Source organism: Argiope bruennichi, chromosome 2 (assembly GCF_947563725.1).
Source record: "Argiope bruennichi chromosome 2, qqArgBrue1.1, whole genome shotgun sequence".
NCBI lineage: Eukaryota > Metazoa > Arthropoda > Arachnida > Araneae > Araneidae > Argiope > Argiope bruennichi.
In genome coordinates, this window is record NC_079152.1 from 115,326,183 (window position 1) to 115,398,271 (window position 72,089).

The 72,089-nt window shown below is 29.4% G+C and overlaps 2 protein-coding genes across 2 annotated transcripts; one reads left to right on the forward strand and one right to left on the reverse strand.

Moving 5' to 3' along the window:
* The first annotated feature begins 17,686 nt into the window (after nt 1-17,686).
* Nucleotides 17,687-39,706, forward strand: LOC129962102 (uncharacterized). Its single transcript, XM_056075827.1, has 4 exons — nt 17,687-17,959; nt 32,332-32,591; nt 35,432-35,547; nt 37,143-39,706. Exons 1-4 carry the CDS (start codon nt 17,898-17,900, stop codon nt 37,770-37,772), a joined length of 1,068 nt encoding a protein of 355 aa, XP_055931802.1. The 5' UTR covers nt 17,687-17,897; the 3' UTR covers nt 37,773-39,706.
* Nucleotides 39,707-49,827: 10,121 nt separating this feature from the next.
* Nucleotides 49,828-50,826, reverse strand: LOC129962300 (uncharacterized). The gene has a single exon (XM_056076047.1). The coding sequence runs from the start codon at nt 50,824-50,826 to the stop codon at nt 49,828-49,830; it is 999 nt and encodes a 332-aa protein (XP_055932022.1).
* Between the last annotated feature and the right edge of the window lie 21,263 nt (nt 50,827-72,089).

Sequence of the window (72,089 nt, forward strand, 5' to 3'; positions counted from 1 at the left end):
AAAAAATTTTAAATGTGGAAAAACATAGAAATACTTGAAATTATAGTTGTTGAATTCTTGTGTTGTATAAAGTGAAAATGCTGTTTAATGCTTATGCCAACAAAGTACTTTAGGGTTTTGTATAGCTATGAGTACTTTAGTTTTGGAATGACGTAGATAAAACGTGAATGGCTATAAATAAAAACGAGGAGTCCCGTTTCCACAAATATACAGGATTGTATCGTATGTCTCATCAAAGAACAAAGAAAAATATTTAAGTTAGCTAATATAAAGTATTAACTAGATAAACTGGTGAAGTGTAAAAATTTATTTTTGTCAAAGATTGTATTCCTTTTATAATAGTATATTTTATAGGCTTATGAAACATACTTGTGATGAACTTATCAGTTGATATTCATTGACTTTAGATATATGGAGCTTTAGAGAGTCAATATTCGAATTTGAAACTATCATCATTATACAACAGATAACAATTATTTTCTATCATGTAAATAAATTTTATTACACAAATAAACGAATAAACTAATTCATAGTTAATTATTCAGTCTGTTGTAAAACATAAAAATTGAAATAAAAAATTTTCATGTTAAAACTATTATAATAATTTCTAAATTATAATTGGCGTAATAAATCTACAATTTGTATATTTAAATATTCATATAAATAATGTTTGATATGCAAAAACTATAATAGGAATATTAAAAAGTATAGTATATGCAGGCAAATGAAATAAAAATTGGTGCGTGCGTGCGTGCGTGCGTGCGTGTGTGTGTGTGTGCGTGTGCCTGTTAATAATTAAAGGAGATAGCAATAACGTAAAACTCTGTATTATTTCGTATGCTTTCTAGTTTGACTATCTAAAATTTATTAATACAGAAAAAAAAGTAATTTAATTAAAAGTAATTTTAATTAATCATCAGGGACAAAAGTGGCGTATCAGGTTTATTTCCAACAGCAATATAGTTATGAAAACTACACAAAAGAAGTGTTTTATACCATCGATTAAAATTTAATAAACATTTTGACGCATAAGTAATTTTTTATTAGTAACATTTCTTTTTTAGCATTTAACAGAAAATGTACACATTTATGTTTAACTAATTGCTTTTTATAATTTAGAACTTTTAAGATTATATCATAATTTAGCTTTCTATATGTGCTTATTATTATTACACAAATGGTGACCTATATGTGATTAAGATAAAATTATCTATCGCAGAATACAGCATGCTCTATGTATATACTTACTATGCAAATAGGTTAAATTATTCACATTTCCGGATCGCTCAAATGTCTAAAATGATACCATACCTAAAACTCCCATTAAGGTATCTGTCTACGTGCGAAGACAAATTTTTGAAAAAACTGTTTAATTTTCATTTTTAGTTTATTTTTTAGGTTATTGCAATTCAAAACAATGAATAATACCATTTAAAAAGTTTTATGTAATTTGCAACTCAGTCAAATGGGGAAATTTGGGTAAAAAACTGTGAAAATTGGTGTAAAACGCAAAACATCCTAACAAGAATTCTAATCAAAATTTTCAAATTCTTTTTCTACAAAATATAGTTAGAGCTTTAGTGAAGGCAATGAACTAGGATCTAAGAAATATTTGCATTTATAAGAAAGTTATAGCAGTTCGAGTATTTCCTAACTGAAAATTTATCAAAATTCTTATGCATAAACAACATTAATGAGCTCTAAATAAAAAACTATTCATCTCAAAACTATAATCCTAGTTCATTGCCTTTAGGATAGTATAAATAACATACATACAAAATTTCATTAAAAAATATTCATAATATTTTGAGATATCATGTTTTGCGTATCAAAATTTTTACAAAATTAAAGTTCCTCAAAAAATGCATTTAAAGTTTTTAATTGTGTTTTATGAAAAATATCTCTCTTTATTTTTATTAATATTCATCACATTTATATGATACACCTTCTTTGTTAACAATTTTATCTGTTTTCTTCTTTCTAACAGCTCTTAATTTTTTCCTGGCAACTTTTGTTGTACCCAATGACTGCCTTTTTGACGTGATGATTCTTTCTTTATCGAGAGAAAGGAAGTGTCTCAGGGTATAATCCCCAGGAGTTATTCCCAGTTCAAAAAAAATTGCCAAGAGACCATAAAATCCATCATTAAAAATTATTGCAGTTATTGATGCTCCCAAACGTAAAGTCTGTAGCTCCACAAATGTGTTTTTGGGAATTATTGTCCACAAAAGATTATTGAAGCTTTCATTGGCATTTTGAGTCTTACCGTGTAAGCATTTTTTCAATAAGTTTTGATCGCATAGCTGCATATATGTTGGCTTAATGATTTTAATAATGTTCTTTGGAAGACCTGCATTTGTTTCTTTGAATTTTTTTCCACAGGAAATTGCACGTTGATATTTACACCAACTGTCCTTTCCTGTTGGACACTGTCCATGCATGGGATGTTTATTATTAGAACATGTGTGAGCAAATGCAGCAATGGTTGCACTCTGCATTTGCAATAAATTCCCTGCATTAGCTCTAATTGCTATCCCATAGTAATTTTGCAACTTATTTATGAAGGAGTCTGTTAATTTCCCTTTGCCACCAAGAGATTTATTCGATGACTTTAATTTTCTCAAACGAGTGCCTACTCGCTTCTGAATATGGCCAATGCATTCCAGTTTTGAAACAGAATCTTTCCCATAAATGTCTTTAACTGTATCATAGCCCTTAGAGTCACCATCTCCATAGTATTGTGAATAAATGAGTTTACGACAACTCTTGGAACGCTCAAATATTCTGTAAGCACCAAGCACTTCCATACTTCCAGATGAACCCTTATGATTTGCACACTGATGTTTTGATGCACATGATAAATTCAGCTTTTTCGTGTGACACCATTGGCAAAACTGAGACATCACTTCAATATCCAGCACCTTACCACATGTCACAGAGATTGCACTCACTACTCCATTCAGTGATGAAAACCCTCTCCGTTGCCATGTTCCATCAACAGATACACCACATTCAGTAATAGCAGCAGGGTTTTTATTGTCTTTTAACTCAGTAGCAGCAATATTCATTGAATTTTCTGCAACAGAACGAGCAGCACGAAGAAGCTTCAGTTCCTGCATTCTGAATGCTTGTTTGGAAAGAAAAGATGGAAAATTGAGGGTAGCAAAAAATTTCTTTCCAGCTGTATAACCCTTTCCAATGATTCTAAGTGCACACACAAGTCGAGTGTTTATTTCATTGGATGTGTTTTTCTTTTTAGATGAAGAAAAACCTTTGTAAAAGGAGCAATTCTTGCATTTGAGGCAGAAATTCGAACACAATCCAAAGGTAGAATCCTCTATCAAATACAAGTTGCTTTTGAAGCATAAAGGACAACATAAAAGAGTAAAAACACTTATTAATATCTCGATATCCATAATTCGAAATCCAGAAAGGTTATTTGTTTTCAAATCAGGAACATTATCTTCACATAACTGCGAATTCAGCAGTTTCTTTTCGCTGCAAGTCTTTTGTTTTGAATCTGATACACCAACAGAGTCTGCAGCTTGCATGGAAGAAGAATGCCTATTTCCATGAAACTTTCGTTTCTTACTTCTGTTAATGCTTTTTCCACCCATTTAAAACACTTTTTAAACAAAAAGCAATAAATATTCAAATCAAACTAAGCTGTATTCACTCGAAAAAGCAAAGTAAATAAATATATAACACGAGACGAGCAGATGTTTTCAAACGTAAACAATGTTCGAGAAGCAGCTGTTGCCAATCTTTTCTGTATATAAAGAGCTGAAAATTAATTCAAATTTAGGTGGCTTGCACATAGTTTTGTATAAATTTAAAAAAATAATTAATTTATGATTTTAGGAGCGTATGTTTGATGAAACGACGAAAAACATTCAACTTCCGGTAAGCACTTCCGGTTTCGTTTTCGACTCTTTTGAATTACATAAATCTTCATATCTCCATTTCTATCAATCGTAGGAGAAAAATAAATACAGATTTAGAAAGCTAAATAAATGCACTTTAAAATAAAAAAAAATAAAAAAAAATTGTGAATTTTGACCAAAAGTGGCCTTTTAGACGTAGACAGATACCTTAATAAGCAGAGCATTGGTATGAAAATACATGACGGTTTTTGATGTCTTTAATAAAATTTTACCTTAATATTTACTGCACATTCAGTTTTATATGAAGCAATTGGATTTAGTTTAGTTATATTAACGTCCTGTTTATAAAAGCAATACTAAGACTATTTTTGGGATTGACCTCATAATTTGGAACCGCGGTGAGATGACGAGGAAGACACCTGAGCTGGCACCCCCTCTCCCTGAAGAAATCGGAATGAGAAAGATGAGTAAAAAAAATTTTAACCGTTTATAAATTTGCGGATAATTTGAACTTAGAAATAAGAAAATTCAGAAGCATTTTTCGATAATTTTCAGCATTTGCTAGCTTCGGATTTCCTGGGATCCATTTTTATCTGACTTTTTTTGATAAGATAACCTGAAGATAAATACAATAGAATGGTTAAAATTTGGTATAAATTTAGTACACTTTTTTTTTAAAATTTTGGACGAATGGTAATCGTGTTGTTGTTGATGAATTTTAACATTTGGTGGTCATGTTTGGAATTATAATTGGCTCTCTTTGATATATAATCCAAGTTGAATATATTAGATATAGGAAATTCGATATAACTTCATACTTTGTTCCAAATTTTGGGCGAAATTCGTCAAAGGAAAGCTCGACTGTTTCTTTATGTGCATGCCAGTGCAATACATTACTAACGGAAATAATTTATCTCTTATCTAGGTCGTATCTTTCTCATTGTGGACCTTTACAAGGCTGTGAATGTTACCCTTTTTCAGATTTATATTTCCAGTGCCCTCACATGATGGATGGATGTTTTATAAAATTATAAAGAAAACCAATACTTGTGTATTAATTGCATGGCATTAGCTAGCAGTAGTTATGCCTATTTGACGTGAATCTAGAGTTTATACTGATTTCGACATATAATCTTTATGTATTAACCACTTCCCAATGGTTAATACACAAATTACTGAAGATAAATTATGTATTTTTGAAATATTTCTTCCCATAGATTGAAATTTTATGTAAATCTGTAATTGTAATCACTAGATCACATAACGGATTTCGTTTATTTAACTCTTTACCTTTCTAGATTATAGCGTTTATATGCATTGAAAGTACAAACGGACAGACGATCAATTGCTTCATGGATTTGACTCCAAATCTGATAGAGATTTCTGTTTTAATTGCTAAACCTGCGCATCAAATTTTACTAATCTAGCTCTTTATGTTTTTATCTTGTGATATCACACTCATTTGTACTCGAATAACTAAACAGGTAGATTTTAACAAAATGAATTTCATTGAAAATCTACAAATTTGGAGTGAAGTCAGTATTCCAAATTTCATTCGTTTAACTAAAGGCAATTTTTAGTAACTGAGTTCACAAATAGATATAATTCCAAAAATGTAATTTTGGAAAGTAGGGCGATCTGAAGTGGTTTTTTTTAATGATAACAATACTTTCACTCTGCATATTTAGGATATAAGAAAGTTAAAATTATAAAGAACTAGATAAATGACATAAAGCCTAATATTTTCACCTGAGAATTCTGCAGCCCAATTCAGTATCAAATAGTTTATTTACTTCCTCGCTTGTAAACGTTATACTTCACAAATCACTAAGTTCGATAGCTGGAAAATACTAGATAAATATCAAATTTTGAACTCACTTGGATTTGAAGAGGAAATCCAGATGCAAGCTTCATTCTCTTCAGTATTCTAAAAGGTGTCCCAAAATTAACGCAAGATTTGAATTTGCCACCATTTATTTACTAAAGTATTGGCAACCTGTTAAAAAAAACCATTTGATAGTTTAGGGTTAGAAAAAATGGCGAGTTGCACGATAGAACAACAAGTTAACATAAAATTTCAATTAAATAAAAAAAAACTAAGTTTTATTCTTAAATTTATTCTTAATTTTTAAATTATTAATTAATTTAATAATTATTTTTAATTATTAAATTAATTTTAACTTTAAATTCATTCTTAATTTTTATTCTTAAATTGTTAAAAGAAAAAAAAAGTTTTTTTTTCTTTAAATTGTTGTATTTCTATTGAATTGTAAAGCACACAGGATAAAGTCATGCATGGAATAAGACATAGGGAAAATGGCCTCCACAGCTTTGCTGGCACATACGCACTCTTATTTCGATATATACCCTTTTGTATAAATGTGGCTGAATTTCCTCCTTCAATGCACACGTGCGTAAGTTTTGTTGGTTTAGACCTTTTACCACAAATAATCCATAAAAATAAATCAAGTGGTGTTAAATCATATGATCTATGGGGGTAATTCTCTAATTTTCGAAATGTGGCAGCCAGACTTCAATTATTTTTGAAATATTGTTCAACTATAAGTAACTCCTTTTTCTATCATGTAACGTTTCATTTTTACTAACCCTAAACTATCAACTGTCAGATGGTTTTTTAACAAGGTTGACGACACTTTATTGCACGAATGATGACTAATTCAAATATATATATATATATATAAAGGATTTCGAATCCTGTCGACTAAATAATATATAATATTATTTTAGTTGAAGCATATTGAAGCATAAAATGCAGCTTCGAAGACAAGACGTTGAATTTTTAATTTAATTTTAATATCCATATCGTGAAAGCATAATTATTAACAAGAAGACGCAGCTCGTCTCAAAAGCTGAAGTAAGAAAGAAGGCAAAAAAGGGACGAACAAATGATCACTCGCCTTATATAACATAGGATTTCCGGCCACGAGCCAATGTGGTGACCTTTGACACCTTTTCAAGGGCGCAGAAGATATCACTTTATTTGATACGTAGTATTGGTGGCGCATTATTTTTACAAAGGGATTCATTAAACCGAAAGTGGAATTATATCACGAAATAAGATAATATTTTTAGAATGAAGTTACTATGGGTTAAATTAAGATATATATATATATATATATATATATATATATATATATATATATATATATATATATATATATATCTTAATTTATATATATATATGTTATATTAAATTATATATATATATATATATATATATATATATATATATAAATGGAAAATACTTGAAAAATATGGAGATATCATGAGCGCATTTTCCCGTTCTATCTTCAATTGTGTATGCAAAAATACATATTTTTTATGACTTATAGGAATAAAAAGTTTTTTGAAGATAAATTGTTGACTCAAATTAAATACATTTTAAGAAGAGAAGTCAAAGCACAAGTTTTCTGGAAATGTCAGCTGTCAAATTATATAACAGCTATAAAAACAATAAATTCTATTACTAATGATAGAATAGAAAATAAAAAGTAAATAAATAAAATAACAGCTAAATACAAGTATATCTGTTTGAACACTGTTTGGGTTTTTGGATGCCTCAATATGAAAACTTTGAACAGCTTTTGCTTAATTCTCATATATCTATTATTTATTTCTTTGCATTTCATAGCATTTGTGAGATAAAATAAAGGGCTCATTTATTTATTTACTATCATATATTTTTATATTAAATGATCATCTCTTAAACTCTCTCTGAGATAAATTCTTAAAGAGATATATAATCTTTAAAGGATTTATTTTAATAGTTAATGCGAAAAGTCTGATTATATAAATCAAACACAAATGAAGATAAATCTCACAAGTTGTAATATGTATGGGCTAGAGATTTTTTTACAGCTTGCTCCATCACATCGTTACGAATATTATTGTTGATTTATAAAGAATATTATGGTTGGCAATAAAAAAAAAATTAAATTAGATTTTTTAACACTCAATACATAGATAGTAAGTAAAAAGATGAAACTCGAATTAACTTATCTTTAATCAAATTTTACAAAATAATTTTCCTCTATTTATCAACTAAAAGGATACTTTATATGCTGACGTTATAAATCCCATTATAAAAATCACGCAAACAGAAAATTCTAATTAAAAAATTTTAAAAATCACTGCATAAAGTGTTTATTACAGCTACATCTAATATGATTAACCTCTGAATTTTATTCTTTTATTATACACTTTTATTTAAAATTTTGATTTTAAGTTTTATTAATGTACTCGTGATTTCCTAATGGCAGTTTAAATTTGCTTCTTCTCATAGTGAAACTTCTGGACATGATCGGACAGTTCAAACTTGTTTCCATTGCCTTTAGAAACAGATATCGTTTGCAAGTAGCATCGAAGATATGTTAAGAAAAGATAAATAATAACACCTTAAGTTTGTGGCTCCTGGCAGAGAGTTACTTTCTGCTTAAAGAAGAATCAATTGTAAGATTCTAATATATATAATCAAATCTAATTTCCATATTCCCAAACGCTTAACCAAAACGTAATGTAGAAAATAAAAAAACCAAGAAGAATTTCAAACTAACAATGCTCTTCAGAGAAAATAAATTATGTGAAAACATATTTAACTCTCTTGATTCTAAAGACGTTTTCAAATTCAAGCATCTTAGAATACTGGCTCACTAAGATAAGAGAAATTACATGCTATCTCAAATTCCGTAATGACAGCCCATATTCTTAAAAGGTGTCTGGTATAAATGTTTAAATTGTATATTTTGAGATTTCCTGTTATTGTTCCCTGACGGGATCACATGTGTCTGCCTATTCTCCTGAAGTCTAGTGGATCGAGCCTTTGTCACTACACAATAACTATGTTCATTTCCCCACGTCATGATTTTATATAACTAATTACTGCCCGTGTCAGAGGCAATGATTGTCATCTCTTCTTTCGCTTTCAATACAGCTGCCCGGGGAATTGAGTGGATCCTGCAGGTTCTGAGTACTGCGGTGAACTCTTTCTCCGTCCTTTCACCGTCTGTTTTACACCGCAATCCAGTAAGCCAGGGGAGGATATCAATATTAATTCTTAAAGGGTTGATGTACTAAAGAGGACACCACATAATTGATAGCATTTTAAGCAACTGTATATTAAATAATTCTTTGAGAATTTTCGGAAAAATCTCCTCATCTTTTTTCAGCCATTTGGATGGGAATCCCAAACGTACAAAATACGCCTTCAATCAATCACACTTAAAGAAAGAAAAAGAAAATTTCACAGTCGTATCCAAATATCTTGGGAACCTACCGTAATTTTTTTAACAGGCATTTGGGGCTCATCAGTCTTGATAGAGTTAAAGGAACTAATAAACATATGTTTTCGAAATTAAAGCAAAAGAAATAGAATATAAAAATTTCTATTGTTAACATTGCTTGATTACTGTATAAAAAATATACAATGGGGAAGTATTGCAATCTCAAAGCATTTGGCTTTGAAGTTTTGAGAATTTCCATGCTTCATATCCCCCTGAGTGCGAAAAAATGAAGCAGGATAACTCAAAAATGCTTTGAACTAAACAGGTGAAATTTAATTTGTAGCTTTTTATCAAATTTGCAGACTTCTGTCACATTTTGAAATTGCTTTTAAACAGGTTATCTCCCTGTTTGTTTGTCAGATTACAAACAAACAGAGAGATAACTTGTTCAATTGTCCGATTACAAACATACAAAATACGAGGAATATAATATATAGAAATAAAAAAAAAATTGGCAGAAAGTTTTAAATTCTAATGTGTAGAACATTATCCCATTTTGAGCCAAATCCATTAAGGATTGGATTATTTGTTGCTCTTTACATTCCCATGAATATTAAGTGTCGACATATTTGAATGGACATAATGCTTCATAAATGGCTTAGAACTATGAAAATGACATGTAATTTTTTTTACTGTAATTGCAGATGTCACATTTTATTTTACTCGTTGACAAAAAGAGGTTAAAACCCCATTCTAATTTTCTTTATTATACTATGAAACACAAAATGCTCAATTGCAGGATTCTAAATAGAAGGATCTGTGGTATGCACTATAATTGTCAGGTCTCACCCAAGTTCCCTAATTTTTAAATGGGAGGGAATTGGGACAACTTCCTTATTTCGTAGTAGAGAGATTTTTTTTTGTCTATCACTTCCGTTGGTTCTCAATTAATATTAATCCAAAGGCGAGGAATAAAAGATCAGAACATTTAATAAGAATATCTGGCATAACATATTCATTTGCCTTAAATACATAAATTAATTTAAATTTAAATGATACATTAATTTAAATGATACATTAATACATTAATTTAAATTTAAATGATAAGAAAAAATAAATATCGTTGATAATGTGGTGAATCGGCAATCTGGCCATAAATAAGCCTAAGAGTAAAAGGTAAATTAATAAGATGTGTTTTCTCAATGCTATATAGTCTCACATTTTCTGATCAGCAAGTGCATTCGTCAGCTATATTTGAACGTAGCAGTTATATAATCCATGCTATGCTGTATTTTGATAAAGAACGTTAGTAGTAAAATTTACCGTTTTCCGTTGTCATTTTTATTTATACCACAAAAATGTTGGATACACATCTCTTTTGTAGTTTTTCTTTTTAATTTTGTGAAGCTGATCGATATAATTTATGTCATTTCTTTAAGGATAATTAACAAAAAATTAGTCTCAGTTAACTTAAATGACATTAAAAAGTTCAAAATGATGGAATTGACATTCTGATGATAAATATTGAATTCGATATAGGATTGATTGAATAAATATAGATGTTGTAAATTGAAAACACGTTTCTATCAATTAATTAAATTTCCTACACCCAAGCTCGTCAGGATTGTGTAATTTTATAACTGCAATAAAAATTCTTATATCAGCTAAAAACTGTAATGAAAATATATAATTTCTATTTGATTAATTTTTTTTGTATAAAAATTATAAAGGAGTGTCCGGTTGCAAATTTCTAAATCTGATTTGGAAAATCTGATCTGCAATCAGGGAAGGCCCATTAGATTATCAGAATACCAAATTTTCGTTGGTTAAAAAGTTAATATATTTTACATTTCTTAGTCTTTGTACCATTGTTACTGAACTAATAACATAAGAAGGATGGCAAAACCGACAAAACGTCTAGGATCCAGTCTTGGGAGGTCTCGAATCCTCTTGGATCGAGTGGCATCTCTGGAATGGAAATTGCCACTGATCTAAGGAATATTTAAGAAAGAAAGAGGGAAAAGAAAAAGAAGGCAATGACACTGGGAGGGGCTTAGGTTATAATGACACTTAAGGAAATAGGGCTCAGATTATATTTGAAGCTTGAATAGATTGTAATGGCTAAATTAGGATATCAACGGAAACCAAGGAAGACCAGCCAAAATATTTTTTTCTTTAATTTTCTCATAAACTTTTTAATAAAGGTGTGATCGTCTCCCATTTTAATATGATATTATGTACCTTAGGCAAAAAAACGACAGAAAAACTAACATGTGAAAGCTGTGTGCTTCGTATTATAGTAAAGAAAACCAGAACTTGTTTACAAAGTGCATGGGATTAACAATTACGGAGTAGCAATCATTTACCGAAAATCTAACGGGCGATCTTTGGCTAATATTCGCTAGCATGAAGTTAAAGCATAAGTACCAGAAAACTGAATATATATTTTGGACAATTTTTCCCAAATTGATATAGAACAGAATATGCAATTAACAAACCACGTATTAAATTATATTTATTTAAATTATAGCTTATTCACTCATGTAAAGATGTCAACGACCAACAGATATTCAATCATTTTACTTACTGGACTCAAAATTAAATAAGAAGCCAGAATTGACATTCTAAACCAGTGAATCAAATTTCATTTTCGTTTTTTAATTATTGTGTGTATGTGCAATCAAAATTACAGATCAACAAACTGTCAAACCCTTGATGGATTTAATTCTTAATTTGTTTGGATTTGCATTTTAGATACTAAGCTTGAGTACATTTATTTATCTGTCTAATTTCTTACACTTTGTAAGTATTGTGCTATCTTTTATTTGAACTGCCAAACAGGCAGATTTCGTCTAAAGAGATTTTGTTCAAAATTTTATGAAAATCTGTAAACTTGAGTAAAGTTAGTACAAGAAATTTCATCCGTATAATTTAAAATGTTTTTGAGATATGGTGTACACAATAAACAGACATAATTCCAAAAATGCGCTTTTAGGACTGAAGGAGGGTTGAAATGTAGAGATTACACAAAATCTTGACTTTGAATTTTCTGACTATGACGTTATTTTCGATGATGATGATGACGCATGTTAGAAAGTAAGAAAAAGGAGAAATCAACGGATTTGAGTGTTTCAAGCGCTGAAAACTTCGGTATTCACGATGAAAGCATGTTAAATATCTCGAAGATAGGAAAAACGTCTTTATAAAGCTTGCCAACATCCCTATAGTTGATCAAATCGAAACGTACCACGGTGTAATGATTCAGCTTCTTCCTGGGTGACCACTGTGACATTCCTTTTCCCACACACGATAATTTACATTCCGGGCCATTCTTCATCAACGAAACTCCCACAGTGTTAAGTGCCTCCAGATTGCCAAATGGAAGACCCTCCTTTTAAGTACGGTCATCTGGCCAATTAGTGCTAATCCAGATAAGGAACCACACGTGTGTTTCCCAGGGAAATAAATCGTGTCTTCGAAAGGCGAGAGTGTCAAACACTCCAGATGTCCTGCATTTTTCCCACGGTGGAGGGTGGATCATCAATGGACATTCCCCACGGGCGACCAGAGACGATTCAGGTTGTTCTGAACGGTGATTGGGTAACAGGGAGTCTGAGAGGAAAATAAAAGGTGAAATTTTTCGGAAGAAGGGACAGAGAGAAGCTTCGTGTGAATCGGACTTCTGAGTAAAATTCTACCCGAAGAAAATTCGGTGGATTCCGAGAGCTACCCCTGGAGTAGCCTAAGACGCCAACAGCCTGTTAGCTGTTCTTGTAAAGTTGTTTCCTTCGAAATTGTTCGAGGAACTATTCTTGTTTAATTTTCGTGTTGTAAATAGCATCATTCATTTAACCTAGATGAGAAAGAGTTGTTTTTATGTAATAAAGCTGTAAATAAAAAAATTGATCATATCGCTACCTATTATTGGATCGAGACTTTACAACGGGCACTAAGAACAATTGTGGCTGCTAACAGAATTTCTTTATTTGATACTTCCATATGGGTGCTTGTGATTCACTAGATAGCCTTTATGGGTACGGGAAAATAAATAATCATATAAATCTGGCCAACATTATTGTATGTTTTCAAAAGCCCCTAAATAATAAGAAATAAAAAAAAATTAGCCGTTTGAGTGAAAAATAAACGTTAATATATTATCACAAAAGGAATTTTTTTTTTTAATTCTGCCAGAAACTTTTGGTAAAACTTTTGATTCACTTGAAGACAATAAAACTTTATATAAATCTATAACTTTGTTAAAGCATATATTTATCAAGTTTTTTAAAGAAAAAAAACCAAACATAATGAGTTTTAAAGGCATGAGAAGATCATTATAAAATCAAATTTAAGCTTAAAATTTTCGATTTATTACCTTTTCTTTATTTCTGAGTCCATTTTTCTCTTACAGAAATGGAAATTTCTAAATAAATCACCGAGAAATTTTAATATTCTGAAAAAAAAAGATGAATGTTTAAATAATCACAATTTTTATGTTTAATTTTTGAAAAAATAAAAGAAATTGAGATTACACTTAAAAGTAGTTTTTTTTTTTTATTTAATACCAATCACAAATGGAATCAAAAATAGAATATAGAGGAGTGGGAGAGATTCAATACATTGAAGTAAATTATCTTGTAATATAATAAAAATGAATCTAATTTCTTAAAAACCGATCCTTGATATCATAAACAATAAAAGAAATGCTATAAAAATAATTTGTAGCGAGTAATTACTATGTGAAAAACAGTTCTAAGAAAAGTGACCATCTTTTAATATCCATATAACGTACAATCCAAAAAATACAATTCATAGAATCGAAAAAAGTTATTAAAAAGTTGAACAAATGAATTATTAAATAAAATAAAGTATTTAAAATTGAAAGGCTTCACCTAAAAGAAAGCGCGTTCAGTAATGTTATTCACATGTTTTTTATCGAAATTTTGAAAAATTATGCAGAATCAAAACTTACGATTGATAAAGGAATACGCATATCCACTAAGGTCACATCTGATGATTCAGCGAAACATGAAATTTTCAGCTGACAGTTAAACAAATCAGATGATTCAGCGAAACATGAAATTTTCAGCTGACAGTTAAACAAATCAGATGATTTATTTGTTTGGAATTCAAAAAAAGCAATCAATTCTTTAAAATGTGACTGCATAAAAACATCGACGCCGTCTTCGTTTTCGAAGTAATAAAAAGTGGCCAGCGAATCAGATATTTCTTCTGATCGTATGATCTTCGATGGTTGAGTATGTCAAATCATCTTCAGTCCATTCTTTTTTAATAATTCAGATTGTTCACGTGTCTCCCATACGCGTCATCTCCAAACAAATAATTTGAGCCATCTGTGTTTGCGCTGAAAGAGACAGCCAAGTCTTTTTTACTAGTTTATAAAAGTTTGACAGTAAATTTAGAAAATCACTCCGAGCTGCACTGTAGGTTCGTCTGAGATGACTCGAGTTGTGTGTTACGCAGCGGATTTCATCTGCAATGCCACTCACATTATGATGCGGTAAGTATGCATTTTGCAGTTGGAAATTTTAATATGTACTTATCTGTAGGACGGAGAAAACAAACTTCATGAGCATCATTATTTCAGGATTTTAATCTGCACCAAACATTTTGCGCCGATTTTCAGTTTGAAATAACGAAAACTTCCAATTTTGAATATATATATATATATATAATTTCACAGGACTGGCACAAAATCATTTTATTTTGGATAATCTTGAGCTTTGAAATTCTGGGAACACGCATACACATTCATGTATTTTTGCACTTTGTCAAGGCAACATTTACTTTCATGTACACAAAAATTTAATAATCGACAAAACAGATATTCAATCATTTTACTTACTGGACTCAAAATTAAATAAGAAGCCAGAATTTACATTCTAAACCAGTGAATCAAATTTCATTTTCGTTTTTTAATTATTGTGTGTATGTGCAATCAAAATTACAGATCAACAAACTGTAAACCCTTGAAGGATTTAATTCTTAATTTGTTTGGATTTGCATTTTAGATACTAAGCTTGCGTACATTTATTTATCTGTCTAATTTCTTACACTTTGTAAGTATTGTGCTATCTTTTATTTGAACTGCCAAACAGGCAGATTTCGTCTAAAGAGATTTTGTTCAAAATTTTATGAAAATCTGTAAACTTGAGTAAAGTTAGTACAAGAAATTTCATCCGTATAATTTAAAATGTTTTTGAGATATGGTGTACACAATAAACAGACATAATTCCAAAAATGCGCTTTTAGGACTGAAGGAGGGTTGAAATGTAGAGATTACACAAAATCTTGACTTTGAATTTTCTGACTATGACGTTATTTTCGATGATGATGATGACGCATGTTAGAAAGTAAGAAAAAGGAGAAATCAACGGATTTGAGTGTTTCAAGCGCTGAAAACTTCGGTATTCACGATGAAAGCATGTTAAATATCTCGAAGATAGGAAAAACGTCTTTATAAAGCTTGCCAACATCCCTATAGTTGATCAAATCGAAACGTACCACGGTGTAATGATTCAGCTTCTTCCTGGGTGACCACTGTGACATTCCTTTTCCCACACTCGATAATTTACATTCCGGGCCATTCTTCATCAACGAAACTCCCACAGTGTTAAGTGTCTCCAGATTGCCAAATGGAAGACCCTCCTTTTAAGTACGGTCATCTGGCCAATTAGTGCTAATCCAGATAAGGAACCACACGTGTGTTTCCCAGGGAAATAAATCGTGTCTTCGAAAGGCGAGAGTGTCAAACACTCCAGATGTCCTGCATTTTTCCCATGGTGGAGGGTGGATCATCAATGGACATTCCCCACGGGCGACCAGAGACGATTCAGGTTGTTCTGAACGGTGATTGGGTAACAGGGAGTCTGAGAGGAAAATAAAAGGTGAAATTTTTCGGAAGAAGGGACAGAGAGAAGCTTCGTGTGAATCGGACTTCTGAGTAAAATTCCACCCGAAGAAAATTCGGTGGATTCCGAGAGCTACCCCTGGAGTAGCCTAAGACGCCAACAGCCTGTTAGATGTTCTTGTAAAGTTGTTTCCTTCGAAATTGTTCGAGGAACTATTCTTGTTTAATTTTCGTGTTGTAAATAGCATCATTCATTTAACCTAGATTAGAAAGAGTTGTTTTTATGTAATAAAGCTGTAAAAAAAAAATTTGATCATATCGCTACCTATTATTGGATCGAGACTTTACAACGGGCACTAAGAACAATTGTGGCTGCTAACAGAATTTCCTTATTTGATACTTCCATATGGGTGCTTGTGATTCACTAGATAGCCCTTATGGGTACGGGAAAATAAATAATCATTTAAATCTGGCCAACATTATTGTCTGTTTTCAAAAGCCCCTAAATAATAAGAAATAAAAAAATTAGCCGTTTGAGTGAAAAATAAACGTTAATATATTATCACAAAAGGCATTTTTTTTTTTTAATTCTGCCAGAAACTTTTTGTAAAACTTTTGACTCACTTGAAGACAATAAAACTTTATATAAATCTATAACTTTGTTAAAGCATATATTTATCAAGTTTTTTAAAGAAAAAAAAACAACATAATGAGTTTTAAAGGCATGAGAAGATCATTATAAAATCAAATTTAAGCTTAAAATTTTCGATTTATTACCTTTTCATTATTTCTGAGTCCATTTTTCTCTTACAGAAATGGAAATTTCTAAATAAATCACCGAGAAATTTTAATATTCTGAAAAAAAAGATGAATGTTTAAATAATCACAATTTTTATGTTTAATTTTTGAAATAATAAAAGAAATTGAGATTACACTTAAAAGTAGTTTTTTTTATTTAATACCAATCACAAATGGAATCAAAAATAGAATATAGAGGAGTGGGAGAGATTCAATACATTGAAGTAAATTATCTTGTAATATAATGAAAATGAATCTAATTTCTTAAAAACAGATCCTTGATATCATAAACAATAAAAGAAATGCTATAAAAATAATTTGTAGCTAGAAATTACATTGTGGAAAGCAATCCTAAGAAAAGTGACCATCTTTTAATATCCATATAACGTACAATCCAAAAAATGCAATTCATAGAATCGAAAAAAAGTTATTAAAAAGTTGAACAAGTGAATTATTAAATAAAATAAAGTATTTAAAATTGAAAGGCTTCACCTAAAAGAAAGCGCGTTCAGTAATGTTATTCACATGTTTTTTATCGAAATTTTGAAAAATTATGCAGAATCAAAACTTACGATTGTTAAAGGAATACGCATATCCACTAAGGTCACATCTGATGATTCAGCGACACATGAAATTTTCAGCTGACAGTTAAACAAATCAGATGATTCAGCGAAACATGAAATTTTCAGTTGACAGTTAAACAAATCAGATGATTCAGCGAAACATGAAATTTTCAGCTGACAGTTAAACAAATCAGATGATTTATTTGTTTGGAATTAAAAAATAGCAATCAATTCTTTAAAATGTGACTGCATAAAAATATCGACGCCGTCTTCGTTTTCGAAGTAATAAAAAGTGGCCAGCGAATCAGATATTTCTTCTGATCGTATGATCTTCGATGGTTGAGTATGTCAAATCATCTTCAGTCCATTCTTTTTTAATAATTCAGATTGTTCACGTGTCTCCCATACGCGTCATCTCCAAACAAATAATTTGAGCCATTTGTGTTTGCGCTGAAAGAGACAGCCAAGTCTTTTTTACTAGTTTATAAAAGTTTGACAGGTAATTTAGAAAATCACTCCGAGCTGCACTGTAGGTTCGTCTGAGATGACTCGAGTTGTGTGTTACGCAGCGGATTTCATCTGCAATGCCACTCACATTATGATGCGGTAAGTATGCATTTTGCAGTTGGAAATTTTAATATGTACTTATCTGTAGGACGGAGAAAACAAACTTCATGAGCATCATTATTTCAGGATTTTAATCTGCACCAAACATTTTGCGCCAATTTTCAGTTTGAAATAACGAGAACTTCCAATTTTGAATATATATATATATATATATATATATATATATATATATATATATATATATATATATATATATATATATATATATATATATATATATATATATATATATATATATAAATAATTTCACAGGACTGGCACAAAATCATTTTATTTTGGATAATCTTGAGCTTTGAAATTCTGGGAACACGCATACACATTCATGTATTTGTGCACTTTGTCAAGGCAACATTTACTTTCATGTACACGAAAATTTAGTAATTGACAAAAAATTCGATCTGGATATTCTGACAAAATTTCCCGTTTCAGACCTCACTGAATGCAAAAATGTCTATTTGTCTATAAACAAAGACTTTGACCTAGACAGATGAAATCTAATATTTGACCTCTACATCAAATTCAAATGAAATCTATTGAAAGACAAGCTGTCTAAGTTAACACGATAAGTACAAAACGCAAAGAGCTAGGACAATAACATTTTGTAGATATTTTAGCATCTATAGTGTACATTCGTATACCAAAATAGTACGAACATTCAAATAATTAATCGGTTGCCAGTCTATACATTCACAGTTATGTAAACTCGATAGCTGAAATCGCAAAAACTTAGATAAATGAAATATAAAAATAAAAATTATAGGACTCGTGACATTCACGGTTTAGCTCAAGGTTAATTGTTTTTATAAGCATGATAAAATATCTGTGCTAAGAAAACACGAGAAAGCTTCCAGTAGACAACTCCCTTGCTTTACTTTCAAAATAATATCATCACAAAAGCTTTAATCACTATAAATATACTTTCATTAACGCTGATAACTTTCTAAATTTACTATATTTTATTCGATATTTATAAATAAAGAAATCATATCTTTTTATTTAAAATTCCTTATTTTCGGTAATTTAAGTTTATATATACATAAATCGTGTATATAAATATTACTTATAAATGTTATTGAATAAAATGTTTCAAAATTATTTTCTTCAAACCTTATTATGACACGTATCAAAATTAATTTCGGTGTAGTTATTGAATAAGTAACTGTTATTTTCTACGTAATATTCAATTTATCCTAAAGTATAAAAACAATTAATGCTTTATCAAATAATTAAATATCATAAAGTAAAAATGATAAAAAATTGGATATTTCATATTGAATATTGAAAGCAATATCTATTGCAAGAAAAACAGTCAATGAATCTACTTGCTTTTGGGGATATAGTTGAATTTATTCTTTAATTTTATTCCCTGAAAATCATCTCTAATTAAACAATTTTCTAAAATAATTTTCTGACCACGTAAAATTATTTTGATAATCAATTTTCCTGATACTATTCATCTTTGTCTTCTTTTCAAAAATATCTGCTAAAGCACTGAATTGAACTACTGAACACAGAATATCATTAGTTGTGGAAGACGTACTGTATATAGTTTAACTTGTTTCCGGGCTGGCAAAAATACTTCAAATGTATTTGTATGATTTTTGATTTCTTTTTTATCTTACATTTCTTGGATTTCATTATATTCTTCTTTATTAGTTAACACGTAATAATTTTCCTGAATTTAAAGTTAAAAAAAAACTTTAAATGATATTAAAATCCCTACCCGCAGCATACCATCCCTAATATCGTTCTTTCTTTCAGTTTGGCTTTATTTTTTTATTTTTTTCATTTATAATTTATTAATTTCATTTATAATTTTCATTCCATTTGCATACAAAATACAACTAAAGATAATAAAATTACAAAACAGTTTTAGTTTTAAAAAATTTTAATGATATTTAAACTGTGCAAAATTATGCAACAGCATATGGGGCATTCATAATGTGAATATTTTTTAGAGAATTTAGATGCATACACACACACGTGTGTGTGTGTGTGTGTGTGTGTGTGTATGCATCTAAATTCTCTAAAAAATGTGTGTGTGTGTATGTATTATAAATTTTAACGTTTTAATTTAATATTAATACAATTAATTTAAAATTCCTTTCCAAAGCCTTCCTTGAATTATAGTATTTTGCTCATTCCTTTCAGATGTGATTTATGCTTCCACTACCTTTTTCATGCTTTTTAAGCACTTTCTTTCTTTACTCTGGTTTACCTTCAATTTTTAATTTACCGATTATTTTTGTTGTTATATATATATATATATATATATATATATGTTATTATATTAATTATATTAAAACTTGTTTTTTTCTTCTGCCTGTATGCCATATTATCTAATGGTAACTGAAAATTTAAGCTTTCCTGCTTTCGTTCACACAGCTTTCAAGACTTCTCATTACTTTCGGGTTTCTTTAAATTTATGAAATGATGAATTTTAAACATCTATAGTTGGCAAGATGGACTGACTCGTTACTGAGGATCTCAGTGCTCGGCACTCTGTTTTTTTGGAGGAACACCCTGGATCGATATTCTAAAATTCCAATATTCCAAATGTCTCCATTTTCCAATGTGCTTTAAAGTAATTCCTTTGGGCATGAAGTAACTTTTTGCAATCACTCCAAATGTGAAACGTGTCCTATATTTAATAAAGAATTTGTTTCTTTTGATAATTATATTAAAATGAGATGTAAAAACTTTAATGTTTAATGTTTTTAAAATGCGGTTTTTGCGTTGAGATAAATGGTATGAATTAACAATACGATTAGCTTAAGGATTAATTAATGCGATCAAATATGAAACATTATGATATCTCAGAGAAGTTTATTATAGATCTTAATTATTTCCAAAAAACATGAATTTAATAAAGTCTTTTTTTATACAATACCCACCCCCATCCCACCCCACAAAAGGAGCTAGAAAAAGAAAAAATCTGTATGCTAAAACTGAAAGCCATTGCCCAACATGGGCTTCATGACTTATTCCAAAATAAAATTATCTGTCTTAAGAATTGCAATACACATAATTATTTAGTACATGCAACTATATTAAAAAATATGTACAGGCAGTGTTAAAAATATATAGCTTTTCAATAAACTATCTAATGAAGAAATTAATATAAAGTTAAGCCGAGAACTTAAAAAAATAGAGAGAAATTTCAATAATAAAATTCCGTCTATAAGCATATTTTAAAAAAATTTTCTGCGCCAAAATTCAATTCCTTTCATAGTTTCGAAAGTATTCTATTCAATTACAAAATTAAAAATGAGCACTTTCTCATTTTCTTATTAAAGATTTCTGTAAAGGAGGAATTTCGTAGATCAACCACAAAAAGTGTGTAATATAATTAGATACCAGATAATTATTTATAGTTTTCAAAAAATTCAAATTAATTTCCATATTTAATAAACTTCAAACATTTTTCCAATCAAAAATATGGAAATTAATAAACGCTTCAAATTTCACTACACTGTTAGAAAAAGAATATTTAACTGTAATTTAATTCATTTTGTAAAAACAATGAATAAAATAGAAATAATGCTCAATGCATTCGCAATAAAGAATATTTTTAAAACTACATCGATCCTTTTTATAAGCATATTGTTACTGGTAAATAGGACATAATGGAAAGTAAGCAAATCAGAGAATTCATGATGAATTCCAACCTATTTTCAAATTCTCCTTAAAAAAATGTACAACTCATTGAAAACCGCTGCTGAATTTGATGTATATGTGCTATTCTTCATCGAATAGCAGTAGCACATTTAAGTTTTAAAGACTTCTTTAGAAATAATTAGAGACTAACCAATTTAAAGCGTAGAGGTATTAAAAAAAATAATATTCAGCCTCTACAAGAAAATTCCATAATATCTTCTATTGATAAAACCAATCGGCAATTATGCTACCATTTTCAAAAAAAATGTGTCTTGGGATTTCAGATAAAGAGTTAAAAGCATTTGGAACTTACAAAATAAACAATCCAAAAATAATGATTATTAAAAATAATTATCTTTTAAATGAAACAATCAAGTGTTACAATGTTATTAATAACATACTATATAGTGCTTCCTAGCCTAAATTTCATAAACAATCAATAAAATTTAGGTGTAAAACCTGGAGTATCTATACTTTTATGAACAAACAGGGGAATACTTTCACAAAATATCTAAACAACGTTCTTGAACTTTATTGAAAAGGAAAACTACACCTGGACTATAAAACAACAACAACAAAATCATTGAATTCAAAAAAAAAAAAAAATCGTTAGAAACTTTTGACCTTCAAGATCCTTTTACTAATATTCCCTTGAACAGGCTACAGGAAGCTTTAATGAACTATTTTTATAACCTTAAAAACCACTTCAACAACCCAATAACTTACTGGATAAAACTGATCTCCTACCGCAACCACAGTAACTTTATTTACAGTGGAGAAAATATTTTTCAACAAATAAAAGATATCTCACAGGAAGTAAATTTTCCTCTCTACTTGTACCCTATTCCTTTACTTTTCTAAAAGTATTCATGTTTTAAAAATTATCTCAGTTTTCAGATACAATAAGGGCCTGATTGTGTTTAACCTCCAAGATTTCAACTTTATTAATCAAAATGTTTATCCAGATGAGTTAAACCTGATCAAAATTTTTTGATGAAAATTATCACCAATATCCTACAGTATTTTCGACTTAATTATAGAAACACAAAACAATACACAAATTGAAATTTATGACAAAAGAAACGATTTCAAATTTAACGTTATTAGTTATATGGTTTTAGAAAATCTAATATATTCTACAGAATTTACACAAACAGCATTTTAAATTAACTTATAAGAATTAATAAAATATGCAACAAAACAAGTCAGATAAAAATCAAATCAGATGCGTAATAGATAATCTTACTATCAACAGCATGACCTTTATCTTTGAATCTTTAATCAATGGCTTTAAGATATAAACAAAATATAGCATTTCAGAGTAATGTTGGTGCGGTTATTTAAATATCGCGATGAAGTCACTCAAGTTAATAAGGTTTCAATGGAGCCTCTAAATTAATATTCTGGGCAGAATTTAAAAATACCAAATATTTAAATATTTATTTGTCCAATCATCCTTTTTTTTAATCATTATTTTTATTAGAGCCATTTTTTATTCAAAACTAACATATTATATTTCATAATTACTCCAGACACTTTTTTTATTTAAGAAGTTTTATACTTTTCATTAATAATTTATTCTTCAATCGATATTTTCGTCGCACCAAAAGTCTCTAGCCTACAATTGGCAACCCTCAAAAGTTGCGTCATTTGATACATTCCATGACAATTCAATCTGCATTTTTATTTAACCTTGATATATTTAGCTCTTCCCTTTGTATTTATTATTTTATTTTGTTTCGTTTTTGTATTTCATATTCATATCGTTTTTCCATTACAGCATTGGTCTACAATAGCATTTGGGGCAAACATAGTATCATGTCATAGTATTGCCGATAATACTGTCCCATAAAATGCAGCAATTCCTTTTGCGATTCACATTCATTTAATCCACTCATGACCTCATTAATGCGTTATCTGCCAAACTTCATAACCTGTTCCCACTTTTATTATTGATTTATAATTTATTTCCACAAAGCCAAAGATTGCAAAATTTATCCTTCACTTTATGTGTTTCATATTTTTTTCCACCTTTTCCATATGCTTTCAATACTTCTCGTCTTTATTCCAATCTACCTTCGATATCTCCATTATTTTTCATTTTTATTACTATACCATTGCTGATGTGTTGTTTTTTTCTTATGTACTATATATAAATATATAGGGTGTCTCAAAAACCTAGATCGCGGCTTTTATTCCTTAAATATTGATCACAGACATATACTATAAATTACAAAGTTAGGTAAAAAATGGTGCAAAATGTTATGAAATCGATTAACATTTTCAGGGGATAAAACTTTAAAAAAATACAAAATTTAAATTTTTATACGGACCCCGTACAAAACAATTGCCAGTGAGTAAAATGTGCCCCATCCTCTAATAAGATCATGTACAAAATTTCAGAATTTTATCATGAAAATTCTCAAAGATATGTTAAAACAAAGTTGGTGAAGGTTCAATCACAAATTAAGATGCAAATGTTTACAGCTTCAATGCAGTTGACGGGACGCAATAATGCATCATAAGAAAATAAAACATGCTTTATATCTTTAGTTTTAGAGACAAATTTTAAAATCTATGCTTCCTGAAAAATACTTTAAAATTTTATATCATGAATTATAGAATATAACTTAAAAATAGCACAATCAATGAACTTGTAAAAAAACTTAGTAATCTTTCCCTTAAGTTATTATTTCTACAAATTTTTAATCCCTTTGAACAAATAAATAGTAAAATTATTATGTATTTATTCACTCATTATTTTCTTTGTTAATTTGTGTACGACCTCTAAAACATGAACATTCCACATAATTTTTCCCCTTTGCGAACTCATATCCAGGCATCCAAAAGTGGTTTAAGTTAGCATGTATGTAATTTCATATCCTTGAGACTTTTTGTGATAAATTGCTGAAATTTTGTACATGCCTTATTAGAGAATGGGGCACATTTTACTGACTGGGAATTTTTTTTTTGTATGGAGTCCATATAAAAATTTAAATCCCCTGAAAATTTTTATCGATTTCAAAACATTTTGCACCTTTTTTTAAGCAACTTTGTAATTTACAGTATATGTCTATGATCAATATTTAAGGAATAAAACAGCAAAAGGTTTTGAGACACCCTGTATATAAACACAAAAATTTGAAAATAGACTATAAAAGTAAAAGAAGAATTATTTAAAATATATCACTGAACATTGCTTGTCATAAGGGGAGGTTGAAAATTATTTTAATTTAATTAACAGCAAGTTTGACAGTTACACAAACCTTGGTTGTTATAAGAGCTTATGCATTCATTTAGATAATTTTCTTCAAATTCTTGATTGCGCAAGTGAAAAAGTATGAATATACGGAGGTCAATAGCTTCACTAGAATATAAAGACTATGCAGTACCCATAATAGGCCACATAGGATGAACACATGACGTCAATTAGCGATATGAATTCAAAAAAGAGATTGTGTGAATGAGGTTCATTGTATAATATGAAATAAAAGAATCGTTCGCCGGCGTCCTGGCATAGGGGTAGCGCGTCTTCCCCGTGATCTGGGCGTCCCGGGTTCGAGTCCCGGTTTGGGCATGGTTGTTCTTCTGTTGTTCTATCTGTGAGATGTGTGAATGTGCCCTCCTGTAAAAAGGGGTTGTGCAAGCGAATGAGTGATGCGTGAGTAGCAAAGTCGTACTCTTGGCCCTAGTTGGCGCTGCTATAAAAAATAAGAGACGTCCCCCTCAGGCTTAAATCGCTGTCTTCGTAACAGCGGGCTTGTCAGTGGCAAGTGCCATAAGAAACAAACAAAGAATCGTTCAGAATGGAATAAAATAATTATTATTTTTATCTTTATTCTTCCTTCTCATTCCCAATTTTTAATTAAACTATTGTAGATTAAGAGGTTTGATGTACTTTTTAATTAATTAATTTTACAATATTTATCAAGTACACATTTTTAACTTAAGGCTTATAACTTCATTACAGTCATTTGCAGCGTTTTCCTGACATTCTAAGCGTTGTTTAGAAGGAACAAGGCGAATAATTTCATCTGGAACTAAAGATAATTTAAGACTAATATCATGGTGAATGGACTATTCATGAATGGAATGATATTCATTCTGGAAAAAGATTACATTCTTAAATGAACGTTGTTTGATTTCGAAACATCTCAAATTCTTTGGGACTTGAGGGGTAGAACAAAATAATGGAATGTTTAGTTTTTACTCTATTCTTTTCATTTATAAATTTTAATTGAATTGTTATGGATCCCCAAGAATGTTGCTGAGTTTCCTTCAATCAATTAAATCGTTTTCACTTTCTTAAATTTATACTGATAACTTAACGTATGTTAAGTTTAACTGATAACTTAAGTTTCCTTAAATTATCAGTTGAATAATTTTTTTCTCAAGTTTATTTAAAAGAGTTTTATTTTACATCTAAACCTTAAGCTTAGTTAAATACATTATTTGTTTTCTATTTGTTTGTATATTTGTTTTCAGCACCTTAAGAATCTCCTACTCCGAAATGTGTGTTGGCCTGTGTTTTCGGTAAAACGGAACGGAATTGACGGAATCCAATTTCTAATTTTTAATTTGATAGATTTCTGAAAAAAACTTTTTTTTTTATTGCGTATGATTTTGTTTCTCAAACCTGTATATTTGAGTGAACTGGTTACATATAAATGGCTAAACGTTAGACTTTAAACTTCACTTTTGCATTTGGTCACAAATAAAATAAATATTTGAAAATTCCAAAAAATAATTTAATTTAAAGCAGGAAAAAATTCGTTATTATACCTTCTTTTTTTCCAACCAAAGGCACCAAATGAATCTGTCTTTTTATTATGTCCACGTAAGAAGATTCATTTATAAGATTCTTCTTCGTTAGAAAGTGTTTCAAACCTTTTACGTGTAATCAGTTATATTTATGTGCCAATGATTGTCAAAAAGAATCAACTAAAGCATTTACAATTATCATTATATTCTGTCCGAATTATGTCTCAAATTTTTTTTTAGCTGAATAAAAAATTTTACAGTACACTGATTACTCGAAATAATTTCATATTAAAAAATGGTCTAATAATCTTTACCCTTCAGTAGCTATCTTTTTACCTATTTTATAAATCAATAAAAATTTGTTATGATATATCAGTGACTGTCATTGAACAATGCATGAGGAGATATCATTTTATGATAAAATTCACCTTATTAGGCTCTTCTTCGTATGAAAATATTTGTAAGTCTTTTCCTGGGTGTATAAAAATATGTATTAAAAAATCTACCATCCTCAAATGGCAGCACAAAAAAAAAATTCAGTTTCTTCTAAAAAACTAAAGGTTTTTCGAATGGCTGAATAAAACAATTATTAAAATTTAACGATAAGTGTCTAAAGAATTTTTTAGATTCGTCTTCCTGAAATCTCTAAAGACTTTCTATTGGATGAATAAACATATGTTACGTTTCATCGTGATTTACAGAGATCATCGCAAGACTATGATTTCAATGCTTAAATTCTTATTCTTGCAATTTCTGTTGGATGAATGAAACTTCTTACAGCAAACCGGTCATTCACTTTCTGCGTTGAAAATGTTTTATATTCTGGTTTTCTACAGAAAGTGGTGGCTTTCGACAACATATCGATGAGTGCAATAATTTGGAAGAAGGAAAGTACGAACAATCTATTATTTCACTATGATCTTTGCTTTATACTTTTTTCTTCCTTCAGCAAATGCATTTGTCTTAAGATGTCGAAGGTCAGCCACTCTCTTTAAAAATCTGGGTATAATAATATCATTTTCATCTAATTTATCTAAAATGAAAGCATATCCTTATCATTGAATTTAACTAAAATAAAACATACTGAATTAAAGAATATTATTCATGTTACCGAGATATTCTCCCTGATTTTCAAGCGGAAATACATTTAGTAATTACCCTCTGCGTTGATTTTTCAACTACTTGAAATTTTTTATCACTTATTTTTTGTACAAAATTATTTATCCTATTGAATTATTTTTAAAAAGGACATTTCAGCGCATTTTCAAACAATTAATCAGGAATGAGAAGCATTTCCTTTGCTTTTAAAAAATAATTCTTACATACCCATTTAATAAAAATTATTATAGCTTTTTACTAGAAAAATATTTTAACTTTCTAATATGACGTGATTAATAATTTGCAAGCCAGAAACTCTATATGCCTATCGAATAATAAAAATAATAAGAGAAACATAAAACAAATATGAGGTTTTTTAATCACTAAGGATTGTAAAGAATGAAATAATTATTAAATGAAGACTAAAATGGCTACATATTTATTATATTAATGAAGACTAAATAATTAAAGGAAGTATCATATAAATATTTAGGATCAATTGAAATTTTTTTGGCATTAAATGAGCAATTTTAGTTCATAATGGATATAATCTACTGAAATGATTATGGAAAATAATCCAAAAAGTGAGACGACACATTTTGTCATTAAAAATTTTGCAGATAAACAAAATTTGTTTCCCCATAAATTTATTCCATTCACATATACAGGAAACTTTTGAATAAGATTTCCTCTTCTCCTATCTGATTCACTTCTGGGATTGGCTTTATTTATTCAGAGCCATCCGAGGATTTGGTCTCATTCCCAATTTTATTCTACCCTCTTGCTTCTACTTGCTTCCTCTTTCGATAACAAGGGTGACAGTGGGGGTTCTCTATGTGGGTATATGCCACTCTATTTACCCACTGCGTTTCTTAGAAGCCAATAGCCTATGACTATTCGTTTTGATGTTCTTAGTAATCTCATAAATAATTAATACACTGAAATCGGAAAATCAATTCGATTAAAATTTAGTCATTCAAATAGTACGTCTGATAAGGATCAAATGACTTCACTTCCTTCAGCATGACCTTACGAATGGCTACTGTATTTGGATATTACCGTAGCATATAGGTTGCGACAATCCTGTTTGCTTCGTTAGTGCTTTTTCTTCTCAGGCTTTCTCTTTTCAGGTGAAAGCTGTTGCTTTCTCTTTTCAGACTCTCTGTTGTTATACACGAGGTGATTATCTCTTTTTGTCAGGCTCTCTTTTGTTAGGTGAGAAGTTACTGTCTACTTTTGTTAGATGCGAGGTATTGTTAGGACTAAATTATATTCGATATTGACGGAAAATCACCATTCAGTGGGTAACAAATTACACATCAAATTTTCTCATCTTTTTTTCTAATCAAGCGAAATTCCTTATAAACAAAACATTTAATTCCATGTATCTTTTTTCCATTAAAAAAAAATCTTTGTTGATATTTATTGATAAGATAAAGTCTACAAAATGTTTTTATCTAGTGACTCACTTTTCGAAGTCAAGAAGCAGACTCATTTATAACAAATGCTTAATGATGCAACAAATACTCAGACCTAAAGCCGTTACAAACATTACAGTCATTGTGTGCCCACATGCATCACAGAGGAGCGTGTCTTTCTGTACAAATGTATATCTCCACCCTTTTCATGACTTGACATACAATGCTTCAGGCATTCTAAATCTTCTAGACACGGGACACTGAATTGCTCCAAGTGTGCAGAAGTAGACAGTGATGAAATTTTAGGAATGTTTACAACAAAGTGTATGAATTGAAAAGGCACTTTTCTTGAAAGTATCTAGTGTCAAAATAAAAAATAAAAATATATCTTCCAAATTTTTTTTATCCAAAGCCTGGAGAACTTTTAGATCTCTAATTTATATATCCGGTACTTATATACTTAAAACTTATACATCTGGTAACTACTTATCTATTGTTAAAAAACATCTGTAAATGTATTCACCTAATTAATCCAACTGACCTACTTCTTGATACTAATATTAATTTCAAATCTTACTGTTACAACACCATTATCATAATAGTAATAACAATAATAATGATTCATGAAACGTGTATAAGAAAGAAAAAAAAAGAGAAAACGAAAGAAAAATTGGAAGAGAAAGAAACAAATTTTAGTCCTGCTAATAAGTTTCAGATTTAAAAAAATACATACATCGGTTTTTCTCACATTCCTGAAATGAAATTATCTAAGTAAAAGAAGGGAATCAATTGTATTATATAGATAAACATGTACAAAGAGGGTAATCAGTGTAGAAATAAAGTTTCAGTACAAAGAATTTATGATTAAAATCTTCAATAACATAGGTAATCTATTGATCTATTGTGTAGGTAAATATATTGTTAAAATTACAAATAAATCTGTTCAATAAAATGAGCATTTTGTTTTATTCACCAATTACACAAGACAGCTGTTCATACAAAATATTATATAATATTTGTTAAACGTTTACAAATGGCAATACGAAATCATATTCTCTTTATTATTTTCCATAAACTTAGTAATAATGATAGATCAGGAATAAAAGACGCTTCGTGACCTTTGGTTATACGTGCATGATCGGATGTTACGATGCCTGCTGTTGAATAAACATTAATAACGATGCGATGATTCATGTGTGATGACGATAATAAAAAGTATAAATTTTTTCTGTCTACAGGGACCATGAAAATGTTCAGTTATTTGAATGTAAACATGTGAATGTATATATATATAGCTTCCAAAGTATTCTTAGAATCGCATGATAATTATCTCTACTCCAAGATGTAGCGATATTTATTTATTGCAATTATCACATACAATTAATTAAACTCAGAAATTTAAGAAAATTGAATATAATACGAAATATTTAGATTTTAGTAACATACATAACTGTTGAAAAAATATATAAATCATTTAATGACAAATTTTTGACAATGAATATCATTTAAGTAAAATCATTATACAGACTTCTGTGGGTGTTTATTTTTGGTTCAATATATGATAGAAATATTTGATCAGAAATCAAATGAGATGTTTTAGAACAGATAAAATCTATTTCAATTCTTATTGAAATTGTGTATCATTATTCTTGAATATGTTTATATATAAAATAGATGTCAGCAAAGAAATGAATAATATAAATATTTTGTACATAAATTCCATTAAATATTTCAACGGCTTTTCGTTATTAAAAAAAATGGGCTATCAATCAATATTTCTTATTTGTCTATTTATTGTTCACGTGCTAACAATACTATCATCACTTACTTTCAGGATAAATATCATAAATTTGATATTTTTATGTTTCTATTAAATAAATGTTTACAATAGAGGCTAAAGCAGATTTTAGAGTTTGCAGAAATATTTTATTCTTCATTTCATGATGAAATCAATAATTAGCAACCTTCTGTTTATTAATTTAATACAATGTTAAAGCGTAATGAGTAGTGGTGTATCATGAATTCAGAAATGAACAATGTTGCAGAAAGAAATATGTTTCTTGAGGGCATACAATTGAAATACAATTTAGAGAAGCAACTTTATACAACTCAAAAATATTATTGTGATTAACTTAATTGTATTTTAGAAAGTTTTCGATTATCTTATTATTTCAAAATAGGTTATTTCTTATACGAGAAACAAATATGTAATAAACAAGATTTAAACGTGAAAGCTAAAGCGCGGCCAAAAAATAACTAATGAGAAAAAGTGAAGAGTAGTGAAGTGGTGAGAGATAGAAAGAAAGTGAATCAGTTGGCCGAATGCCAAAACTGAGCTTCGAAACTTACTGCTCATTTAACAATTAATTCAAAGACTTATCACCTTCCGAAATGCCACAGATATTTCGGAAAGCAAATTGTGATGCTTTTTTAGCATTATTCGCTATGCAGTTACATTATATGTATCTTCAAATTGTTAATTCCTGTTGTCTTTTTTTCCCTTCATTTTTAGTATTATTGTTCCCAGTTTCCTTTATTATCGAATTCTCAGAGATAAAAAAATAAATTAGATTTTAAACTAAAATACTTTAAAAATACCATAATAATTTCAAAAGGTGCTGCAGCTATGTAATCTTCAGGGACGGCTCACTACTGATAAAGAGTATCAATTAATAATAAAGATGTAGGTTAATTCATTTTTTAACAATAATAAAAATTCTTCTATCTGCCTTAGTTCCATTGTATCACAATTATGTAGAAATTTCATTTAAGAAGCAAATCTCTCTTTTTTCATTTCGTTCTTTAATTAGACATCAAAAACCTACCTACTCCTGTAATTTGTTTTACAGTCAAGGACTCCTGTGAGTTTTTTCTATGTTTGCAACTTTAAAATGCTCTCGAATTTCAAAATCTTATAGGAACTATGCGAATCTTCATAGAGCATATTTTAATCTATAAATTGCCCAGTAGAATTATCTGATTTCGTCCCGGTGAGTCATATCTTTGAAACATTTAATGAATGAAAGTAATATTAATAAGAAAATTTACTTTAAAAATCCCTTTGCCTTCAAATTTTTCTGGTAAGCATATTAAAATGATACTATTAGGCAGGCGCTTCCATTCAATAGATGCCAGATATAAATCAACTTAGAAGACCCATATGATGTGGAGCAGAAAGAGAGATAACAGCCAGCTCGAGCTGTGACATTTAAACAAATATATGTTTCCCCATTTCCGCTGTAACAGATAACACAATCGAAAGATTTTCTCCATTTTGTGTTTGTTGATTGATTTTTCCTGTTTTTTTTTTTATGCATGTATGTGTGTTCTTATCTAATGGGAAATGTATAATGATATATCTGATAAATTTAACTATTTAAAAGTAAGCGGTTGTTATTTTTATTATTATTTCAACAGTGAATCAAGAGTTGCATCTAGAAATATGTCCTCCATCTTGATCCAAACAGTGAAAGAGGAAGATGACAGCTGCACTGTTCAAACAGAGAACCCAAAAGTTGTGCCAAAACTCCAATTCTCGATTCGTCCAGCAAACGAAGGCGACGTGCCAGCGCTTAAAAAAATAAGACAAGATATGGGAATTCACGACGTCCCAACAGTTTTTCAAACTTTTATGAAACTAGATCCACAGGGATTAAAGATAGCTGTGAGTGATACAGGTAATTTAAATTTTATTATTAATACTATTATTAATAAGCTATTATTTTTAATACTATGTTCCATATAAGCTTTGCCATGCTAGATAGTTTTGAAAATTGCTAAATCTAGTTCATGCCTATGAACCACAATTTCAGAAAGGGTTCTTTCTAAAGTTATACAATTAAGACAGAACTTATTGTAGAATGTAATATGATGAGTAGAATTGCTAAATGAAACTCATTGTAAACGGGCCATCAATATTTCTAATTAATACTTCAAGCCAATACCAGCCAACCATCATTTAACACTCTAAAATGCCATTTTTTTTTCTAGATATGGTATATTGAAGTATTTTTAGGATTGAAATTAGCTTAAGAAAAATGATTCATTTAGATTATTAGATAAGTGGATTAATTAATTAATTTGGTAAATTAATAATTAAGTAGCATATCAAAATACACCATTTCGTGTGAGATACGGAACTGAAACATATAAATTTCTGTCTTAAATAAAAACTTATTTAAACTGAGGCCAACCTACATAACTTCATACAAAAATTGGTGAATTTAGTGGGAAGCATACTTTCCATGACCTTAGAAAAGGTTAAGGTAAGGTGACAGGACTGGACCATTATATCTACACGAATTTTGCTTAACGCTCCAGAATCGATGAATCTACAGAAACTCCAATGTTTCAGGCCACTATGTTTGTGATGGTTCTATGACAACAGTTTGTTCCATCACCAATTGGATAATCGACAGCATCTTATTCTAATATTATTAATGTGTCTTTACAAGAATAATCGCATGTTGGATATTCCGAGTATAAGAAAACATGACTTTGCCTTTTCTTAAATATCATTACTCTTGTTCATCAACTCTTTTCACAATGGATGTGGATGATTGCTAAATTGCCTGAACATTTATCTACATTATTTTTATCTTTTTGTTCATTTATCTGTGCACATATAAGGTCAATACCTTCTTTAGGGAATAGCAGTCATAATTGGAACCAGAATACTACATAATTATTATCCACCGTAGTATATCCTCCGTATTTTGACAACTTATTTCATTACAGACGTTCCTGTTTTGATCTGAAATGTTTCTTCAGCAATTATTTGCACTTACCAAAATGAAAAAAATAATATGTAACATATTTTTGGTTTAAGAAGAATGCAGGTTCGAAGCAGTGAAGAGACTTAGTATTTTTAATTCCGTTTTATTCTCTCTCGGGAGGCAAACATGACTATTTACAAGAAGGCACAACATGGCACAAAAGCAGAAGGCAAAAAAAGGGACGGACAGATGATCACTAGTCTTATATAACATAGGATTTCTGGCCAGGCGCCAATTCAATACACGTGGTGACCTTTGACACCTTTTCAAGGGCAACCGAAAATATCACTTTCTCATGATACGTAGTACTGATGGCGCATTATTTTTACAAAAGGATTAATTAAACCGAAAGTGGAATTGGATCATGAAATAAGAGAATATTTTAGAATGAAGTTGCAATAGGCTAAATTAAGATAAAATCTTGGAAATTATTTTGGATTAAATTAAGAGTTTAAAATATCATAACCATAAAATACCCTGTATATATATATATATATATATATATATATATATATATATATATATATATATATATATATATATATATATATATATATATATATATGTCTCAAAAACCTTGACCGCGGCTTTTATTCCTGAAATATTGATCGTAGACATATACTGTAAATTACAAAGTTGAGTAAAGAAATATGCAAATTGCTATGAAATCAATTAAAGTTTCAGAGGATTAAACTTTAAAAAATACACAATTTAAATTTTTATACGGACCCCGTACAAAAAATTCCCAATAAGTAAAATGTTTCGTATCCTCTAATAAGGTCATGTACGTAATTTCAGCATTTTATCACAAAAAGACTCAAAGATATGAAACATAAATGCCGACTTTTCGATGCCTGGATATGAGTTCGCAAAGAGAAAAAATCATGTCCGATGTTCGTGTTTTAGGGGTCGTACACAAATTAACAAAGAAAGTAATGATTGAATAAATAAATAATAATTTTACTATTTATTTGTTCAAAGGAATTAAAAATTTGTAGAAAGGGAAGATTACAAAATAGAAAGATTACATAAGGAAAGATTACTTTAATGAAAGATTACGTAAGTTTTTTTACAAGTTCACTGATTGTGTTATTTTTAATTTATATTCTGTACATCATGATATAAAATTTTAAAGTATTTTTCAGGAAGCATAAATTTTAAAATTTGTTTTTAAAACTAAAGATATGAAGCATATTTTCTTTTCTTATGATGCATTCCTGCGTCGCGTCATCCGCGCTGAAGCTGTCAACATTTGCATTTAAATTTGTGATGAATCCTTCTCCAACTTTGTTTTAACATATCTTTGAGAATTTTCATGATAAAATTCTGAAATTTTGTATATGTCCTTATTAGAGGATGGGGCACATTTTATTCACTGGGGATTTTTTTGTACGGGGTCCGTATAAAATTTTAAATTTGATATTGTTTAAAGTTTAATCCCCTGAAAGTTTTATTCGATTTCATATTTTGCACCTTTTTTTACGCAACGTTGTAATTTACAGTATATGTCTATGATCAATATTTAAGAAATAAAAGCTGCGATCAAGGTTTTTGAGACACCCTGTATATTGATCGATTAACTTTTTCATAGATGGAAAAGTAATCTTTTTTTAGTAACATTTTCTTATTTAGCGTTTGTTGTTACTTTTGTTTGAAGACGAACGCTATTTCTCAAAATTAATGTTGATATATTTATTCCTCTCTTTATAAGATGATCAAACTGTGTTCTGTTTATCTTCTAGGGAAAATACTGGGCTCTTGCGGTTGTGTATTCAATGGCGATGACAGTGATGGAGTTTATTTCGGAGGTATATATTGTGTTGAACCTAAATATCAAGGAACTGGTATAGGATTAAAGGTAAATTGAACTTTTCCCTTCCAAATTTCAATAACTGTTAAACTGTCAGAGATTTTAGAGGTGGTGGGTAGCTCTGCTATTTAAGAAAAATACATAGAAAACAAATGAGAATAACTATTTTTTTATGTTATTATTAATATACCAAAATTTGTTTGGTATCAATATGTTATTATTGACACCTAAAAAATGAAAAATTGAACACATTTCTTTCACAATTCGTTTTGATTATCGTTCCTTACAATGATTCATTTTATGGTGAGTTATATATATATATATATATATATATATATATATATATATATATATATATATATATATATATATATATATATATTAATTTTCTTTTATTGCTGGGACTTTATTTATCTGTATTTTTTTCTGCCACTGGGGGCACTTCAAAAATGAGGATCAGAAGCTTCCGGTATGGTGGTTGGTTTTCGCCTCCCTGGTGAGTACTGAAAAAGTTGGGGCCTGGCTACCTCCCATCGATGACTGGATGTATTTCGCCGGGGAAGGGTTGTGTCGTGGCCGGTGATAGTCCTTAGGACTCGACCACAGTTTCCTATAGTGCTGGACTGTCATTCAGATTTTTCCGTGTGTCTTCGGGTGGGTCGGAGAAGCGGGTTAATGTTATATCTCTTTCTCTCTCTTTAATTAAGGCTTTTTTTTTGACATGCAATGAGTCATCTCATTAAAAGGTTTTATTTTGTTTAAGGAGTAAAATTTCATATAGAAAGGGAATAAACTTTGAAAGGTTTCTCCCTCGAATTCGGAATAAACTTGGATGAAATTTGCAGAGCGTTTAATGAATCAAAACTTATTTTAAATTGCATTCTAAGCAAAAGGTCTGTTAATTTAAAACGCATTTCTTAGAATTGTGGATAAGCTTCAGAATTCAATAAAATCTGTAAACATTTTAAAACTTTATCAGCAGGCTTTCTTTAGAAATTTTGCGAAATATATTCAAAGCATCATAGATTTTTTTTCTTATCAAAAGTTTGTGCTCGAGTGGTATGAATGAAGTGTATTCTAAAATTGATTAAATAGTGAAGAACATAAAAAAGCTCGAATAATTTTAAAACACAGAAATATTGTTCTTAAATACTGTTTTAAAAATATATGGAAACTCCAAAAATTTTAAAAATAAATAAGATAGTCATGCCATCATTATTAAAAAGACGATTTTTGAATTTTTAAGACGCAATAATATTGTTTTGTTTTATATAAAATGTATTCTAAATACCTTCGGCAAATATAAAATTTAAGCACAGAGAAATAATACAATAAACTATAAGTAATAAAATAATTTAGAGTGCATTAAAAAGTTTAAAAAAAAATAAAAATACTAATAAATAATTTTGTCAAAATATTTTGGTTGTATAGTTTTGCATTCATGTCAGTGAATTTTTGGAACATAATATAAGCCCCATCTTTACATAAGTGCTTCCAAGAAATTCAAGGAATAAAAGTTATTAGTTCTCTTTATAGTTTTAATTTTTTTTATTTGGAGGGGGGGGATAGGATATGGAATGACATTAAATTTAATTGATACAAATGCCAACTTCCAACCTACGGATTTTTTTTTTAATTTTCAGATATACAAGGAATGCTTCGAACATTTCGGTGATTCGAACTGTGGTTTAAACGCTGTACCTGGTATGACAGAAATATACAGGGATAGAGGAGGTTTCCCCGTGGAAGAAAAGGAATGGGTGTGCCTTAAGAACCAAACATCCAGCTATGTGTCTCCAGATGTACTTTCGAACTTTGTGCCACAAGGAGTAGACATTCAACCTTTTCATGACTCTTTCTTAGCAAAAATGGTTGCATACGATCAAGCTTTGGTTGGTTTCCGAAGATCTTTACTACTATCCATGAGCTGCAATGAAATGAACAGCAAAACTTTTGTTGCTTTCAAGAATGGTGTATGTGTTGGGTTTGGTACTATCAAAGAAAGTTGCCTTGGAGCTGGTCGGGTGGGACCTTTGTATGCAGATGATCCAGCTGTGGCTGAAGTTATCCTGCGGAAACTTCTCGAATCTTTCCCTGGTCGTAATGGGTTCGCAATGATGACAATTAGCAGCAATGTTCCTGCAAATTCCTTCCTCAGAAGATTGTCTTGTCCTGTTAAAGAAGAGTGCCATAGGTTATATACCAAGAAAAGGATGATTGTGGATACCAACAAAATATATGCCCTTTTCGATATTAATTTCTCTGCTTTTTAAATAGTCAAATATCAAGCGTTGAATATAATGTATTATTATTGTTTAAAGAAATCTGGAACAATCGTTGTAACAAAAAATGCATGTCAGATCTCAAAACTTAAAAAAATTTAAATTATAAGAAACCTTAAAGGCAACATTGAGGGGTTATAAATCATATCAAATTAAAGCCAATTAACTTGATAATAAAAAGTGTATTAAGTATAGAATATCAAAAGAAAGGCTTCAAAGTGAAAAGAAAAGAAAAGATTAAAAGAAAATGTGATATAAATTAGAGAAAAAATTCTAAAATATTATCAGCCAGATAACAATGTTTTCATTCCGAATAAAGATTTACAGGTTATTAAACTATTCATACGTTGAAAAATTCAATTTTATTGTGTAACAGTATCAAAAAATTTGAATTTAATGGCGACCTGCTTTTATGATGAAAGTATTTTGTGGAATGTTTTCGTATAGTCAAATTCAATATCAAAAAATTTACACATGAGAAAGGTTGCAAAATATTTTTGTATATCATCTTTATTTTTGAATAGAAGAAATAATTTGAAGTAAAAAACGATAATCGAACGAAAGTCCTGAAGAAAGAAACTAAATTTTGAAAAGCAGTATGAAAGAAAATATTAAAAATATCGCTTATATTTAACAAGCACTATATGGAAAAATTTCATTTCTTCCAATCACAATGCTTAAAAGAAAAGAATAAAAATTACGAAATTATGACGCGATTAAATATCTGTAGAAAGAAAGCAAACCAACACTAAATTTTAATCGCCACATTTTAAAAACATTTGTTAGGTGTTAGGTTTTGAACCTGTTTAGTCTAATACCAAAGTTAATGAATTATCACTTCAAATAATTAAAATTTGGCAGCAGAGCAATTTTTTTGTCTAATCAAAATAACATCTTAAAAATAGCTGATAGTTGGGATTGCCCTGATTATAATATACAAAGTAATATACAAAATCTTTAATTGATAAATTAAAGATAAGTGACCGGTCACCCGTCGGAACGCCAAATTTGTATCAGACGTCCGAAATTTCGCTGACTTGCATTGTTACAAAAAAAATAATAACAAACGTCTTATAGGATTGCAATATTTTTGTCGGAGACTTCAGATTTGGCAAGAAATTAACAAAAAAAATCATTTTGGCGTACAAATTTTATTCCTAAGACGGGCCAGTAAATTTTGTGTTACTTATAGTAAGATCATTGTTTTTTTAATTTCATTATATTACCTTTTTTACAGGCGCCATTTGTAAAAGAAGTTATAAGGATTGCGAAAACATAATGAGATTAAAAATCAGTAAATTGTAAGCAAACGAAAAAAAAATTCTAATACACTTGAAAAAATATCACACAATATACAAAATTTACAAATTAAAATAAAAATCACCTGAGTCAGTGAATTGGATATAAGACATGTAATTTAAAAGTGAATTACATAACAATGTGAGTAAGTATCTGCGTTGGCCAAAATATAGTTAATATATATGGGAGATTATTCTCAGTTGTAATAAATATCTATATTACAACTGAGTAATAAATATCTATATTAATACTTTTAATACTCCCTATAACTATAAAAGATATTATTTATAGGTAGTTCGAACAGTTTTTACCGAAAAATAAACTAAATAATAAATCAAAAATAAAATGATAATATTATCATTGCTCTTAAAACTAGAATGAAAAGATTACATGGATATACCGACAAGGAATTAAAGTTGTTCGAGAGGAATGCCTCAACTTTAAAATACAGTACAATATAACACTCCTTGAAAGAGACATGTAATTTACATATGTTGCTAGTTTATAATGCTGAACAAATCATTACCCTGATAAAACAAATTGATATTTATATCATTGTACTTGATGAATTAAGTTCTACTTTGCAAAGAATTTTTTAATGTTGTAAATAACTTGTGTACAGTGTACAGATTATTTGTTAATAAATATGAAGAAAACAAGGTTTCTTATTGTTATTATGGTTTATTAACCATATAATCCAACACATACGCAATTTTGTACTTCAACTTGTAATCTGTCTTAGTACTTTAACACACTAGGTGCTAGCAAGGGCAATCTCTAGATTTGCCCATCAGAAACTTGTTTTTGATCATCGAAATTGATGGTAATCAATTAAGTCAGAAAGTGGCCGTTAAAATATTTGCTCCTCAAAAATGAATCAATTATTTTCAAACGAAGTGACGCCATTTCTAGCGCTGAAATTCGAATATCATTCTCCTTTTGATTTCAGATCAATAATGGACGCCACACGTTATATATGATCTTCAGAAAAAGAATCTGCTTTGATTGATGTCATTCAAAATGGACCAGCTCTTTGGAATCCACTTAATATTAAATATTTAAAGAAACATATTAAAAGTGTTGTAGAGTGAAATAGACAAACAAGTGAGAGAGGATGACTAGAAGGCACAGATGTCTTTACTGAAAGTAAATAAAGACACTAAGCATTTTTTTCTGTTTGAAATATGAAATATATATATATATATATATATATATATTAAACACCCGATGGTCGCAATCATTTTCCTCTTAAAATATTTCATATTTTTTTAAAAATAAAATCTTTTTTTCACATTATGTCTAAATGAGCTTGATTATTTTCCTTCAATAATTATAATGATTAATTTAAATGAATATTCTAAGAAAAATTGCATTTCATTATTTGTTAGATCTTGTGACAGACGGAAGGTGAAATGAAGGTACTAAAAAGGTCCATTAGAAGATGTCCTAATTGCTGCACAAGGAAAGTGCAAAACGCACTATGTGGATCTGTTTAATTTGGCAATACTTTTATACTTAGCACAAAAAAAATATCTTTACAATATTTCGCACTAAACAGCAATTCAGAATAATATTTTGATCATTTGAAAAAACCTTAATTAAAAAAATTAAATTATTTTTTGTTACAGCATTATTCTAATGTTGTAACAAAAATCCTAATAATAAGATTTGCTTTAAAAGGTTAAAAATTTGATATTACATACATGAATTTTTAATTAATTTTATATAATTAAAACATTTATGTTACGCATTAGAAAACTAGAAAGCATTTTGGTACTAAATATGTACAACCCTTTAAAAAAATATAATCTTTTTTTTGTCTAAATTTTAAATGTTGTCTTAACTCCGTCTAAAATCGTCTAAAAGATTTTTTTCAATAAACTTGTTGTTTCTCTCCACATAAATTATGTTAATATGTATTTGAATGTTTCTTATACTTTTAAAACGCATTTCAAATTAATTGGAATCTCTTAAAAATATTTTTTTTAATTCGTGTCTTTTTAGAACATGAAATGAAACGCCGCAAATCTTTATTTAAACGGAATTGCTAAAGTATATTTATATATTTCTTATTTTTGCAACGTTTCAGTGTAAACCTGCGTGAAAATAGAGATTTCGTAAAATTTTAAAAAAGTACTAATTGACTGAAACAAAATAAAATATCATTTCTAATGACATTAAATCATTTTTTCTAACTGGTAATATTGTTTATTTAAAAGCATTTAACTACTGATATCCAAATGGATGAAGATTATATGTAACAATCATCAAGTGATTTCTTCCTTAATCATTTAAAATCATCTAAACAGATTTTAATATTCACTGTAAATGCTTAATTTATTGCTTATTAAGCCTTATTGCTAAAAAAATGAATTCAATTTAGTAAATGCTATCTTGCATCTGTGTCTAATAGATAATAGATATCCCCTTTCTTCAAACTGTTCGTGTAATAAAAAAATCAATTCCGAGTAATCTCTTTAAACAAGCATAATCCTTTTTATATACTTTTGTCACAGATATGACAATGATTTACATATCCCTAACAAAAAGGAAATTTTGTTTCACTAACTCTCTAAAAGTTTTAAAAATATATACATTTTAAATTAATAAAATTAATCCATTAAGATCTGTGAATTTTCACATGCGTCTAAATTGCAAATGGAATATTGCAGATTTTGCAATTACATTTAATTAAGTTAAATATTTTTTTAATTTCATTTTAAGACAATTTTCTTTAATACAATAATGTATACAAAATGTCAAAATAAATCTGAAAGCTCAAATTTTAAAATTTAAAGTAGAAAATATTTTATTTAATTTTTGAGTTCCTTTGGATAATGTTTTGTACTCATAGTACAGTTACTAATCATTTTACAAATTTAAAATTAAAAGACGTAATGCCGTCAAAAAATACCAAGAATTACTCAATTTACCGTGTGAGAACTTGAGGTTGTTTTGGTTTGAGACTTTTGAAGCCAAAAAATGCCCAGGCAAATAATTGGTGATTTACCGCTTTTGAGGCTTCAATTTTTTTGTTTTTAAAGTTATTAAAAATGATAAAGAAAGTTGTCATATTTTTCGATTTATCACCAACAAAATGTTACAAATTCGCTCAAATGGCCACCATGTAACCGATTCTTCTGTCTAGCCAATAAAGGGCAGGGTCTAAGAAGTTACCGCCAGAAAAAGCACCGAATTTTCAATTTTTAAAGCTGGCAAAAAAAAAAGTTTTACCGTTTGTCCGATTTTGAGATTTAAAAAAAATCGATTTTCTAAATATAGGTGCATGCGTAATCTGAGAGTCACGTGATTGTTTCAAACAGGTTTAAACTGGTTAATGACTTAAAAACTAATAATTTTCTCTCATGATAACTTGAAATTTCCGATAGCAGATTTCCATTCAATTTATTTTGATATTTGCTGATATAATATTATTGAGATAATTTGCTGAATTTTGTGGAATTTAGTAACTAGTCTAGATAAAGGACTAACTTTAAAAAAATGTGACGAACAAAAAAATAAGATAACCGTAAAACACAACTCTGATTTTACGGCTCTAATATCACAGAAAAAAATTCTGTATAAATATATATATATATATATATTCATATATATATATATATATATATATATATATATATATATATATATATATATATATATATATATATATATATATATATATATATATATATATATATATATATATATATATATATATATATATATATATAGGTAAATAGGCGAACATAAAAACGACGGCAATCAAACAGCGTTGTTCGGTGCAATAACTTTATTACCCTGGCTCGTTTTCCTCTTTCCCACTTAATTAACTTTATGCTCCGGAGTTGTTTGAAGTTGAGATCCGCAGCTGGAGGTGTCTGTCGTAACTCTCGGGCCCATCGATTTACCGCATCGTTAACTCTATCCAAAGCGCCGCCCTTCAAAAGAATATTTAAGTGACGTCAAAGCATTCTCTACCTGAATAAATCAACGGTATTATTTCGGCTTTATTCTGATCCTCGGTAGACCGAGCACAGCAGATGTGGCTCATGGGAGAAGACTTTTTGGTTAGTAAATGGAGAGTGCATCGATTACTTTTGTTTTAGACATTTGGGGAAATTGTTTTGAGGTGAGCTTTTGTTCAGGTTAGTTAAAGATTTACTTTATGGTAGCAGGATTCATTTTTCTGCTGTCAAGGATAATCATGCGGATTTTTTTCGATAGCATTTTTTTTTTTTTTTCTACTTTCTTCCACAGGAAATTTGCCAATCCCACTGCTTCGCATTACAAGACTTTCGGAAGATTTCTGTAAATATTCATTGCTTTGGGTCTGCAAAACCCAAACTCATACCTTGTTTAAAAGTTGTGCCCGCCTAAAGAAGAATTTCGAGGGTTATTAGTGTCAAAAATAATACGAAATATCTGGTAGTAATCTCTACTAATAATAAAGGTGCGTGTGTGTGTGTGTGTGTGTGTGTGTGTGTGTGTGTGTGTGTGTGTGTGTGTGTGTGTGTGTGTGTGTGTGTGTGTGTGTGTGTGTGTGTGTGTAATTGGTTTTCGTTTCTCATGAATCGTTTTCATATAAAAACAACATTCCTTTTCTTTTTAATCAGGCAAAATGTTTAGCTTTTAGAGGTATTTAAATTTTCTTTTAGACAAACATCTTTTGGCACATGCGTAATCTTCTCATAGCACTGATGCTACTACATAAAAAGAAAGATCGAGGGAAAGCTTTTAGAATTTATTTATATTCTAAAGCAAATTTTCTCGAAAATCTTTTTCAAATATTTTATTTTTATATGATGTATCACCTTAATGTTAATCAATGTTACAAAAACTAGCCCTTTAGAACCTTCGGGAAAACAAAAAGCCTATACATCTAATAAGTTAAAATATTTTTTTAAATTTCATATGATAGGGGGGGGGGCTTGTAAAATGCCTTGTTCACATCATGAACAGTATTTAGAGATGATTCTCATATCGGTGATGAATGTCTCCGAGGAGGAAATGGTAGACTTTAAATCTTCATTTCGCCATACCTTTTTAATCATTGAATAGTGAGCAATTATTTAAATTGGATACATAATTGCCTTTTAATAACGAACAATTTTTGAATTAAAAGTTATATATATTTGTAAACATATTTTAGCAGTTGCGTGGTCGAATAGAAGAGACTTTCCAAATTTTAACTTCTATTTCCTTCAACTCGAGAGACATGAATTTTACAAGTAGGAAACCATTATAAAAGATGTGTAATTCCACATCGCGACACAAGAGCAAGAGGCAGAATTTCTTTCGTTCAATTATGAAATTGATATGAAATCTTAATAGGGATTTCTTTGACAAGTCCTGATTTAGGAAAGGGAAGTTTAGGTATCTTAAAAAAATGCTGTAAGTATTAATGATTTTTATTCCTTCCCTTGGAGAGTGAAGAAATGTTTAAATTAGCAATTTTATAGAGCTCATGTAAAATTAATTAAATAAAAAAAAAGTCGAAAATGGATCTGGAAATAAGAGAATATTTTAGAAGGGAATTAATATGGGTTAATTAAGATAAAAATTAGGAAATTAATTCAATTTATATACATATAGAGAGAGATAGATAGATAGATAGATGTAGATATACAGATATATTTCAGCCGCTTCTTAAGAGTTGATAACCTTAAAAATGGATAAAAATATCGTAATATTCATTTGAGTTTCGTCGTTCTTATTTTCCCGGTAGCATGATGATAATCTCAATTTTGAATATTCCTATAGTAGAATGCGACAATAGTAAATTCTATTTGCAATAACAGAATGTCAGCATTGTCAGGAAGGAAGAGAATCAAGACAACTTCATTAATAACGTCATTTCATAACGTTACGAATCAATGTAATGGGGCTTCCTAGCACGGTTAGTTCTATTGTAAGAAATCTCGTTTTACGATCAGCACTTTTGGATGGATGCTGATCAGATGCCGAACGGTAACTCCGGTCTTGGCTACAAACATGGCGATCGTTTAGCGACTTGGCGATGAATTTGGCAACAAAATGGATGAAACTGGTATCTTAAGAATTTTGGCGATAGAGTGAATAGGTATCAAGATATGCTTGATTGTTCCAGAATCTTCTCTATCCTGCTCCGGAAACTATAAAAGCTCGGCATTTCAAGCCAAAGAGAGTCGTGGTGAGGTTTAGAGTCGCATAAAATGTCAACGGCGAATTAGTAGGATCAGTTCTGAGTAGGAATGACACATATTTTACGAGAGGTTATTACGTAATCAATATCATAAAGTCACAAATACCAGTGATCAATACTTTTCAAAGAGAGATGTGATTCAAATCCTTGATACGATCGTACTGGTGATATTTCGATTACAAGTTTTGAATCACGATAGAAAGTAACCATCGATACGATTTGTTCAATGGAAGCTGTCGAATGCAACAGAAAAGGATAAATCTGTGAACGGATTGAAAAGTGAACGCACCGGTTATTCTTGGAATTATCGTATCATTGAATTGCATATCACTGAAATTTATCGGAGCGGTGACTTCACTGGAAAGTGTGAAGTCGCCGCTCCACTTCATGAGAGTAACCTTGATTTTCCGATATTCGCATTTGATGATGCACTATTCGATACAAATCATTTTTAATTGCTTGTGACATGACTTTACTTATATTCTGTTTACTGCTGGCGCCATCTATTGGTAAAACATAGAACTAAAGTAATTTTAAAGAAATTACATATATATTTAATACAAATTTTTCAGAAAATGGTTTACTCCAATAAAGAAATTAAATAAATAGTTTTGAAAAAAATCAAATTCAAGAAGTAAGCTGAAATAGATAAATTAATTAAATCACACGTTACTTAAATTAGTAAATTAAGTATTAATTACAATAAATAAATTTTATATTTTATACTAATTTTTAATTAATAATAGGATTAATAACAGATATTTGGAACAAATATTTAAAAATAAAAATAGCAAAATTATTTGTTATTCAAAAAATCGTGGATTATGTATCTCTAGTCCAGAGAAGTGCAGGCTTTGAGTGGAGCTCAAGCAATTGTTGAATTGACCTATGTGCCAGATCCTAGAAGTTATTATAGGTTCAGCTTCGAGTCATGAGTGGAGTAGTCAGTCGTGCAATAGTGAGTTGGCAGATAGTTACAACTAAAGCAAAGAGACAGTGGAGAAAAGCAGGCGTTTGGAGTGACCGTAGAGAATAGCTACTTAGATTCCCTCCTCCTGCTCAGTTCTGTCTGGCCACTTTGTGTGCTGTGAGTGTTGTTTTCTACTTATTATTAATAGTGGGCAGCCGTTTGTTCTAAGTGTGCTGCTGTGCAATGCGTGTGCACATCTCGGCTGTTTATTTGTTGTCTGTGTATTAGCGTTTTCGTGTTAATAAAGCCGTAGTTTATTACTGGCGCCTGTTGATTGTCACACCATACACCCACTACAAGCGAACCGGATGATTTTACGAACTTAGTAGAGGAAGTTCCGTAACATTTAGTGTCAGAAGTGGGATTTTAGATGAATTTCGTAACAATCTCTTGAGTTAAAAATTTTGATTCGATTTTTCGTCTTTTATTTTTTTCTCTCTCGCATATAAATTGCATAAACAAAAAAGTATTGTAATAAAAAATAATTCGACCTGGGCACCCTAATTCATGAACCAAGTCCTGCTCAAATCGAAGCCAAATGGTGGGAAAATGAATGAAGCGAAACAACCGATCCGGTAAGAAAGACCAAAGAATATGGCAGACCACGAAAAGGAAAAAACAAGGACCGGCAACTAGCTCATTTACACTTCTGAAAGAAAAGCAATAGAATAAAGCAGCAAATAATAAAAAAAAAATGTAAAATTATTTTTAAAAAATAGGTTAAAAATAGAAACAAAATAGTAAAAATGAGCAAAATAATAAAAATATAAACATAATATAATGCAGAACATGAAAAAAAGCCTAATGATGTCTATAGATATTGATGAATAATAATCGTCTAGTTCTTTAGTTAATAGTTTTTTTCAACAATCAGGATGGCAGAGTTCTTGGCAAATTGTAATTTCAGTAAGGTTTTCAATTCCATTTCCGGCTAGAAGGAAACTGTTTGTGTTCTAGCCGGAGGCAAAGAAGAAAGCAACCGGAGAAGGCAACTATTTGCGTTCCAAAGGTCACACTCCTTGCTATTGTGTTGAATTGTACTTACTGCCTTTTCACAAAAATACTTATCATATTTGCCAAAGCAAATGTGATCTGATGAACGTTAAAAACATCATGGTTATTCTCATGATAATTTGGTGAAAGTAAAAATTTTCTTCAATCCTGTTGGTACTGACAATATTAAAGAAGTTATTTGTTCATCTGACTTTGGATGCATACCATCTATTTTACCATAAATTCATTATTTTCATCTTACTTTCAGTTTTAATTTGAATGCTGGATTTATTGAAATTAGTGCTATTTAAATTCTTTTATGTAACAATTTCCGTTAGGGTGTCTACCTTTTCATTATCAGGAAACTTTACATGATCATACACTATTGTACGTTCACCAGAAGTTGGCACTTGGATCCGCCTTCGTCACTTGCGATCAAACGATACTATTTTGATGATGTCGGAAGGACAAAGTGATCAGTGTCAAGATAAGTTGTCAAATGGCGATCATTATCTTTTACCCTTTTTTATATTATCATTTCAGTGAGACAATTGACGAATTCCATGGGTTATTGACTGATATTCAACATACCACCTAAAATGTACATCTTTTAAGAGATTTTACACATAATTTATTGTCTTTTTCTAGCTGAAAACAATGGTATTATTGAATTTACCAGATAACTTTTTATATAATTTTTCAATAATAATAATTGAAAACATGGTAACTGTTGACAAAATTGCAACCTATATGAAAAGTAAAACTAATTCAGGAAAAGAATTTTCTGAAATGAAAATTATTTTTAAATATAGTCACAAAATTTCTAGAATAAAGAGTGGTTATGTTGCATGTTGAATAAAGAAAAAGTTAATGAATTTGTTACTGAAAGTCATTTCTAGGAATCATAATGCAAAATATTCAATATGATTTGGTAAAATGTAATTAATGTTTGTCAATGTTTTTACAAAAGGGAAGCAAATGAAATAAAAGTATTGTTAGTTTTATTCTATTTGTCCATTACGTTTAAAATGTTTTTTTTTTCTATAATTTTTAATTATCTTTTTCTCCTCAGTGATTTGAAATGGACAAAATTCATCTAAAATTTAAGAAAAAAGCTTTTCTATTTTTTTTTTTTTACACTATTAGACATGTCTGTCCAAGTCTCCTTTTTTTCTTTCAAGAACATAAAAATAAAATTAAAATCAATAGAATCAAGTTTTTTTTTTTTAACTCTGAAATATTTGTTTTGAAATCAAGCACATTAATGAGAATCAACTTTTAAAGTAAAATTTTAAAAACTGAATGAAACTAAGTTAAACGAACCCTGATATTTGAGAAATGAAATATAATAAATGGAAAAGCACACTTGTGTCATTTTAATAATATATATAAAATGTCAATTAGTTGCCAAGGAATTTTTTGTGTTTCAGATGCAAACTTCTTATTGTATTTATTCAGCATTTAAATACTCTTAATACAAGCTAAGAATATGAATTTTAAAAAGTTTATATCAAAAACTTTCATGCTGAGAGCAAAAAGTTATTATTTAAGTAATTGACTGACATTCACAAATTTAATTTAAATCTGTGCTAAATGAAGTGCCATAAGGATATTTATTTTATATAAGCTTGCTATATGCTATCTGCAGTGTATATAGCAAAAACACTAACCACTTGTTTTAAAATTGGAAAATATTTTTAAATTTTTTTTAAATACTGCATACCAAACTATCAAGAAAAATTTCTAAAAAGAGATAGGCATCAATTCTATCAATGCTGCAATTTTTAATAAAACAATTTATTATTTCATGTTTAATCTGTGCACTTGTAAAAATAGATAGTTCAAGTTTTCAAATGATATACAGTACTTAGTATTTTGTTGACACTGAAATTTTGTTGCTGAAATTGGCATTTTCATTTATAAAATTTATTAAAAGTTGAAAAATATAAATTTGGTTAAAATATTTTTTTTCTTAAATTTTATAAATTAGTTACAGTTATTATTTTTTGGAATGAGACATATTTCAGAATCTAGTTATAATGAAGAATCCTGATTTCAATTATTTCATGAATAAAAATAATATTTTTAAAAAAATTGCATTACCTTTGTAATATCTAGAACTTGTTAATAACTAAAACATCAACTAGGCATTTATTCATACTGCCTGAACTGATTACATTTTATTCAAATATTTCTAATTAAAAATAATCAAGACATTCTTAACAAATGAAGTGAAAATTGTAGGAATTAGAATTAAGGTTCATCGTCATAACTGTCATCAGTGTCATCATCACTAAAATTGCTTTCAGTATCAGAATCCGAATTGATGTTAAAAGAAATGTTTTCCACGACTTCTTCGACATTTCCGTCAGTTTCCCAAAACATTTTTCAATGTTCTCGATATGTTTGCAATGTTTTTCCCATCTCATATTTCCAATATTTCTGATGGCTTCCGATGCAAGACTTTTAAGACGCTACAAACATATCGGCAGTCGCCTTTCACTCTCGCACGTAACGTTTAATATCCACTCAAATTAATTCTATTGGGTTTGACTCACAGTGGTATGGGGGAAGTCTCCAAACATTGTTTCCTTGTTCTTTTAGAATTTCGTCAATGAAACATTTTTTTTTTCTCCTCTTGCATTTACAGTAATCAGTTCAAGTAGCTGAATATTTCGCATTTTTTTATCATATGGGATTTGCTTTTTTTCCAACCAGGCACACATTTTATCCTTTTTTGAACTTTCTGTGGGTACGGGATCCATCACTTTTGTGAGATAAGCTGCATTATCCATAACTATTACCGAATTTGTTGGAATATTAGGTAGCAGATTCTCAATTATCCAGTTTTTAAAAGTATCATAGTTCATCTGCCCGTGATAATCCCCGATTGCAGATCCAGCTTTAAATATTAATCCAGCATTTGGAACGAAACCAGATTCTGATCCAGCATGGACCACAATCAGATGATGGCCTGAACTATCTTTGATGGCAGCGCCAATTTTTTCATCTCTCCAATATTTTTTGAAGGAAAGATTGCTGTCCAACCACGTTTCATCTATATAAACAATGTTCCTTTTTGCTTCTCGAAATCTTTTCATTTCCCTAAGAAAACGAAATCTCCAAGCTACAATGTGTGATCTTTCAATTAAGATCTGTCTGTGGTTTCTGCAACGTTTGTACTGAAAAACTGCAATATGGAAGTATTTCCACAGAGTTCCTCTTTTCCACGGAAAATTTCTTCTTTTCTTCAGCACGGGGCGCAATTGAGACAAAGATGGAATTTTGTTATTAGCATAAAACTCATTGACAATATTTCGAAGAACACACAGATCAAAATTGTCCAATATTGCATTCCGAGCCTCAGGATGCTTTCGATGTTTCCCCGGCGTAGATAACTGTCCATTTGTAGAAATATCTTTCTTTTTAATTCGCTTAATTGTTCTAAGTGAAACACCAGTACCTGAAGCAGCACGTTGTTGGGCTTGAAAAAGGGGAAACAAAAGTGCTTCATCTCTAGCCTCGTCTTCACAAAACTTAGTAACATTATTTATTATATTTCTCTCTTTCGAGTGAATAGTTTTCCCTTTTATAGACATTTTACTACAAAGACAGCAGTTGTTTGCTTTGAAAAAAGCAGTTTTTGAAATTCTTTTTTTTTTCTTTCAAAAACTAACCAGAAACAACACAAGAAATCAACCAAGTCGTTCATTTTCAGAATTTAATCTTATGAATTTATTTGATGAACAACTAATATATAATAACCTCAAAAGGAATTCCAAAATAATAATAATGTCTACTTTTTATATTATAAAATTCCATTTTTGATTTGATTCGTTCTCTACCAACAAAGAAATAACTGCAGTGCTTTCAGATATATACAAAGTGGTCACCTTGCTGAAAACATGTCAGCACAAAATATTTTATGGGAATAAAATAAATCTGAATGTCAATAAATCCGCTCTTTATTCTGTTTTTCTGTTTATCATTGTCATTCGTTTATATTAGTTTCTATATTGCGTGTTTAGTTTATCGTTTAAACATGCCTCATTTCTATCATAGAACATTATTTTGAGAGTTAAAAAGTTTTTTCTCTCTATATTGATGGGTTTCTAAACTGCTTGAAAACAAAAGTAAGTTGTTGTGACCTGGTCGAGTAAGGATCGAATCTTTATTCCGCTTTGTAAGTGGGTCAATTTCAGACTAAATTGTCCAGAACCAAAGATCCTGGCAGGGTAATATGGAGACGAAGTTTGGAGAGAGGGCACCAGTTCAAGCTGTGTTCATCATCCAACCATGATACAACATTATATGGACCGTAACAAAATATCACTCAAAATTGAATATAAAAATAACTAAATGAAATTAAGCTATCCAAATTAAATTTTTAAATAATGGTTTTGATGTAATATATTTATATTTTATAATGAGGTTTATGCAAATAATTTAATGCCCAAAAACATATTATAATTTTTTTGTTTTTGTTTTTTTAATTATTATTTGAGAAAGCTTAGAATTTTTTGTTCCGAATTCGAATTTTTTTCCAACTATTTTCAATCAAAAACTAACAGCTGGAATGGTGTAACATTATATATATATTTATAAACATTGATGTATTAGCTAGAAACTAAAGTAATCTTCGGAATAACTTAAAATTCTTACAAATTACTAGAGTTTTAGTGTAAAATTATACATTCTGCAAAACATATCATAAGGCCAAGCCAAAATTTAAAAATCATAAAGATGTTTAAATGCAGCCTTACCTTAAAGGTATATTGATTTTTTTCGTTCCTTCCTTCCTTTTTTTTTTTTGCTATTTATTTATTTTTTTTGATAACAAATGATATTCTAGTTAAGTTTTGGAACTTATACTTTGTCAGTTAATGTGATTCTATAAACAATGAAAATTGTTAATATTTTTTATTCCTAAATATCTGTTTTTAATTCTACGTACATATACCGAATTATTCCAATTAGTCAAAAAAAATTAACTGAAAATGATAGGGACGAATAGGGACTCAGTATTGAATATTGAAATAATTTTACATATTTTTTGTTCATTTTGTCACATATTGTAGATTGATTTTGACAAAATAAATTAAGAAATTAAAAACTTAACAATTAATGCTACAATACAAAATAGAATAATTCAAACAATTATTGAAAAATAATCGACTTTCGACACTTTATGGCTTTAAAGATCCAAGTAAAAGTGAAAGAAAGAAATCAAATTGTCCTTATATTTCTCAAAAATTGCCCAATTAACACAAGAAATCGTATGACATATCCACGATGTCTTCCAATATTTTAAATATCTGAAATATTATGAAGATACCTTAATAATATTTTTTGTCATTTTGTGCTAATAGGATAGCAACCTTGTCTGCAATATATCAAGATGAATTTTTTTTAAAAAAATGTGTCTTGGTTCATCAATTGTACAAAGTTTACTATCATATAGAGTTTCAGCCGATAGATGGCAGCATGAAACACCTTCATTCTTATAGAGGGGAATTCATGCATTTTTATAGGATTAAGAGAAAAAACATTAGAAATTTAAAATATTCTAGAAAAATAACTAGTATAAATTTCTTTAATCTCATATACGGCATTATATTTTAAAATACATAAAACTCTAATGCATTTTAAAGATGAATTTGCATTCCTCTCTATTGTAAAACCACCGAATTGTACATTCCTCTTATCATTCATTAAAAAAAATTGTACAATTTTTAATATACACTACTTTATGTTTGAAATATTATTTCTCAATACGATTATTACAAGATATATGCAATTTGATTCTAAACTACACTACTTGTAATTGTATGAGAATAGCATCTATAAAACGACTAGCCATGTAATTTCAAGTCTTTAATGTCTGCCATGTTTTACTCTGATAAAATCCATCCTGTTAAATTTTTTTCAATGAAGTAATCACCCATGTAAAGTTGCAAATGGATAAGGATTCGGAGTGGCGAATTCTCCAACATTTTTGTACACAGAAAGCAGATTTTCCCTGCTCCCTTTCCTTTTCGTCGAGTGGCGAAAAAAGCGGAAAGAATTTTATAATAGATTAAAATCCTTTATAAACTTTACATAAAGCAACTGGTCTATTATTAATTTTTACTTACAAAACTATCTTCTTTATTTGACTATCCCCTTTTAGTACAAGCTATCGTACGATATCTCCCCGATATTCTGAATGCCATATAACATTGTAAACATATCGTAACAATGCTATTGGGGCTCAAAAGATTTTCTTCGTCGTTAATCTTCTCAGATTACTGTCTACAGAAAATCAAAATGTTTTATTACGCCCATATACTTTCTTTTCACAAATGATGATTTTTTTCCCTCTCTTGTAGATAAAATTGTTTTAATATCTCAATCAAAAGATTTGCTAAATCACCGGAGAATTTCAGCATCCTTTGCAGTAAACCAAAGAAATATCATTTTTTATGGTTTTCAAATAATTTGTTCTTTTGTTGTAATCCATCAACAAAGTTCCTCAAAGGAGAGATGAGTCGATCAAGAGGAAAGATGCCTGTCAGTTCATCTAAGTGTAAGGTGTAAGTAAACACAATAATAGACAAATGGTTTCATCAATCAACCAATAGTTCTATATTAAATTCTGAACCTAATTAATCAATGAACTTATCATCTGTTTGCATATTTCTTTGTGAATTTGAGAATGTGATTTCAAAAGTACTTCAAGTAGCCTTAATATTCCACTTGCAAGTTTGTAAACAATTTGGAACCTAATAGATAGAGATGGTCTTTTTGTTCCCAGTAGAGCCCCACGTTTAAGAGACTCCGAAAAAATGTTACAAGGAATGAAGTCGAAATCTTCCAAAATAAAATCAAACATCGCTTTAATTTTAGTGCATTATTTCGGGATATTTTTACACATTTAATTCTCTTTCAAAAACATTTTGTTCATCTTTAGCTCCTGTTTCTCTCTAAATTTCCTTCCCACTACAAACAAAAAGAACTGAAACAATCTAAGTTTGAGTTTCGAAATTTTACCTCGTTCACATGTGCCAGAAAAGCGTGGTACTGACACTCACCAACAAACCCTATAACAATGAAAAGACACTGTTATGTTAGAAGCTCGAGATGTTTTGGTTTCTTCCCCGTAAATAGAAGCACCCAATCAGCATATGAAAAAAACCGCAGTAACTATTAATCCTCACAAGATAAGAGCAAATTTGGCTTAAATATTAAGCCAAATTTGTTAGTTCGGCTTAAATGTTGATTAAATGTTAAGTTTTAATAATATTAAATCGTGCATTGCAATTTTTGTTTTAAAAATTACAGTTTACTCTTGTTGTGCATAGCTTTAAATAAAAGTTTTCTTAATTCGAATTTTTTGATAAATTGAACTTATTATGATCTTGTCAACTTCAAATTCTGCAATATCCCGCTTCTTTTCATTTTGCATCTATTTTGTTACATTAATTTGCTTGTAAATACACAATTTATTTCAATGTATATAAGAATTTTTTTTAATATATACACATGTTAATTAACTTAATGTAAGCTCACTATAAAAGATGAAAGAGGAAGTATTTATTCCATTTCAATACCATGAGCATTATGAATGGAAATTCAGCTGGAGATGAATTTTGAAGAAAATTTTCCGATAATTATTGTCTAAGCATTGATAATTTTTTTTTCTCTTATACACTGAAATAATTCGTTTCTATACAACCTTTAAAAAAATGTGGGAAAATAAAAATAATTAAAATTTTATTTTAAGAAGTATTTTAATTAAATTTTATATTCCTATCATTCATTCCTCAGACTTTCATTTGAGTAAGTTGAAATAACCAAAATTTTCAAGTGGATCTTGGAATTCATCGCGTTTGGAGTATTTCACAATCATAAATTTAAAATAACTTGCCGCCTTTTGCGAGTATCGTGTTCGCCTAGATTATTGACTTTTTAAACGATTAATATGAAATATTTATTGCAATTATCCAACTGGGATCTTTAAAATCCGATGTGGTGCTTCATAAAATTTCTGTTGGGGCATATTTCTTGATTTCATTTACATCTTGTTTCATCTGGCTGAATGGAATGCGGGTCATCTTCACAGAATTTCTAATAATATTTTACTGCTTCAGTAATTAACAAATCATTGAATTAAATGCATGTTTAAAAATGTACAGTGAAGTTGCCTGAAAATTTTATATAGCGATGTGTTTACATTCGACTGTTGCCATTCAGTAATAAGTAATAACAGCAATGCATGTGCCATGTACGTTATTGTGTTATATATTATTGGACATAGGAAACTGATAATAAGGTAGAACAAATCTTTTTAATTTACAAAAAAATATGTTATGAGAAGCAATAGTTACAAACAAGAATAATTTTATGCAAATATGTGATATGTACTAAAATATTTAATATATTTTTATATATTATTAAATATTTGATATAAAATATTTAATATATTTTGATATTTAAAAAAAAACTCAGCAATTTGCTTTGAAGGATTTTGATGCATTTATTTGAAACCTGATTAATCATTTCTAATAGGGCAATTAAAATATCAATAAACTTTGATATCTGATTTGACTTGAATGATATTTGATATCTATCGTTTCCTTAAAATATAACACCAATAATTTTTTTAAAAAATCAATACGAAAGGAGAAAAGTTTATTTTTAATATTTCAATACAAAGCTATATATAATTTAAAAGATCATTACAACATTTAAAGTGAAATACAAATATATTTAAAAGGAAGATTTAATATAAATAGTAAAATAACATATAAAGAAATCTACTTTTGCCATTTCTCTTAAGAATTCATAAAAACTATTTTTAAAAACTCTTATAATAAAAAGTAGATTTTTTAAAATTATTTTCTATTTTTAGTTTTATTAATAATTTATTATTATAAATATTACGGTATCTTGAAATTAATTTCCTATTAGAATCTCTAGAATTTGCTGCCAGATGATGCCCCACTGAAATCAAAATTTAATTATTTTGGTTTGAATAAGATGATTAATTGAAAATTAAGTTCTTAAAACATTAAAATAGTGTATTATCAACGAGAAAATAAGATTATATAAAGTTTCAGAACTCGCGCACAAATCTGGATGAGAAGGAAAACGAAAATTAACGGAGTTCCTCTTTTACAAATATGAAATTAAAAGAAAAAAAATTAATAAAGCTTAAAAAAAATTGTTTTATTAAGAAGTCTTCTTAAAATATGGGTACCGTCTAAAATCACATCAACAACATTGAGATGAAGAAATGCAACAGAAATTATCAAATTTTATCTTTTCAGATTTTGAAAGAATAATCTGACAATGAGTGGAAATTGAAGCAATTTTGTTTTAGAAAAACTGTTCCCTAATATGATAAATCCAAGAAATAGATCATTCAGAAACTGAACGATACATGAATGAACATGCATCGTTTGCATATATTGAGTCTTCGTTTTCCCACGGTTTATTTTTTTTATCAAATTTCAGCTAATTACCAAATTTTGAAGGACAAGTTGTCAATCATGGATAAAATATTCTGTTTATCCAAGATAATTCATGTCAACAGAAGATGGATCTGGACGTGAAAAGTTCACTCTTCAATAATCATGTTTTATCACAAGAAAATGGCATTAATGAGTGAGCCTTCATTTGATTTTGTCATCAAGTACACGTGATTCACATACTTGATGAATTTGACGTTTTTTATTAAAACTCAAACGAGAAAAGAGTATATTTTTACATAAAAGAGTACATTTCAAATCAAGTATCAAAATTGTTGTTTCTATAACTTATAGAAATATTCTAGAATGTCGACATGAAACTAAAATTCTGTAAGAATAAATTCTAAAACTTTCAAAAGAGATATTCTAACATTCTAAAGAATTTTGTGCTTGTGTTGGAGCAATTCAGTTCTGAGAATAAGTTAATACTAAACAATTCTTCACAATGATAGAATAAGTAGATATTTCAAATTCTTTAATATTTTTTTAAGAAGAGCACAGCTCTAACGTTGTTAGTAACCAAATGTTTAAGTAAAACAAGCTTCTAAAGTTTCAGAGCTAAATAATGTCTCAATTATTACAATTTCAATTCTTATAAGAACCACTGCTAATTCAAGTTCGATGCTTGTATTTCTTACTTTTTCATTCTCTCCATGAAAATTTTGAATCTTCTTGTTGATCTCTTATTTCGATATTATTCTCATTTCGTTCAGTGCTGGACGGTTACTTCAAAGAATCTTAAAAATGGAATTTACTTTTGAGAAATTGGGAAAAGTCAGAATCCTGTTAGCGTCTAATGGATTTCCAATAGGTGACTCGGCTGTTTCCTATTCATTTATAGCTTTAGAAGGGTCTTCCTTTATAACTACCAGGTATCATCTTTGGTTAAGTTCTTTTATTCCGCTAAGTCTCAAAGTCTGGCATTTGCAGCGGAAATAATGGCCATCTTGTGCCAAACGAGCTGATGAGCTGCGAAACTAGCTTTCAGTAGAAATTGTAGTTATTTTTTAATCACATAACAAGAAAAAAAGTCTTTTGTTATTGTATTTAAAAATTCAACTTATCCTTAATTTAAACTCTGTAAACGGAAAACATTATAGATTTTAATTTAGAATAAAGAATTTTGTTAAATAAATCCACAACATTTAGATTATTTCTATTTTTTTCAGCAATGATTCAGAATCTTCAACATAGTTGTGTTAAATAACATGGAACAACAACAAACAATACCACAAGATATTAATTTTCAGCGATCAGATTTATGCCAAATGTTATTTCGAGAGATAAATCTTAGCAACCATTATAAAAATTCATCATTATCTATAATTATAGGAAATTGAAAAAGTAAGTATTAAATGCATGTTATTTTGTGTGGTTTATTGGCACAAGAACCATATTTCACTATACTGCGCCAATCAAATAGTAAAAGTATAAAAGATTTTAAAAAACACTCGTTTATTAAATTAAAAGAGCAGATGTGTAAAGATAAAAATACATAAAGTATGACGATATAAATTGATTTTAGCATCTTAAAATTTAAAACTATGATTCGTTAAAATTAGATACTATGACATAACGTACAAAAACATATAAAGAAATGTTCAACATAATAAAAAAAAAAATTTAATATTATTTGCAAGTAAAAATGTCAATAGCTTTTAAGAATTTAAAAGTATTGGGGGGGGCATTTTTCACCCACCAGGTCTTGTAATGTTGAAGAAGACGAGGTAATAAAACGAGTACGAAAATAATTAAAAACAAGACATTCATATGTTTCATATCTTTTTGTGAGAATATCTAATCACTTCGAAGGTTCTATTTATCGAACACTATAGTTCGGTATATAGAACATTATTTATCATATCATCATTATTTATCAAATAATATTGCCAGACTAATAACTAGATCACTTTGTATGCCACTAACATGTGGATCATCTCGAAAGTTATTAACAACTGGATTAGGTTAGCTTGGTAATAACTGAATCACCTTGCAGTTGGTTTGCAACTAGCTTATTTCAGAGATTGGTTATTCTAAGATAGGAACTCTGGGTGAAAACGGAAACATTGAATGGTGGGTGGGGGGGGGAATAGATGTCGGTTACTACCTCATACCCGTATTTGAGGCTTTTCGCGTGGGTGTGTGTTTGAATATGAGACAAAGAGTCGCTCGAAGAAATATCAGCCTACAAAAGTAAATAAAAAAGGAACATTTTTTGGAATGAGGAACATTTTTTGAGACGTACATAACAACAAAACAAGAGCGGGCTGTTTAACAATGCTATGCCTGATGGGAGTGTAAGAGACAATCCATACAAAGAAATATCGAACAATAAAAGTAAATAAAAAAGAGGAGAGGAGAAGAACATTTTTTACAAAGTACCCAAAAACAAAAAAGTATAAATATAAACTCGGGCTATTTAAGAACCCTCAGCATGATGAACCCCGAGCACACGATGAGAGCACTGTGAAATTATTGCTTTCTAACTGCAGTGGAGGGTTACTTCCGGTGATGATTTTTTTTAAAAAAAGATGCTGATGCTCTTTAGTCAGTCATTTGAGAGCGGACTCTACAGTGTTCAACACACTCTGAGAATGGATAGTAAACAGTTTATTTTTAAAAAAGAATGGAAGAAACATTCATGAAATCTGCATTTAATTTGTGGAATTACATTAGTTTTAGTTTAAAGTCATCTTTTTGTCATGAACTTAGTAATTTCTTAGCATTTCCCTAGATGAAGATTTTCAATACATGGATAAAATATATTTAACAAGCTCATCACGTGTCTATTCGGAAAATTTAGGTAGAAGACTATGTTTTGACTTTTGTAATACAGAAAATTGAAAAGGGGGTGGCATTTGTTAATCTTCGGAAGAGAAACCGAATATTAAACCAAAACTCATCGGTGCGCAAATAAGTGAGAAGATTGCTATGTAAAACGGTGAGTTTCTTTTTTTAATCTCCTCTGGACACTCTTTAAAACCTTTCATAATTTTAAGAATAATTACTCATAAGAACTTAAAGAATAATTGTGTGTGTGTGTGTGTGTGTGAACCCGAAAACAGTCAAAACGCGTTTTAACTGACAGCGCTAGGGAAAACGTGTTCTAACTGACAGCACTAGGAAGAATCCATTTTACCGAAAGAACCTATCATTGAAGAAAAAATACATTACTTGAATATTGTTTAATACAGTACCGTTATTACAAATTACTTATTTCTACATTATAAACTGCTGAGACATTTATCATTGCAAAGAAAACCATTTTTTATACAGAAACATCTTTCTAAAGAACAACCTTTTTTTACAAGAACAGCAAGCGAACCCTTGTCCAATTCCTACAGTTCCTTTTCTTACTGCTGTTCTCAGCGAAATGTCCAGATTCGGTACTCGTTCTTTATTTAAGAAATTTTGTGGTGATACATCGAATTGAGATCTGAAAATCAGTGAATATGTTAAATTTTGTATCAAACTTGTACAGTGATTAGCTGTAGTTAACTGTATAAAGTTATAATAATACTGTATTACTCTACTGTTAAAATACTACTGTATAAAGTAAAGTTAATATGCGTGATAACCATATATTTATTGAATAAATACAGTCCACCTTAATATTTTTAAACACTACACCGATGAGATTTTGCAAATCAATTTTTACTCTATCAACATCTGGAAAAAGGAACAATGACATTACCTCCAATATCAAACTCAGGATGTGGTGCATCAGAGATCTTTTTATTCGTTTGCTTATTTTATTAAAATTTATTTGGCTTCCTCTCTAATTAGAAAAAAGTTGGTTGACTTACTAGCAAGCATATGCTCCCTTCATTTTACATATTTAGTTTCTTGCTCTTCTGCATTCATGTCCTCGAAAATTTTCTGAAGTTCATCCTCGTCTTCGATGTTTTTTTATAATATCTGATGGCAAGGTTGTGGTTGTCATTTCAACTCTTTGTCCAATCCCAAACATAAATTTATATGGTGATTGTTTAAATCTTGAATGTAGAGTTCTGTTTTTCATGAATTGGACAAGACGAAGACCACTGGACCTTTTTGTATTTGATTATCCTTCATCCATAAAGACAACATATTCTCTACGTCTTGGTTGGCTCTCTCAACCGAATCCTGCGACTGGTTGTGCCGAGGTTTCTTACAAACAATTTTCAATTCTGGCCAATACGTATTAAACTGCTCTATAACGGAATTTACAAACTCTCTTCCGTTATCAGACTGCAGTATATAAGGAGCCCCTAATATCAAAAAGATATCAATTCCTGGTAAACCATAATAAACCTAAAATCACTATCTGCCTGAGATTACATGTCAATCAAATCCACTTGGCAGAGTCTATTCATTTCTAAGTGAATAATAGGTTTAGAAACCAAGCATCTCCTTTTTTTATTTCTTCTGTTGACATGTTCCATACGTCGATAAAAAAAAATATTGTATCATCTCAGTAGTTACTTTAGCAAATTTTCTTGAATTTTCAATTTTATGTCTGTCTTTAACCCCATGTCCTATGGCCATATGTGCAAATTTGATAGCATCATTTTTTTTAATTGGTAAATAATATTTTATGGGTTCATTTGAAGAAACCACCTTTTTTACTCCACTGATTCCAAGAATGTTAAAACGTTTTAATCTGTGGTACTGAAGTCTTGCTGACGTCAGATTTTGCTTCTTCAATATCAGATAAGAGAGTGGTGTATTAATCATGTGTAATGGCTTTAAAGTTATTCTATTTTTCATATAAAGGTCTGTAATTGCCCAAGAAATTTATTCTTCTAATTTTTGGCCTCAAAAAGCCTTAAAATTTTCTTCACTCATCATAAATAAATCAATACTACAAACACGTTCCGGCATGAGTAAAACTAAGCGACTGCACTTGCTTTGAAAATTTCACAAGGAAGAAATCTACATTCATATGGTTTTAACTGGACAACACCTGAAATAACTAGAGAAAACGGGTTCTCCCTAGCCTTGTTAGTTAAAACGCATTTTCACTAGTGAATTCGGGTTTTCCCTAGCGCTGTCAGTTAAAACGCGTTTTCCTATTAATTCGCGTTTTGGCTGATTTCGGGTTTTTAATGTGTGTGTGCTTGTATGTATGTATGTGTGTCTAATGATATTTTAAAATCTAATTTAAACTTAATTAGATTTTAATTAATTTAATTTAGTCCATATTAACTACATTCTAAAATATTCTATTATTTCCTGATTCAATGCCACCTTTTTTATTTAATTAATGCAACCGAAGCTCTGTAAAGTTGCTGACATCGACAATTTCACACGCTCCGAGTGAAGGAATAAAAAATGTCAAGCCTAGCACATTCTTTTAAAAGATCCCTATAATTGCCTTACCTGGGTCGACACGTGTAGATATATCCCTATCAAAATCTTACAGTATATAATCAAGGGGATAAATATTTCATCAGCTTTTACTCATTTCGTTTTGTGTCGTACTGTGTTGGTGTGCTCGTCACCGCTACTTGTACATAAATCATGCTTCCCGGAATGGAATAAAAACGACGTTTTCAAATTCGAAAGTGTCTCCTCTCTCTTCGGCCACGAAATTGCTTCAAAAATTATATGTTTACATTTATATATTTATATATAGAGAGAGGGGGGGGAGAGAAAGATAATGATGTAGACATTTTTTTTTAATTTCACCAAAAGTATCTAAAAAATTGCAAGAAAATAAGCCCAAATATAGTTTAGATTTATCATCTGATGATAGTGAGATGGAGAAACATATCCCCCAAAACATGTAGTATTAATTTGGAGAAAGGCATACTGATGGAAATAAAAGAGTTCAGATCCAATTATTATGTAGAACTGAGTAAAACAATTGATAATGAAAACGAAGTAACAAGTTTAAGAATGTGGAAACCCAATTTAGTTATTGATAAAATATATGGTGGATTTTACATTCTCGAACTTTCAATATTGCTTATGTACAAATTATACTGTCTTAACTTAAAAAAGTTTTAGAAATATCAGTGTGAGCTTCTCTATTTGGATACAGGGCCCTTGTATATTTCGATACAAACTTACTTTTAGACCATAAAGTAACTGACACATTAACTCCATACTGTTACATTTTATTTCAGAAATTATTCGAAAAGATATTTTTTGTATGATGATTCAAATAAACGGAAATTAGGATATTTATAGAGTGAAGCGATTGAATCAAGAAGCGAAATCGTGAGTTTGGAAAATGCATGCTATTCTTTTGATTCTAACAATAAAAGCATAGCTAAATGGTTAACACAATCGATCTTGAGAAATTGTATCTTATAAAACCATCGAAAAACTTTAGAAAAAGAATTCTTTCCTAGAGAAAGCATTATTCGATCATTTATTTAAAAAAAAACCATGAAATACACGCTGTGATACAAAATAAAATTGGTTTGTTGGCGTTGAAAAGTACAATCTACAAAATGACGGAACTAATTATTTATCATATAGGCATTTTTTAATTGATGGATGTCGATGGTGATTAATTTGTTGGTTGTTGCTTTACTTTACTGTTGTTATTTTTGCCAGTCCCATGTTTTGAAAATGAAGTAATAGCATGCATACTTAAGCCTCTCCTGGTTATTTTCAATTTGTAATATATATTCAGCGCTGATTTTCTCAGTTTTCGTATAAACAGCAGCAAGGTTGTATAACATAATTTATTCATTATTCTATTTATTCTTTATTCTATATTTTTGTTTTTTATATATTATTGAGCTTGTAATGTATATTTCAGCTTTTGTAAATAAAAATCGTGCTTGTCTTGTAGATGCCTGAAGAGTTTGAGGCATATGAATTTTGTTTTCAGTAATTAATCCATAAGCTTTAAATTACTTCAAGCTGTCGAATCAGCCAAATGATTGTCAGCTCTTTGGAAAAGAAGTATGATATTCTTCTTCTTATCAAATCAGTGACTATATTTTGCCATATTTTTCGTTATCGGTCACTGATTTGAAGAGTATTCCAATAATATGTTAAATCCATTTAAAAATTGCACTAGAATTTCAGAATCGTCTTACAGGCTTACAATTATGTGCTACAAACCTAACAGAACATATTTGTTTGCAACTCGAGATTTGACTAATTGCACACTTCGAAGGTCAACAGATAAATGTTATAAGAAGAATATCAACTTGAATCCATGCTAATGGATATGAAGGTAATATGCGATTTATTTACCAACACATCTTCGAAGCGAGGCAGTTATTACTAAGGTAAGAACTGATCTGAATGTTAACATGCATTCCTGCTGATTTCGATGTTATCAAAAGAGCAAAATAATCCGATTTCGTAAGGTAAGGTGCAATCTAGAAATTAACACACCTTTCAGATGATTTAATTGTAATCAAACGAATAACTGATTCTTTTATTGAAACATCACCGAGATAATCCAAACATCAACAGCATATATAAAGTGGCCCAATTATTAACATGATAACACTACTAACAAGTATAATTTAAAGTAATATTCCGTTTTTTTATACGGCGGGTAAACAGTTGATTTCGTAGGCTTCGAATTCGAATACTTCTTAAAATTTTCTTTTTTTTATTATGAGTTATTTATTGTGAAGTGAAACTCAGAAAAATATGGAAAATTAAATTTAATTCCTGATCATTCCAATTTATAGTGGCTGGAGGCCAACCATCACGAATGAAGGCTGCGGCTTCGTAGAGAGTTGAACGGCACGGATTTGTTTTGAACATGCCGCCTTCCTACAGTCGGGGTGGGGGTTAGGCATCCCTTAAGAAAGTGCCATTTCGGATAATAGAAAAAAGTTAGCATTTTGCCACAAAAAAAATCCTGTCGATACTCCTTTTTCCAGTGGCGGTGGTGTGACCGGTTGTACAGAAGAAGCTCCAGTTTATATGGGATGACTTATTGCTTTAGTCTTACTGTTTTTTCGAAACTTCAAAGTTCTGCTTTTTGATTGTCTTTTTTTTTTTTTTTTCAATATTCATTTTTCATATTTGTCACCCTATGATTTAAATTTAAAGTAGCTTTAATCAGAACTTTCAACTTTTAGTATCTCAAAAATAAAATTGTTGAAATATTTTGGAATATTTTTCTTTATATTTTATTATCAGCACGTAACTAATATTCCAAGCCATGAAATTAAAATTAAAATTTCCAACTTTCATTCCCTATTTTTTTTTCTTAGATTCCGTGGCTTTTTGTTCTAAACAAAGTTTAGGGTAGTCTTATTTGAATATTTGACCAAATTATTTAAAAGAATATTTGACCAAATTATTTAAAAGAATATTTGACCAAATTATTTAAAAGAATATTTGACCAAAGTGCATATAAAATAAATCTTCTCAAATCCTTTATGACTGGCATTGAAAAAAAAATCTTTTTTTGTATATTTTTTTTTTGCAGATATATTATAGCGTTGGAAAATAAATGAAAATTTCGAATTCAATTTCGTGTATTTTTTATAACAAAAACGGAACATTAAACGCAGATATCTAAAAAGGGTAATACATATGTGTATTATTAACAATAGTCCTAAAGTGCTTTAAAATATATTCCAACTCATAAAATATACTTCCTATCTATTGCAATTAGACCAAAAAATGGCAAAAAAGGGGAAAAATTAAAATTTTTTTAAACTTTGGTCAAATATTCTTTTCACCTTCAGGGATTGAAAACCAAAAGATTCAATTTCTGTAGGGGGGGAGACTTCGCCTTTTTCTCTTCCCCTTAAAGTTAGAAGTCAAACAGTAAATACTATCTTGCTAAATAAAACAAGATACAAGTTTATGAAAATATAGCTAATTAATTATTCTATGCATTATTACTCGTACTTTAAATTAAAACTTGGATCTGGCACAATTTTCTGTAATAATGTGTTTTACGTAAACAAGTTAGTAAATATGGAATTCATTCTATGACATTTTTCTGAGTGCTTCAGAAAACGATTTCACAGAGCTATGAAACTTGAAATATAAATAAATAAACGCTATTTAAGTAAACATTTGAAGCACTATGTTGTTTGATGTTTTGTTTTAGCAGTGGGGCTCTTAAAAGCCTAAACGATTTAGCTTTCTTTTTTTTTTTAATTTTTGTGAACTTCATTTTGGAAGAAATGTTTGCAATAAAACCAAAAATGGCACATAGGAAAAAGTGTTTTTTAATTATGGTCAAATATTCTTTTGACCTTCAGGAGCTGATATTTTTTTAACAACAAAAAAAATGCAACTTTTTCTGTAAGCGCAATGTTTAAAACATAATCTTTTAAATCAAGAATTCACAAATATTCTAAATATGAAAGAACATTTATATTGCTTCTGAATATAACTTTTTTTATTTCAAGATAATGTAGACATTAAACTTTTTCTCTTTAGACAATTTTGAATAATATTGCTGTTATTATTCTTATTATGTAATTTCGTTATTATTATATTTTCTGATAATGTATGTTGCTTTAATATTAGGACAGCTTTAGTCTCGGAGTTGTGTCAGATACTAATTCAACGCAGGCTTTCCTTCCCACACGTGAATTTGTTCCTGAAACTTCATTCATTCTGTAAATAATAAAACAATACTTCTTTGGTTGTTTCTGGTTCTTTAATAGAATAATTGAGTGTTTACGATTTGTATAAACTTTCATTTCCAGGTGGATGCATTGAAAGTACATATTTGCGCGTATGATTTGTATAGTAGAAATGCCCATGAGGAAGGAAACAACAACATTCACCTTACCTACTAGTTTATTGAAACAGCCACATCTCACCTCATTCAATGTTTTCTTCCTTCTTAGTGTAGTACAATGCAAAAAGTAAGTCTTCTTTTCTTGTTTGATGTCATGACAAGGAATTATGGCTATTGATGATCTCATTCATATCTTGCAAATATTCTTGGTAAACAAATGTGCTACATAAAATTTTCCCTTTTCCGTTCCCGTAGCTAAAAAGCTAATCACATTAAACAACAGAAAATTAAAGTTAAGAAATCGTCCAATACATTAGAATCCTGCTGACCTTTAAAGTCATAGAAACTATCATTGACGGGAATTTTACTCTTTTTGCGAATGAGAATATCTATGTCGTTCGGAATAGCAGCAAGAGATAAAACAGAAAGAACAATACCTTTGCCAATAACAATTTACTTCTTTTCTTCTCATATATTTCTGTTGTAACACAGAATATATATATATCATCAGCATTTTCTGCTACTGTATACATACAATAACAAAGTACTAGTGTCTTGCAAAATGAAACACCCCTTATTGGCTGGATTATTTGAAGGTTTCCTTGTTAGTCAATAAGAACGAGAAATCATTAAAAATATTTCTTCTTGAAGAATGCTTTAACTGACTACCTTTCGTTTTTACAGTTTAGTTGCTCCACAATTCATTCCTCAAAAACAGCTGTTAATTCAAAGTGATAATAATTCTTGATGAAAGATAGATAGAACTGTTTTCAATAAGAACGACGGTTTCTTGCTTTGAATATATAGCTATATAAATATGTATCTTCTCCCCTATTAAGAACAAAATACAAATTATCAGTCTACTAACTGATATATCTGGATCTGTTCTCAAAGCATCATGAAACGTCTCTTTCTCTGTCTTTCTTATAATGCCGCTATTTTTAAATAAAGGTATGGGTACTATTTCAAATTCGAGAAAGTCCTCATTGGCAAACTCTTGTAAAATATCAGATGAATAAACAGAAGACACTATTCTGTTGAAGAACTGCGTTATTCTAAATATTACTGTACTGATTAAGAAAGATATTGTCTTAGCCATACCATTTTGGTTTAGCTTGAGAAAGACAAATTTCATAATATCATTTACAATTTCTTTGCAAAAACTGCTACAGATATTGCTTCGAAGTAGTTGACATTATCTTATGCAACTAAGTCTGATGCCAATGAGAATTATACTTAGTTGAGTAATGTTTTCGCTTACATATAAATGAAAGCGAGAAATGTCGCAATGTCACTTAAATTTCTTGTAGAATATTTCATTAATTTAAAAGTTCTTAATTCAAAATCTTTATTGCTATTAATTGAGAACATGTTGCTGAATCGTTTTTTTTTGTTGTTGTTGTTTTTTGTTTTACAAACATGCTTGGTATGGGCCATAAAACCACCTATGAAGAAAGCTATCAAAGTTTCATGTTCCTTGTTTATTGCCTTCAACACTTTTAAAGCTTTTCATTAGCATTGCATCACCACGTAAGGGTCAAACTACACTTGTCCATGTTTAAACGGCAAGTTGAGAAGAAATCGCTCTCCAAAATTTAAGAATTAATCAGAAACGTGTTGCTCTTTTCAAGTAACATATACTTTAGAAGAATAATTGACAAGGCAAAGAATTAAGGAGATTCCAAAAAACATTTGAAACACTTTTTTAAAGATTACTTAAATAAGATATGGTTCTAATATTACTGATTGAAGTACTATAACCATGATTAAAATGCTTTTCTTTGTTGATTGAATCTGTTATCTTGGTAAAAAAAATTCCATCTTTGTAGCGAATTGATTTTTCCCATAGTCTCGATAATGGTGGATTAAGTTCAAGTTTCCAAAGGTTAGTAGTCATTTTTTTAATCTGAAATGTCCCTTTTTATCGATTATAATTACTAAAGTAGACATTCCAGTTGCAAAGTGTTCTTAGATGTTTCTTCAATAAGAGTGTTTTGAAAGCATGTAGGAAATGGGATAGAGAATGATAGAATTTTGAATGGAATAGATAGAATTTTGATAGAATTGCATAGTTCGAAAGAATTCCGCTATGCAATTTCACATATTTCAGAAATTCCAGTTTTCTTAATTAAAATGCCGATCGATTCTGAGTACAAGGTAGTTGATCCGACAATTGAAAACCTTCCAATCGAAGATGACATTAAAAATTTTCCCTGCTGCATTATCTGCATGTCACTACTAAGCGTAAAAACTGTGGAGGACAAAATTATAATCTTCAGTAGTAGTTATACATCTTCGAAAAAGAAGATAATGATATTATACAGTAATATCGCAACAATTACATTATTTAACATTATCTACATAGAAGAAAAAGAATCACTACAATATTTTTAGATTAAAAAAATATATTGAGTTGCAAAATAAGCGTTTTTTTTCCTGCTTATGATAATTACGAATTCTTAATTTCAAAGAATGCTTCCCAAATTTTACATTCTGATGTACTGGAAAATTCTGCTTTAATAAGTATTTAGAAAGCTCTGATTTTCAACTTTCTTGCAATTTACAGTTATGCTTGTCTAGGTCGCATAGACTTTCAAGAAAATCGCTGATAAAACGAAATATAAAACAGTACAAAATTTTAAATATTTAACTAAATAGTAATAAATATAAAATAATACTAAATATTTAACTAAATAGTACTAAATATAAAATAATACTAAATATTTAAGTAAATAGTACTAAATATAAAATAATACTAAATATTTAACTAAATAGAACTAAATATTTCAAGATTCACAACTCAATTAAATGTTTACCTAAAACACTTAAATAAAAAAAAATATATATCAGAGAAAGAATTCCATATTTTACTAATATATTATTTCATGAAGATGTAAGTTTTAATCAATGTAATAATATATAGAATAGTTTATTACCATTTATGGAAAATTATAATTATAGTTGTAATATTTTTTAAGCAAGATTTAAGGCTTCATTCTCCATTTATAAGCAAATTTTTAGTTTCAGTATCTTTATCATCTTAATGTATATTCGAATCTTGTGAACAAACTATACCATGTGGGAAACTGATACTCGATCTGATTTGATTTATCAAAAAGGGTGTATAATGGTAGGATGAAAAGTTTTATTTTCATGTAATTCTTCCTTTCAAATACAGTTTAAATCCTCCATGAAAAGCTATTGTCAATTTATTTTCCTTAATAAATTTGCTTGATGTTGTCGTCCCTTTCGTACCGATTTTGTAGTTTTTCAACTTTAATATCCTATATTGTTATATTTGCAGAATTAGTTTTGGCCTTTGTCTTTAGTTATGTTGAGTAAAACGTAACACTGGAAATTTTACTTTTCTATAAACTAGTCTTATGTAATTATTTTAATGCTCTCTCTTACAAGTACGAAGATATTTAGTAAGCTGTAAAGTTGCTTTTCTAAAATGTAGCAAATATATTCATTAATAAATTTGGTTATTCTAAATTTGGAGTTCTTATCAGTTCAATATTCGTTTGTGCTCCCAGTGTTTGGTCTTATTAATATTATAGTTTCTATTGCTATATCATGCATTCTTGCATAAACGGTAGGAATTAAAACGGCTTCAACTTTCAAATTGCTGGGAGAACTGAAACTTAACTGTTCTTCTTAGTGAACTCATTTAATTGTTCACTAAGAAGAACTTTCACTTTAGAATTTTACTTTTATTCGAATGAACTACAGAGACTAGTGGAAAGTTTAATGCAATTATCGTTCAATAATTTATTTGAAACTTCAGAAAGAAGCGCTAATATTTATTTCATTGTATGTATTAAAGTTCAGATCATGATAAATCGTATACTTTCAAAATTAAACTTTTGGTACTGTTTTCGATTAATATTTATCTAAAAGATGGACTAGCTTACATCGTCCTTATTTCTATGTCCTGTCTGACTACGATCAAAATTGGTGGTTGCTCATCTATTGTTTAATAATTACCACAAGCAATTGCAAATCCTAGATTTCTAATTTACCTTATTTGTAGTTTGTTTTGCAATTTCATTCATTTCCTAGCGAGTGAAAATTGGATTCCAGCAATATTCACCAATGAAACGCTCCTTCATTTTTTATTCGGACCAACATTAAATAAATTTTGCATTTGAGATAGTCCAAGAAATTGGAACTGTATATTGAATTTAATAATTCTAATGAGTCTTTATCAGCTCAGAACCATATACTATAGCCGATTTGTAAAACATTGAAACTGACTTTGTTATCCAGAGATTTTAATTAAAACGGATTTAAAGTTGAGAGTGCATAGTTTTTCTCGCTTTATTGGCAGCGATTCAATAACAATTATTTATTTTCTTGAAATCGTAAAATTTGGTATAAAGAATTTGTAGACTTCTTTCAGAACATCCCCGGAAATTGAAAAATGAAACCCAATACTGCTGTTCTCACCACTCTTTCCAAAAACTCGCACACATCACGGTAAGCTAAATCGGCATGGGTTAAAAAGAATCGCAAATACTCTTCAGCCTTTCGACATAAGTTTTAATATAAATACATTGTTTGTTTTAAGATTCTCACAACAAAATTTGCTCATTAATTTCAATTTATTCTAAATTATGTATTTTAATTTAATTTTTTTTTATTGAAAACCTTTTAAGATTTGTGCAACTACTCTCAGTTGTCTATTTTTTTTAATAATTATATCATTAATATTGCAAATTAAAACTTTTATTATTCTTACTTGAAAGTCTTTAACAAATATAGAATATCTTCTATAATTTAATATTGTTTTTATTTCAGTGTACCAACTGAATTTCTTGAATTCTGATTTGACGACTTTATCAATACTTTTGAAAAATAAAATAGCTTTTTCATAAACTTTGCCTTATTATATCGAGTATACCTCGATAGATGGCAGCACTAATTATCTTCATTCAGCAATTTTCGCACTTATGGATTCGGAATATTTTAGAAATCGATAAACAAATAGGAATCGTCCTTAACTTAGATTTTTGCCAGACTAAATCCAAGCATTTATTGAATTTCAATTTGTTAATGAAAAACATTATCATGCATTTTTAAACATTTAAAATATTCTTCTTAAGTTTTTGATACATTCTACTGGTGTGCAAGTCCGCTTTAATTCAGTGCTTTTCAATGACTTATCACAGTCTGTTTCATAGAATCTGCCAAGTGAAACATCAGAACCGAGTGATGATAGACTAGTCTATTTTAATAAGTTAAAGGATGAATAAATCGAAGTTTTTTTTTTCCCCCACTCCTTTTAAACAAGGAAGTAGAGATATAGAGATTACGAAAAATAGGAAGAAATGTCGTCGAATTCAACAAAATTTATTTATTACAATTCTGTTTCTTCAATATGCTTTGGTTCCTACTTTTCTCCTTCTCAGCAAATGCATTTGTCTAAGGTCGAAGGGGCAACCGTTAAATCGTCAGAGCTGTAATTTAGTGAGATAACAAAATTTATTTATTACAATTCTGTTTCTTCAATATGCTTTGATTCCTACTTTTCTCCTTCTCAGCAAATGCATTTGTCTAAGGTCGAAAGGGCAACCGTTAAATCGTCAGAGCTGTAATTTAGTGAGATAACAAATCTAATACATCATTTATGTAGCTGAAAAATGCAGGGGATACTAATTAACGCTAGATGTTATCGTTACAC

Bases quoted from the DNA above. Each gene is read 5' to 3' on its own strand.
- LOC129962102 (XM_056075827.1), top strand. From the start codon at position 17,898: ATGACTCGAGTTGTGTGTTACGCAGCGGATTTCATCTGCAATGCCACT. The intron at 32,592-35,431 runs GTAATTTAAATT...TTTATCTTCTAG, and splicing joins GATAGCTGTGAGTGATACAG to GGAAAATACTGGGCTCTTGC. The intron at 35,548-37,142 runs GTAAATTGAACT...TTTAATTTTCAG, and splicing joins GAACTGGTATAGGATTAAAG to ATATACAAGGAATGCTTCGA.
- LOC129962300 (XM_056076047.1), bottom strand. From the start codon at position 50,826: ATGTCTATAAAAGGGAAAACTATTCACTCGAAAGAGAGAAATATAATA.